This window comes from Panthera onca, chromosome F1 (genome assembly GCF_046562875.1).
Source record: "Panthera onca isolate mPanOnc1 chromosome F1, mPanOnc1 haplotype 2, whole genome shotgun sequence".
NCBI classification, from domain to species: Eukaryota; Metazoa; Chordata; class Mammalia; order Carnivora; family Felidae; genus Panthera; species Panthera onca.
This window is the reverse complement of record NC_138355.1, coordinates 62,850,005-62,920,802: the sequence shown is the minus strand read 5'-3', so window position 1 is coordinate 62,920,802 and position 70,798 is coordinate 62,850,005. Positions and strand designations below refer to the sequence as shown.

The window sequence follows — 70,798 nt, the reverse complement described above, 5'->3', positions numbered from 1 at the left end:
TAAAATTCCCAGGTGATCCTAGTATGGGTCGGGTCCTCTGGAAACTTTTAAATGGGGGAGAACCACACACAGAAGGTTGACTGGTGAGACAGACCTGTAAGGAAACAAGGAACTCCTTTCTTGTCTCCTCTCCTCTGAGTTCTTTCCATCTCTGCTGGGCAGGAAACACGTCTCCCAAAAATACCTTCCCCTCCTAATCCCCAGAACCTGTGGATATTACCTTCTAGGCAAAAGGAAGTGATTGGGAATCTTAAGAAAAAAAACCATCTTATCTTGGATTCTCGAGGTGGACACTGGGTGCAACGATGAGCTTCCTTATCAGAGAGGCCGAGGTAGAGGAGGCCGACACACGCAGAGGAGACGGTGATGTGAAAACAGAGGCCGAGACCCAAGTGACGCAGCCACAAGCCAAGGGACTCCGGGGATCCAGGGGTTGGCAGGCAGCTACCAGAGCTAGAAGAAGCAAGAGACAGGTTCTCCTCTGGAGCCCCCAGAGGAAGCAAAGTCCCACCAGCACCTTGATTTGGGACTCCCAGCCTCCAGAACTGTCAGAAAATGAACGTCTGTTGTTTCAAGCCCCAAGGTTGCCATGACAAGTTATGGCAGCCCCGGGAAACTATTATATCACCTTTCAAAATCTTTCTCAGATCTCACCTTCTCCGTGAAGCCTGCCCTGATTGCCTCTGATAGAAACTGTAGCTTTCTTTACTGACCCCCTTCACTCATTGCTTTTACCTCTTTAGGAGACTTTGCATAATCTGTTTTGTAACATGATTATAAGTGTGTCTGGGCTTTAAAATCTTGGGGCGCCTGGGTGGCTCAGTCAGTTGAGCATCTGTTGATTTCGCTCAGGTCACGGTCCCAGGGTCGTGGGGTCGAGCCCCGCGTCTCCACACTGAACGTGGAGCCTGCTTGAGATTCTCTGTCTCTCTTCCTGTTCCTCTCCCCTGCTTGTGTGGTCTCTCTCTCTCTCAAATAAAAAAAAAATATCCTTAAACAAAATAAATAAAAATAAAATCTCTAGGAGCAGGCACCAAGCTTCACATACCAAAGTATTTAATTAACTCACATATTAAGTACTTAGCATAAGGCAGGCTCTGTTCCAGAAACTTAAATCCTCTATTTGGAATACATACAGTTTTGCAATTTTTTTAATTTTTATTTAAAAAAAATTTTTCTTAAACGTTTATTTATTTTTGAGACAGAGAGAGACAGAGCATGAACGGGGGAGGGTCAGAGAGAGAGGGAGACACAGAATCTGAAACAGGCTCCACCCTCTGAGCCGTCAGCACAGAGCCCAACGCGGGGCTCGAACTCACGGACCGCGAGATCATGACTTGAGCCGAAGTCGGCTGCTTAACCGACTGAGCCACCCAGGCGCCCTGCAATTTTTTATTTTGGAAAGAATTCTTTCATTTAATCGACAAATACACACTGAACTCTTCCTCTGTGTCAGACACTGTTTTAGACTCTAAGGATACAAAAGGAAACAAAATAGAGGCCCCTAGTCTATGACATCCCCAAATCATCCCTGTCCTCATGAGAGGTAGGAAATAAATTCATGGGCATTTATATCTATTTAATATCCAGAAATGACAAAAATTTTGAAGAATTTCAGGAGTGATGTATGAATGCATATGAACGCTCGTTTTGAAAAGAAATACAGAAGTCAAATAAGAAATAAAGCACACAGGGGGCGCCCGGGTGGCTCAGTAGGTTAAGCATCCGACTCAGGTCAAGCATCCGACTCGGCTCAGGTCATGATCTCACGGCTTGGGAGTTTGAGCCCCGCGTCGGGTTCTGTGCTGACAGCTCGGAGGCTGGAGCCTGCTTCGGATTCTGTGTCTCCCTCTCCCTCCGCCCCTCCCCCACGCACGCGCTGTCTCTCTCTCAAAATAAATAAGCATTAAAAAAAATTAAGAAATGGGGTGCCTGGGTGGCTCAGTCGGTTGAGTGTCCAACTTCGGCTCAGATCATGATCTCAGTCCATGGGTTTGAGCCCCGCTGACAGCTCAGAGCCTGGAGCCTGCTTCGGATTCTGGGTCTCCCTCTCTCTCTGCCTCTCCCCTGCTCATGCTCTGTCTCTCTCTGTCAAAAATAAATAAAAACATTTAAAAATTTTTTTTAATTAAGAAAAAAAAGGAGCACATTTCGCATCACTTCCAGCCCCATTGTGCTCCAAGAGGCCACCCGTACTAAAGTGGGTCCCTCCTGTCTTTCTGCTATGGGTTCACATGCACCATGTAAAGCCATACACGGTCATTTTGCCTAAGTGGAAAAGTACCTCATGAATATTGTTACTTGGCGTAGAATTTCACATACCGTAAATGTTCTGCAGACAGTATGTGTCTGATGAGCAAACCTCTCAAAAGGACTAACGCTATGCATCACAGCCATCAGGGTCCTTCTGCCCCCTGTCAATGGGCCTGTGCTTTGGTGAGCCCCTCTCCCCCGCCCCGGGTACAAAGAAGAGGTCTGTCAGCCACGTGGGTGGCTCCTCTCAGGCCCCAGGAGTTCAATGTCCTTTTGCCCCCTGCTTTGCACTCCATCCACCGATACTCCCCGGAGAAGCGGGTGGCCCCTTACTGCTCAGACCCTGCCTCGAAGATGTGCGACTGGCTCGGCCCGGAGCCCTTCACCTGGTCTGAGAGGTGTCATTACCGCAACAGACGTGGACAGAGTGGGTTACGTGCCAGACGGCGTGCGAGGCCCCAGCTGTAGCTGCTCGCCGAATCATCCCGGGAAGGGAGCAGAGGGGCTTGTGAAGTGCCTGCCTCCTGCTTGGAGCTGGCCTCATCTGTCCTGGACGGACCCAGGACACAAAGGGGCTGTGCTGTCGGTGGCTGCTGTGAGCGACGCCCTCACTCGTCAGTGAGTGGGGACTCCTCCTCGGGCACCACATCCCTCCCTGCTCCAGGCCGTGAGATTTTCTTATTTCCACCTACCTCTTCTCTCTTTTCTTGTGCATCCCACGCAGGCTCGCTGCCGAAACGATCACACTGTGCGTGTGTGTGTGAGTGTGGGGTGGGGGGGGGGCTCAGACTCTGCACGTGCTCCTTGTTTCCCCAACACCCTAAGATGGAAAGGCTCTGAGAAATCTCGGAGCTGGAAGGGACCCTCCAAAAAGCACTTCTCTCCCTCCGGGAAGCCCTGTGTCTAAGTCACGGACAATAGCTGGGTGTTTTCCAGCTTTTAAAGCTGTTCGAGGAAATTGGAACACGTCTGGTCCCATCCTGGACCAAATTTAAAAATACATTTTTGCAGACAAACTAACTTCCAACTGCGTCACCTGACTCACTGCTAAACCACACTGTCTCCTTCCGTTGACTGCATGCCCCCCCCCCCCCCCCCCCCCCGCCGGTAAGAGATTTTGGCTTCTCGTCATTACCGAAAAATGTCCCTCTTTCCTTCCAGCACATTCCTCTTAGAGAAACTTCTTTGTGTTAGACATCTGACATCGCAGGTTTGAAGGGAGAAATACAAGTCACACTTAAAATATATATGAAACATTTGCTAGTTTTTGTTCGATGTTTATCTTCACACGTTTCCAGAAAATGCGCCTCTTTTTCTCGTGTGCACTGGTGCTTGGCCCCCCCGACTGATAGGCTCCCGAGTCAGCGTCACTGTTTCTAATTACTGAACATCGAGAAGTAGTCTCAGACAACCGCTCGGCATTACGTTTCTACCACCAAAATCGGAGCGACAGAATTCCTGGCTACGAATGCCGGCGTTAAGGGGTGAGAGACGACATCCATTACAACCTCCTGTTTTCACTCACTCGTAATTGTCCAAAAATTGTCCTTTTGCTCCAAATCATTCCACGCTCGTTCCCACCCCAGGGATGAAATTGTTCAGGGGAAGTTTGAACACAAGTGGTTTAGTCGGTTTGGAACCGGGTGACTTGGGGGAGCGTATATCCTCCTTCGGCTGGAAACAAGTCAAGTATCTCTCTGGCTGTGGACAATCCCGAAACAGCTGTCCCCGTATAGCACCAGCCCTCTCGTGTGGGTGGTCAGCTTTTGCCAAGGCCGGAAGTGTCTCCGAGGGGAGCGGAAATCCAGAGTTTCTACAAAGAAATCATAGGCTGTGGAAATATGGATTTGTGCCTTCTGTTCTACAACTGGGGGGAGAGGAGGTGGGGAAGGGGGGAGGAGGGGAGATTTATGTTCTATTATCTGCAGACTGCAGGAAGTCCTTTTTCCCTGGGAAGAGCTGTGGGATTTGCAGGAAATGCAGTGGTGAATTTCACGTCAATTAAGTCAAGGCGTTCCTGAGTTTGCCTTTGGGTTCTGTCCCTTACTATCAGTGTGACTTTGAATTAGCTACAGAACTTCGCTGAGCTTTGATATCCCCATCATTAAAACTGGGATCCTGCCACAAAAGTGCCCTGGGAACGAAGGGAGGTGATGTATACTTGGCCCAGTGTCTGGCACCCCACTTGTGTGCAGGACTGGTCTCCCCCCCCGGGGCGGGGGTGGGGAGCAGAGTGGAGGCAGCTAGTAACAGACAACTGCACACGAGCGGCTGCATGTTGAATCTGCCAGCTGTGTGGACACTCGGCTTGTCTTGCCTCCCAGCATACATCACCTCTTCAGGGGACCACGCCTCGTTTTTCATTGCGTTCTAGGAGATCGTCACCTCACATGCTCAGCCCATGTGATTCTGGTGTTGCTGTCCCTGCCATCGTCCCCACAGATGTATCTGGAACTCGGTTCCAACAGATTAGAGCCCGTGAACACCAGGGTTTCTGCTGGGACACAGCGGGGAGAGAAACTCTTCTCTTTCAGCTGCGGGCACTGGTGGGCGAGGATGCCCAATGGAGAGACCCCCGCCCCCGCCCCCGCCCCTGTAGTCATCTTCGGTCAAGCTGGCCAGGAATGTTCCAACGAGGAGAAAAGCAGGCCCCAGAGACGCCCTGGGGAATCCAGAGGGCACCGTCCGGGTGCCTGGGTCCTGCCTTCAGATTTCTCCATTTTGTGAGACAATACATTCCCCTCTGTGCTTAAGTTCGTCGTGTTGGGTCTGTGCTACGTGCATCGATCCTCTTTGGAGCAGGAGCTCAGGGCTAAAAGCATCCAGGAATGAGACAGTTCTCTTCACGAGGTGCTTGGAAGATGCCCACGTTCTGCCCCAATTTCACTGGCAGCTCTGGACAAGCCCTTTTGCTCGCGGGGTTCTCAGCAATATGACCAGGTCACTCTGACAGGTGGCCACTGGAGTTCCGATACCCTGGGCATCTACGATTTGAGGGAGACAGAGCACGAAAGAGGTCAGAGTCCATCCTGCAGTTTGGGGTAAAGGGGGGAGACACTAAGAGCTTATCTCCAGAGTCAGGCAGACTGGAGGGAGTGGTTTTGAATTCTGGCTGCAGTGCTTGCTGGGCGACCGTGGGTGAGTCACTCAACCTTTCTGAGCCTCGTTCTCTTCAACTATACTATGAAGCTGTTCAGATTGCCTCGTGAACGGAATTTTCACTCTCTGCCTAATCTCACATTTCCAGCTCAATCCAAAGATGAAAGACTTCTGCTACTTTGCCAGAAACACCCATACTGGAAGAGACCACTCGGCCTCCCTTGCCGCTGGCTCCTCCTGGAAAGGAAGTGACTGGCCTGACTGGGGAGAATGGGGAGAACAGACACTGAGCCACGCTTCCCCCTCGAGAGGAGGGGGGAGTCCAAAAGGTGGATCGGTGAAGTCCTGATTGGCTGCCTGGGCCTGAGTTCAAGTACAGGGAGCCATGTTCTCTGGGGACCCACAGGACAGACCCGTGAGCAAGGCCACTCTGGCCATAGAAGGTGCCCGTTCTCCAGCTTCTCCCCCTGCGTGGTGGCTGTGGACACCTTTCATTTGGGAAGACAGGCCGGCCGCCTTCTCCAGTCCAGATCTATCCCTTACAGAGCAGGCACTTTGCGCCTCGAGTCTCTTGTTAGGTTGATTCCGTGCGTGCTTGAGAACGAGAGAGTGTCTCTGAAACCCTGGGATGAAGGGGGTTTCTCCAACAAGCCTCCAGAATTGCAAACCTTAGTGTAGGGGTTTGACGACCTCTTCAAAAGTAAAAATCTGTTCAGGTGAATAAACAGTTTTAGCTTGGGAGAAGCTACTTGTAACATCTCTAGCTTTCAAAGGTGTACTATATAGAATACGTAAGAAACTCCTGCCAAAAGGAAACAGGAAGCCAAGCGATCCAATAGAAAGAAAGACAAAAAAGGACATATATATTAGGCATTTGCCTGAAAAAAGGGTCACAAACCGGGGCACCTGGGTGGCTCAGTAGGTTAAGAGGCCGACTTCCGCTCAGGTCGTGATCTCGCGGTTCGTGGGTTCAAGCCCCGCATCAGGCTCTGCACTGACAGCTCAGAGCTTGGAGCCTGCTTCGGATTCTGTGTCTCCCTCTCTCTCTCTGGCCCTCCCCTACTTGTGCGCTCTCTCTCTCTCCAAAAAATAAATAAACATTAAAAAAAAATGGGCAACAACCCCCTCTAGGAAAGCCTAATTTTTAATTAAGATAAGCAACCAATGGAAACTTCAGCATACTTCCGAATTGTAATCCGGTGCCCTGGATTACATTGTTATTCTCTACTCAACACACGAATGCACAACATTCAGATCTACGTGCGTTTCAGTGCTCTCTTCTTGCGATTTCTGTTCTCCTATATCCAAGCAAAACTGGACCTTGTCCCCAGTCTTCAGGGGGCTTTGCCTGTGTCTGTGCGTCTGCTTCAGAATGTGAGAGATGGGTATTCCAACACCCCTCTTGGCGTAGATGTGACTGACAGTGACAACAATCAGAATCCTACCGGTCATTGGAGGCTCGTCAAACCAGCAGACTCCGCTGTGTTTTCCGGCAGCTGTGCTAAACGGCAAGCCAGTCCAAGTTTTGACCCAAAACGACTCGTACGACCCAGGCACGCATGACTCATTCCGTATTCCAATGGTTGCCAAGATGTGAAATGTATCTTTCTGAGGAAGTTGCATACGAATGGTGTCGTGATTTATTTGAGTGAAGAGAGAACACGAACAATGTGCTGAGCCCATTGGTTTCCTATAAAAAAAGAAAAAAAATCAATTTGGGGAACGTTGGGGGACTTGGGGTCACTGAGGAATTTGGTTGAGTCCCTTAAAAAGCTATAAATAGGTAACTCACAGAATAGGAAATCTGGAAGGTTACTAAGGACAGTGGGAGGAGCCCAGTGTTTCTCCTGATCAGAGAAAGTTCTCACTGATGTGCAGCACAGAGTTAATCACTTGAATATACCGAATGCCGGGAAGGGCAGGTAGAAGTGGGCCCCTCGAGCATGTGGCTGGGACATATCACTGCAAACCTCTCATGGAGCAGCGTGGACACGTTAGTGACATGGGCATGTGACTACAGTCTAGGCAAACCCTCTACCCTGGAGACGCCCCAAGAAAACTCCTGCACGTGTAAGCAAGGAGACTCGGGCACGAGTGCCTATCCTGGTAAAGAACCAGAGGCCGCCGAGGAGGGTGCAGAAATGCTAGGCGGCAGTCAGGAGGAGTTAGCTAGAGTCACCGAGAGCATCACCGATGGACCTCAAAGCAGAGCACAGAGTAAACCAAAGAAGGGTGAGTCAAGGGGACATTGATGGCGAAAAACAAATTACTCACGTACGTTTTTAAAACACAGAAAAGAGTACCGTGTAATTCTCACGGCTGTCATCTGTGGGAATCAACAAACGGAAGGTGGATTCTCAAGGACCTACTAGAAATACCTGAGAAGTGGGTACTTTGGGGGAGAATTTGACCTGAGAGAGAAGATAAAGGGGAAAAAATAAGCCAAAGAGGCGCCTTGGGGGGTCAGCTTCACAAGAGAAGCTAACGGGGTCTCCCCCGCACTGGAAAGCACCTTCTCGCCTCTGTCATTTAACAGAACACTAAACCCAAAGCAAGTGCTCACTTGAAACTCCGACAGTGTTTAACCTGTTTCATCCTTCAGATTCTGAGCTTCCTGAGGACTAGGATCTTTCGGGGTCTTCTCTGGAATCGGTACTGCGAGGTCAGGGTGCTCCTGTGCCTGGAAAGTCACGGAATGGGGTATCGGTCAATTTCTAAGAGACACGACTGACTCAGGGAGGTGGAGGGGAACTCAGAGATCACGCAGTCAGCGCCTTTGACTTTGCTGACAGGGATGCGGAGCCCTGCAGGGTCCAGTGACCTGCGCAGGGTCAGACGAGGAGCCTCTGCGTAACCAGCAGAGGACCCCAGGCCCCTGACTCCTCGCCCTCTGCTCTTTCCACCGGGTCGCCATGTTGCCACCTGGCCTGAGAAACAAGTCTAAGGGGAAGCATCACCAAGGGAGAATCTGCTGTCACACCTAGTGGGGACCGCTTGGAGCCAGCCCTGCTGTGCCGTGACCCTCCAGCCTCCTGTCTCCTGTGTGATGTCGGTGATGTGGCAGTCGCAGCTCTGTGTGTCGCTAGTGTTTAGCAGCTCCAAGGAAGGTGGTCCTTCCCAGCTTAGACCTGCTCCTGCGCTCAGCATCCCCCCTGGAGACGCTCCCCTATTTCCTCGTTGAGGCTCCTCTTGTGAGCCCGTATCTCCAGAAACGAAGACGCCACTGACTATCCGGCTGGCAGGGGGGAAGGGGCATATTTGAGTCTCATTCTTCAAACTCTTCTTCCTTTTTTTTTCTTTTTTCTTTTCCCATTTTGGAAATTCCAGCCCTCCCAGACTCCCTGGCCGCTGCGTTCCCAGGAAGGTGAGCGTGATGCCCCGAGCTAGCAGCAGAGGGCGCCCGTGCCCCACAATCTTGGCACCAAGCGTCCCGCCAGGGCTGGGCGGGTCGTACGCTTGCCTGCAGCCGCAGGGACCTCGAGGGGCTGCCCCTGGGGGGGGGGGGGGGGGGGGCTGGCCCGGGGCCAGTTCAGTGTGGTCGGAGATGGCTGTGGGCGCCAACGCTGTCACGGGAGACATTTCCGTGGAGTCTTCCATGGAACGGGGTGAGGGCTGCTCTTCCCTGGCTGGGAAGGAGTTTGCTTCCCCAGTCGTCTGCTTCAAGGGAGGGAGACCCACGGCACAGGCCGGCCTCAGCGGCAAGGGGCGGGGGGGGGGGGGGGGGGGGGGGCGAGCTTTCCAGGGCACCGCCCACTCAGCCCCTCCCGGTAAACTCATCCCACATCAGGGGCCCCCAGTCACCCTCCTAGAGGGAAAGACGTTACTGCTTTATGGCCTGAAGCCTTGAGATCATTGGGGGGGAAGGATCCTTCAGAGCCTGAACCCCAGTATTTTGGATTACATCGGTCGTGGCAAATTCTCACTCTGGGAGCGTAGATTTGATGTTTGGAAACAGCCAAGACTCATTCAGAGCTTGATCAATTAAATAGATGAGGTGGGTATGAAAGTTCCGAGCCCGGGGCCTGATGTAGGGTGGGGTTTATCTGGGTCACGCAGGAGTTCTTGTCCTTGTTATTGGACGAGTTTTTTAAGGTAGAACCATGAGATCATTGTTCTTAGGGGGCCTCTAAAGCAGCTCTGGAGATAAATGTAAAAGAGGACTTTCCAAAAAAAAAAAAAAAATATATATATATATATATATATATATATAATTGTAGCAAAAGTCTTAAAGAAGGTTTCAAAGCTAAATGCGATTCCTTTGCCCAGGTTCCGTATTTATTTAAAAACACCCTTCATATTATTTTTCTGTTTGTTCATTGTTTATGCCAGTCCCCCCATGTACAGATATTTCTTGGGCACGGAATATACAGTTAGCCGAGGAGACAGGTGCAAAGATGTTGGAGGCGGGGTCGTGCTTGATACGTATGGGCAGTGACAGGCTGAGTTCCACGGACTGCCCACCATGCGTTTCCTGGCTCAGGTCTCTGAATTTCTAGTGCCTTACTTTCTTCCTCCTTAAAATGAAGATAACAGGGGCGCCTGGGTGGCTCCGTTGGTCTTCGGCTCAGGTCATGATCTCGTGGCTCACGAATTCAAGCCCCATATCGGGCTCTCTGCTGTCGGTGCAGAGCCCGCTTCTGATTCTTGCCGCCTCCCCCCGCCCCCCGCCCTCTGCTCCACTCGTTCTCTCTCCCTCTCTCTCTGTCACACAAAATAAACTTTTAAAACAAATGAAGATAACAAAAGTTCTCTTGCCCACTTCTCCCAGGCTAAATTACAGTCACAGATCTTTTTGTGCTGTGTAAGCTCTCAAGTGCTACACAACGTATCATTGTAGCCCTTGATCCTTGTGCCTTGTACATTTCTCGGCCGTAAGTTCCCTGAAGGCCAAGAACATGCCTCAACGTCTTGGGCCACGGCCCACTGTGCCCGTGAAGAGTAACTTGACAGACAGCGGAGACCTTACACCTGCTGGTAACAATCCACCGGAAGCTGGTTTTCCGGCTGAGGCTCCAGCGGGGAGGCTCCTGGGCTCGCTGCTGGACCGTGCTACTCGCAACAGGCTTCCACTGAACATTTATTGAGTGCCAAGCCCCGGCTGGGCGCTCTGCTCAGAGCTGTCGTGGATACACAGTTGAGTCCGGCATGATCTCTGTTCTCGAGGCGTTTACAAGTAAAATTGATTGTTTATACCGCCAGTCAAGAATGTAAAACACAGTGTAGACGTGTGCAGAATCCGGGCACAAAAAAAGATGAAATTAGAAGGATGGAGAGATCGGGAAACGGGCCAGAGGCATGTGGCACCTGCACTGGACTGGAGCAGGAAGGGCAGGTGCCTCCGTGGTGCAGGGGGAGGACGGCTCAGCGAAGACAGTCACCAGGGGCCGGAGGAAGAGCTGGACCGGCCGGAGCTGGGTGCGCCGTGGGATGTGCAAGAAAGGGAAGGCTGGCAGGTTTTTCTTTGGGGCCTCGCCCTGGAGAGCCTTGACGGCCCTGCTAAAGAGCCTCGGCCGGTCTCAGAGGTGAAACGAAAACTTTGTGGCTGAGGCACTGGGCCGCGGAGCTCCGACTCCCGGGCTCAGTCCGAGGGGACAGCCAAGGCTGAGGGCCGAGTGACCCAGGAAGGCAAAGCCAAGGTGGTGCCTGCCCCCCAGCGCCACTTCTGGGTAACGCAGCCGGTACTGGGAAGCAACTGAAGTCACTGGGATGCATGCAGGGAAAGCCTTTCTTTCCTTCCAGCCACGGCCTCCACGCCTGCTCGGTGAGGCCTCCACTGCTTGCCTGAGTGCAGAGACCTTTCCAGATGCCAACCGCACATCGCATCCAAAGCCTCGTCCTGTCGGGCCTGACCGCTGGCCTGGGGACCTGCATGGGGGGGGGGGGGGGGGAGAGGAGGGCAATTCTCTGACGGCTCCTTCCCCTCCCTCCCCCTCCCTGGGGTCCTCCCCTCTGTAACCGGGGAACTGGGCCTGGGAGGAAGGATGGCAAGAAGGGGAAGCTCTTAAGGATGGAGTGTTGTCAGTGGCCTCCACGTGGCAAACACCCAGCAGGGGGCTCTCTCCAGGGCCACACCGGAGTTCCTCAGGAGGCCCGTGAGGGACGCTACCCCGCCCAGTAACCAGGTATGGGCAGCACTTGCTCTGCTGACTCACGTCTGATGCGATAGCTTCCCCCGTTTGACCCCTAAGTCACTGCCCCCGATAGCTCAACCTCTTACTGCTCCCCACCCCCCAGCCTTGCTTGACAGGCGTTCTCTTGAGCTCGGTACCTTTCAGATATTCTAAGCGCAACTACCTTGCGGAGTATTAATTTGGCTCATAGAAAATGCCACGTCCCCACCAGACCAAGCACAGAGGACGGGGGAACGCGCACCGCCGCCCTCTCCCTTGTCCTGCGTCACCCTCGAGATGGATTCCTGTCTTCAGAGCTCTCTAGTCAAGAGAAAGGCTTCGGTCTCTGTGTTCACGAGGATCCCCGAGCCCCTCACTCCCATCAGGGCAACGCGGGGTTTCTGGCACTGAGCAAGCAGCCAGCCAGGAGGAGGGGACAGCCTCCCTTCCTATCAGTACCCCCTTCTTATAGGTCCAGTCCCAGGGAGGGGTCTTTTGTGCTCCTCGTTCGGCTTGGGTATGGGGGGTGGCTCCCTCCGCCTGGAGGAGTGGGGCAAAGCCACAGCACTGCCCCCCAAGCACCCCTCCTTCTTAGGATCTTCCTGCTTAAATTTCAATCTTCTCTGAATACAGGCTCAAGAAGAAATCTAAGGTTAAAGTTACAGAATCAGTTCTTCTATCTTAATAAGTTCATGTGGGTGCATCTAGTAATTCCTCTAGAACATGTGGGAGCCTCCTGGCCTCACCTTGGGGCTTTAGCCAAAATTCTGAAACCCAGGAAAGAGCCATTTGACTCTCTGTTCGTTAGTGATGCTTTACAGCAGTTTCTTAGTCTTGGCCCTGTTGACCTTTGGGGCCAGACGCCTCTTTGTTGCAGGGGCCCGGCCGGAGACCCACGAGGTCTCCCCAGTTGTGACAATCTCTTCGGACATCGCTAAACCTTCCTCGGGGGCAGAACTGCCCCCTGGTGACCACCGCTGCTTAACAGACAAGAGGAAGTCACTGCAAGTTTTTGTGCAAAGAAGTAACATAAACCAATAATCACATGCCATTTGGCTGGTTTCACTGAACGATATGAACAGGCGTGGTCAAGGCCAAGAGGCGTTAGCTGTGCAGAGGACAGCTTTTCAGTCCTCCCTGCGCGTGTATGCAGGAATGTCACGAGATGCTGTCGCTGATGTGACACGCACCATCCGAGGAAGGTGGGGGCAGGGGGCGACGGTGCCACGGATGCAGGGTAGGCGGGCGGGGGGGAGGGGCTGCCGTGGGGGGTGGCTATGGGGCTGAGGCGTGGAGGCGTGGGGGAGAGGGGTCAGGCGTGAGGGGGAGGCTTGTCCCTGGAGTCTAGGACCTTCTTTTCAGAGCAGGAATCTCGTAGAAATATTTGGATCGATAATCGTGTAAGTGAAGCTAATTGAGAGCTCATCGCATCACCCCGCTTGGTTCTCTCCAAGAGCCTGGTGCCATTATCTGTCTCAGTTCCCAAAGTCAGAAACTAAGGTTAAGCCACCTGCCCGAGTCGCTGAGACCAGAGGTGAAATTCTGATGGCGGTTAGCAGGACACCCACAGCCTCGCGGGGAGCCCCGGCAGCTTCCTTGGAACCCGGTCCTCCCGGCTCCCACAAGGCTCGCCCTGCAGTCTACACTGTCAGCCGTGCTGGGGGACGGGGGCGGGGAGGGGGACGTACTGCCATTGCACTCAGGAAGGTACAAACGAGAAGAAAAGTGTTAACCCAGACTAGAAACCAGAACTTTTTGGTTCCTTGTGTACAAACACGTTGGGCGTTCCTGACCAGGTTGTGGAAGAGGACGTTCTAGTCATCCCTGAAACCCGGGATGCCAGTTTTGACTACGGTCTCACCCTCCAGAAGGAAATTAATTGAAAGCTTCGCTTTACCCTTCTATGCCAGGTAATGTGATAAAAGCTTCACACGCGTTTTCTTACACATGATCCTCACAAAAACCCCAGAGCAAACAGAATTGTCCCATTTTACGGATCAGCTCATTGAGGCTTAGTGAGATTTAAGTCCATCACGAAAGGCACAGTCAGGACCCACCCGACCGTGTCTTGTGCCAAATCACGTGCCCTCACGCTGGACTCTGTGCATCCTTTTATCTTTTTACCCTTATGAGGTGCGTATTATTACTGACGTTTACAAATAAAGGCAACAGGCGCCAGAGAGGTTGAGCAACTGCCCCGCAAACACAGGAGGACCAGCCTGTAGTTCCGGGAGCAGACTCTAGCTGGCTGCATCCAGCATCCAACCTCTGGCCACCTTGGCCCCGTCTCTGCGAAAACCCCGAGCAACACAAGGCTGAGTCCCTCGATTTTGTTACCTGTGTCAGCAGCCTGGGTTGTAGCACTCAGGAAACACTAGTCGGCACCGATGGGACGACGTGCTGTCTCCACCGCCGACTCCTCCGGTGACCAGGCGAGTGGAAGGAGGAGAGGTTTCTCCCTGGGGAGGCTTCTCATGGCTGCGGCGGAGTTGAGCCTGAAGGAAGATGGAACATGCACTCAGTCTCTCGTCTTGGAGTGTGAGGGGGAAGGGGTCAGGAAGGAGGTGGCCTTTGGGGCCCTGGATGTCACGGAGCCAGCCCGGGAAGAGACACCTGCCCGTCTCTGGCCAAGCTCGGTGTCTGTGGGTGGCAGCTCAGGGGACACCGCCTGGCGGGGGCACAGACACCCCCCCGCTGGGCCCCCCTCAGGCTGAACTCAGCTCCGGCAACAGCCACGGTTCTTTGCGGGAGGGATCAAAGACGAGGACAGGACCCGGCTTACCACGAATGTTACCATGAATGGCGGGCCATGTTGAGTTCCCCTGGAAGCCACGTGCAGCTGAACGTTTCCAGTGAGCTACGCTGGCCGCAGGGGGAGGTCAATTAAATCTGCAATTAAATCTTAGTCACCCCACAACCCCAGTCGCTTGCATCACGGTTCACAGAAAATGTAGATAAAAAAGAAAAGGAAAAAAAAGAGAGACAGCATAATTAAGATTTTAATTCCATTGCTTAATGTCCAAGGATAAAGGATCCCTACGCTTTCCCCAGGAATAAAACAATTTTAATTTCTCAAAATTGTGTGCCCACTGACGGATGTGTTTGGACTGGAGAGTTAGCCCTAGGGTGTTCTGAGAGGACAAGGTGTTGATGGGGAATAAAGCAACTGTCATCCACAGTGCCCTTTAGGAAATTCTTTCCAGTTACATGGACCCCAATTCAACAACACACATTTGCTATGTGTCTGCTGTGTGCAAGACCCTGGGTCAGGTTCTGGTGTACAGAGAAGGTAAGTAGGCCTGACATGTGCAGTTGTTCGTGTTGTACACTGCACAGCCCTAGCAGGTGTCATGTAAAGCACAGCACAGATTTGTGTATCCATTAAGTCCTGTTCCTGTGGATGGCAGGAAGGTGACTCAAAGAAGATGGGATATATATATACGTGTGTGTGTGTGTGTGTGTGTGTGTGTGTGTGTGTGTGTGTAGTCTAGCTGTGGTATCAGACATTGCCCTCAAGGAGCTCACTGTCCAGCAGACAGTAGGACTCTAGGACCACAAGGAAATCACTCCGAGGCTAAATGCTGGGAGAGGTTTCCTCTTTCCCTTTTAAGAATAGGCTATGTAGGGCCAGATAATGATGGAAAACAAATTAGATGTTCTCTGGTCTTTTTGCTAATGTTGCCAATTAACAACAGAAAATTCCTTTCCTTTGTTACTACCCCCTATCAACTCTCCTGATCCCAGAATCTTCCTCCATCCAGATAGCATCTTCTCGTGGCCTTATGCTCAACTGCTCTCAAACAGGACAAGGCTGTTTGTACTCGTTATTCTTAGGAGGAAGGAGGAAAGAATAAACAAAGCGAGCTCATTCTGAAAGACAATGTGTCTTACCACTCTCGCCAGGGGCTAAGCTGGCTGGGGACAGCTTAGACTCAGGCTGCCGAACTGTGGGACTGATTTACCGTTTCAGGGCCACACCCCCATTCCCCAGCCCCCAACAACTTTCCTCCCACAGCTGAGAAAACTTCCCCCCATAACAATAACACACCCCGTGCTCCAGGCAATGTCAACATCATATATATTATTTTATTATTCGCTCGTTTGCTTTCCATGGCAAGTGAAAAAATAATTTAAACCAATTATATGTACAGAGGCTTGGTGAGTTTTTCCAAGAACTTCCAGAAAGATCCCCAGCCCCTCAGATTGCAAAGAAGGGTTTCCTTGAACATCTGTACAAAACCACCTATAAAAGTCGCACGTGTAGAAAGGTTTCTTTATTGTAAGCATCACATTATTGGAACAGGAAAGGGTCGGGGCGGGAGGCGGCGGGACGTGTGCAGGGTGGGGGGTCCACACACACCCGCCCAGGGGTAGTCCCAGGCTGGGGGGGGGGGCTGCGGCTGGGGGCGTTCAGGTGATTTGCAGCGGGGTCTCCAACATCTCCATGAGGAAGGTGTCAATGGGCGTGTCCCCAATGAGCTTGAAGAAAAACAGGTGCTCCAGGCACTTCAGGCCAATGGAGCGCAGGGCCGGGAGGCGCAGCAGCAGCTTGGCAAACCTGCAGGGGCGGAGGGTGGGGGGCGGCAGGGCGTCAGGAGCCGGGTGGCCACTCCAGTTCGTCTGGTCTCCCCGACCAGCCCACGTGCGAGAAAGAGCCAGGAAGGGGACACTGGGGCGGCTAGACAAGCTCTACTCCTAGGAAGCTTCAGCAATGGGCTTTTAAATTTTTTTAATGTTTATTTATGTTTGAGAGAGAGAGAGAGAGAGAGAGAGGAAGAGAGAGCGCGAGCAGGGGAGGGGCAGAGAGAGAGGGGGACGCGGAATCCGAAGCAGGCTCCAGGCTCCGAGCTGTCAGCACAGAGCCCGACGCGGGGCTCGAACTCACCAACTGTGGTATCACGACCTAGAGCCCAGGTCGGAGGCTTCCCCGACTGAGCCACCCAGGTGACCCCCGCAATGGAGTTTTTAAAGGGGAAGCCGAACCCTGTGGCCTCTTGAGAGTGTTCTGAAATCTGCGCCCACGTCCCGGGATCCCGGGCAGGAGAAAGGCCCAGGCTCTGGCTCATCTCCCACCAACCAGCTGGGGCTCCCTACGTCCCCACCCCGCCCGCGGGCTGCCTGCGAAGGTCTGCGGGGATGCCGGAACGGAGCAGGAGACACGGCTGTGCTGACGTGCGGTGGCCGTCGCCACTCACGTACGTGCACGTGGGGGCACCTACTGGGGCACCGCCACGCCTCGCGGAGGTTCTGGAACACGAGGTGACCGAGGGCGGGGCCAGCGGCCCTTACCTCCCCGGCTGAGTCCGCCTTTCCTCTCACCACCCCTCCCCCAACAGACCACGGCGGGGGAGGGGGGAGGGGGGAGGGGGCGGGGGGCGGGGAGTCACCAAGGTTTGTTACCAGCTGGCAAGCAGTTGTTACCAACACGAAGGAGGTGCTTCCTTTAAGCAGGAGGAGAGTGGGGTGGAATATACTAGTCTCGCCCCCTAGGGCAGTGTAGGGACACGACATACATGTGTGCAAACACACACTCGCGCCTGACACACGTTAGGTAGACCCACTCACACATTCTCACGCACCCTTATACACACTCACCCACACCTGCCTCACACGTGTCACACATATACACGTGTGTGCACACACTCACCCTCTTACCCACCCTCACAGACGTGAGCTTGTGCACACGCCCACCTATGCACACTCATTCTCCTACACTCTCACGTGCCCACACACGTGCACTCTCTCCCACATGCATGCACTCACGTGCGTGTGCTGCACACTCCTGTACAACGAAGGACCTTGGCTGTGAGGTTCACCACAGGGAGAGAGGCCTGTGTATGAACTACCTAACATTTGCACATCCTCCTGGGTCCCCTAGATTTGCTGTGTTTTCCAACCTGCCTCGGTGGCCCTTCTCCATCTCTCAGAATCCTTTTTTTGCCAATAAAGCTGATTTTTAATGTTATTAATAATAGCTGGCAATCCAGTCACTCATAACTTCCAATGAAAGGACAAGGACTGAAATCCTATCGGTCACCCCGGCCTGAAATCAGAGACTCTGGTCAGGCTGGCTCTTCACGGAGCGTCACAACATGAGTTCACGGGGGGAGTTTCAAGTTGGAATTTTAATGCTCCTGGAAAACGTGTATGTTTCTATATTCAGGCCACATGAAGTTTCAAAGAAATGGGGCAATATAAGAAAAATAAAATGGCACCATCTACAAAAAATCGGGATTACTTCTTTACCTAGAAACATTAAAGGTCTTAATCAGTTAAGCATCTGACTTTGGCTCAGGTCATGATCTTGTGATTCATGAGTTCGAGCCCCAGTTGGGCTCTGTGCTGATGGCTCAGAGCCTGGAGCCCGCTTCGGATTCTGTGTCTCCCTCTCTCTCTCTCTCTCTGCCCCTCCCCTGCTCATGCTCTGTCTCTGTCTTTCAAAAATAAATGTTAAAAAAATTTTTTAAGAAAAATTAAAGTCTATCCCAAGGCCACACAACCCTTCAGAAAGTTCTGCAGGGCATCCCCAAGCAGGAAGAGCCATTTAGGTAAAGGCTGAGCTCCTGGTCCTGACTCTACCACGAAAGACTTTTACGGAATTAGATGAAGGGAATGGCTTCTCTGTAAAGTACAAAGAGAGGCTGAGACAGAACTATGAAAATGTATCGTTTGCTCTAAAGATGCCCGCGTTTTACAACCCACAAAATGCTAACTACACTAGGGGACTGCTGTCTCAACTGACTGGCCCTGACTTAGGGGCTGAGATCAGGACTGGAAACCAACACGCCCGTGAAGGGCCACAGCCCTGGGGACAGACGCCGTGTGCCTCCCTCACGTGCTCGGCAGCCACAGCCTTTGAGGTGCCTGCCGCGCGAGAGACAATGTGCCTGCATCCTCCTGAGTTCCATCTCTGCTTCACTGGAGCAAAGCGCACTTCCGAAGTGTTTCCAGGGAGTGGCAGCCCAGTACCACGGACAGCACCCGGCCGTGCCAGGCCCTCCTTCCACCTGTTCCTGCCCAGCAGAGGTGACCAGCCTTCGGCACGCTTACCTACCTGCCTGAGCCAAGTGACATCCCCGATGCACCTGCTCATCCTCAGGGTGGTCCCCCTCTGTCCAGGCTGTGCCGGACACACCCCGGGGACACGAGGGGGCCCCGCCTCTACACCCCCTTCCCTGCCCTTCCAGGTCCCACCCCAGTCCGGCCAACAAGGAGGCAGCCGGGACCCCCTGGCAGGCCCGTTCCTAGGAAAACGGGTAAATTCCAAAGTTTTGAAAGTAACATTCAGCGGAAACAACCTAAATGTTCCACGGGCCAATGGCTAAATACATTAAGATCCGTCCACCCCGTGAAACGTTACAGAATCACTGAAAATGATAATTTTGTACCTTTCGGCATCTGATAAAGTAGCTAAAAACGGCTAAGAGAAGGGAAATAATACACCAAACTGTACGATTTCATGTCTGTAAATGCACGTTTCTGTGCACGCATGCACTGACACGCAAAAATACTGGAAAAATATATACCCCCAAAATGTAGGATTCGTCTTGTCCCGCGGGGGCAGAGCAGAAAGCCAGGCAGCGGCCCTGGAAAGCACAAGCTCTCTGAAGCCAGACAGACCTGAGTTCACCTCCCAGCCCCACTGCACACCAGCTCCACGATGCCGGGCAAGTGCCTTACCCTTTCCGGGCCCTGGTGCCTCGCTAGAAACTGGAGACACTGAGACCCGCCTTCATTTCTGCATTTGCTCATCTGGGCAACATTTACAGCCCTATACTATGTGCCCGGCACTGCTTTAGGCTCTAACATTGGAGCGGGGAACGGTGAACAGGACAGGATCTCCGGTGTCATGGAGCCAATGTTGCGGCAGCTTTCAGCTCGTTAGAAAGATTAAAGAACACTCGGGGCGACTGGGTGGCGCAGTCGGTTAAGCGTCCGACTTCAGCCAGGTCACGATCTGGTGGTCCGTGAGTTCGAGCCCCGCGTCAGGCTCTGGGCTGATGGCTCGGAGCCTGGAGCCTGTTTCCAATTCTGTGTCTCCCTCTCTCTCTGCCCCTCCCCCGTTCATGCTCTGTCTCTCTCTGTCCCAAAAATAAATAAAAAACGTTGAAAAAAAAATTAAAAAAAAAAAAAGAAAGATTAAAGAACACTTGAAAACCCTAGACGGCACCTGCTGCACGTTACCATGTATGCAGGGCAAGGAAGAGGCCTCACTGCGGCCATTAGATTCTTCCTGCACTCACTCTCTCTCTCTCTCACCTGCCAGGTTGTTCCGGATACTTCTGCTTCGTGTAGGCCTCGAGGGTGGCATAAACCTTCTCTCGCAGAGTCTCTACCTCCGAGGGGTTGGACAGACCCTTGGCATCTGAAAAAGACGACTGATTTAGCCTGTGGGGACACATCTCAGGTGGACACCCTTCCAGAGAGGCTGTCCCCGTTCACTCTGGCCTCTGCCCCAAGAGTTACTAGATAGAGACGCGCTGGGTGGGGAACAACAGTGAAAGACACCAAGCTGGTCCCCTGGGCCCCCCAGCTCTCCCTCTCTGTGCCCAGTCCACCCAATAGACTCCTGGAGCAAAGGCTGAAAACCCTGTTGATCGCCAAAGGCAGCCACTACCGACTCCAAGGAGGAGAGTTTTACTCTATCCACTCATTCTAGAATGATTGCATCCCCACATTTACTGAGTGCCTCCCATGTGCTAAGCCCGGACTGAATGACGAGATGGTACAAAAGCCAGATCCACTCACGTGCCGCATCAGCTAACGAACCGCCTGATTCCTGGGCTGAAGCCTGTGCAGAAGTCACCATGTAATTCTGAACGGTCATCTCTCCTGACCCCCAGCGGCATGTGAGGAAGCCGATCCCTTCCTCCTCCTTGAATCGCTTCTCTTCCCTGGGCCACCAGGACATCACTCCTCCACTTCTCTCGCTGCCCCTCACTGGCCTGTCTCGGGCTCCTTTGCTGGTTCTTCTTTTTCTCTCCAGCCCCTACGTGAGGGTGCACCCCTGGGCCCACCTCTGCCCAGCCCCCTTCTCTGCCCCACTTCACTGACCCCCTACGTGAGCTCACACCTGTCTGAGAGTCTCGTGTGCCCGGTAGAGGCTGACAGCTCTCGAAGGCACATCTCCGGCCCTGACTTCTCCTCTGAGTCCCAGACTCATGAACACTAGCTTCCTGGACAGCTACTCTTGGATGTCTACTATCCATCTGAAAATTTTTTTTTAAGTAATAGGTTTTTTTTTTCAATGTTTATTTATTTTTGAGACAGAGAGAACCAGCATGGGAGGGGCAGAGAGAGAGGGAAATGGAATCCGAAGCAGGCTCCAGGCTCCCAGCTGTCTGCACAGAGCCTGACACGGGGCTGGAACCCACGAACCGTGAGATCATGACCTGAGTCGAAGTCGGAAGCTTAACCGACGGAGCCACCCAGGCGCCCCAGAGATTGATTTTTTAATTTAAAAACACCCAGTGCTCATCCCAACAAGTGCCCTCCTTAATGCCCATCACCCATTTAGCCCATCCCCCCCACCCACCACCCCTCCAGCAACCCTCAGTTTGGTCTCTGTGTTTATGAGTCTCTTCTGGTTCACGTCCCTCTCTGTGTTTACTTATTTTTGCTTCCCTTCCTCTGTGTTCATCTGTTTTGTTTCTCAAGTTCCACATATGAGTGAAATCATACGGTATCTGTCTTTCTCTGACTGACTCATTTTGCTCAGCACAATACACTCTCGTTCCATCCACATTGTTACATGTCCACCTGAGGTTTTCATGTCCAGAGACAAAGTCCTAATTCCTACCCCCCCCCCCACCCTTAGGATCCCCCACGTCAGCAAACAAAATTCCATTTTCACAATAACTCGGGAAAATGAACCCAAAACCCCTGAGAATTATATTTAACACCTCTCTTTTCACACTCTATCTCTAATCCCTCCGCAAACCCCACCGGCTTTGCCTAAAAGTATCCGCCAAATCTGATCCTTCCGACCACCTCCTTCACCGTGACCCCGGGCCACCGTCGCCTTCCCCACTTGTCCCCAAATATGCACACTCCGTGCTCCTTCAAGACGCCCGCAAGACAGGCTCTAGGAGTCGGAACCACGAAGGATCGACTCCCGGCCCTGCCTGCTCCGCCTCAGCTGAGCTGGGGGACGTCAGAACGCGGGAGCGCCGCGGCCGAGCTCGGAGGAGGGCGAACCACTGCCCAGTCACCTGGGTTAAACAGCACGATGGCCCGCAGGCACCCCAGCTCCGCCTTGTCCATCCGCATGTCCTTCATTTTGGAGACCAGCTCAGTCAGGACTCTGTTCACAGGACACAATGACAGGCGATGAGAAAACCGTGAACACCAGGCCAGGGGCGGATGAGGCGCACGCACCCCACGCTCCTTATGTCCCCATCCCGTGTCCCAGATGATGCGGCAGGTGCTAGGGGCGCAGAGACGAAGAGGGTGCCGTCCCCGAGCTCGAGGAGCTCCCAGTCTCACTGAGGAAACAGGGAAGCAACGCGCAGCGACACAAAGCCGTGAGCAAAGTCCAAGGGAGCACCGAGGGGGAAGCAGTGAACTCTGGGGGTCGGGGGGCAGGGCGGCGCTGGAAAGGCAGCCTGGAGGACTGGAAGTCAGTAGAAAGGTAACAGGCTAAGCGGGGCGAGGGTGTGGCCCGTCTGGAGGGACACAGCAGAGGGCAGCCTCCAGGGAGAGGGTGGAAATCTCCATGACGACGGCGGAGTCCATCAAAGACCGTGTTGGTCCCTGCATGGCCTCTGCGTGTTGTGGGAAAGGGCGGGGAGGGAGTAGAGACGCCTTGGGTGGACATTCACGTGGCCTGGAAATCCATTTACAACGGAGGGTGGGAAGGGGCCACAGGGCCCCGGCCCCCGGCCCAGAGGCTATTTTCAACCCTATCCTCGCCGGATAGGCTTACCGGCTGCCCGTCCCCTTGCCCCACACCATTCATCCCCACTCATTCCGTTCATCTCTCTGAATCACATGCCTTAAATTTCCTTCAGCACCGCTTAAGGCGCAGAACGCCAGGCTGGGGCTCCTGCTGCCTGACCCAGGTGGGTCCGCTCCTGCTGCGGCCCTTCTCCAGAGACCCTGCGACCCAGTCCAGCAAAGACCTCAGCTCATCTTCCGCGACTCCCGAAGTCAGGTCCTGGCTGCTTACCTCCATCCCGGGCCCCTGGCAGTTCAACCTCCCCCCCCTCCCAGGTCATGTCAACGATCCAGTCTCTCCTTTGGAAACCCGCAGAGGTAACAGGTTCGCCCTCCTGCCCCAGCAACCGTGCTGGCCCCTGCCCGGCTCCACCTCCATCTCGTCATTTCAACCTTTCTTGTAACCCACGCACGCGCGCAGACACACACACACACACACACACGCCCTGGAAGCAAACGAGAGCCACCTGTCATTCCTTCCTTGGTCTACGTTCCGATGTGTTGCATGGTCTCCGCTTCCTGCCCCGTGCAGATGTGTGGGTGGACCATCCTACGTCCCAGCGCTGCCCACAGGTCCACACACCCACACGCCCACGGCACCTGACGCACGCGCACACGCACAGGCACGCTCGCGCCCACGCACGCACTGGAAGCAGACGAGAGCCACCTGTCAAAGATGGAGCCGACCCCAGCGCTGTGGGCGCTGCTGCGGTGGACATGTAAGCCGGTGGCCAGAAGAATGCCGTCCTGCACGGAGACGGAGCGGTGGGAGAAGGAGGCAATTAGCAGTTCGTTCCACCCTGCAAGGAGAAAAGAAGGAGGCCTTGAGGGAAAACTGACCGCATTCTCGCTTCACCAATCATCGTCCGAGGCACGAATTGTCGCCCCCGTATAACGAAAGCAGAGACAGAAATCCAAGGAGGTTAAAAACCAGCTCCAGACGATACAGCTCATGAGTGGAGAAACAGGATAAGACGGGGGTCCCCTGACTCATGGCCCTGCACTTCCCCCCCTCCCCCCGCAGTCTCCCCCAGGACAGCTCAGAATGGCAGCTTGAGGATCAGGACACTTCTCCTCCCCCATCCCAGTCAATCGACAAATACGGGTTGAACATTTCACAGGTAATCGTCAACATGTTAGCTGCCACGGTGGATAAAGTGAGGATACCTCTGCCCCCAGCACCTGACAACTCAGTTTTATTTCTTTGGTGCTCGCTGTCTGGCAGGACCCAGCACAGCGTGTAGCTTTCAGTCAACACTCAGAGACTCTTCATTATCTAACAGGGATGAAATGAGGGGACTGGCTTCCAATGCTTAGCCAATCTTTATGAAATTTCCCTGCTGGCGCGGTGACAGAGGAGAGCGGTGGCACATGTCAGCTGCACAATGTTCCAGAAATGGAAGCCGAGAGAGAATATAGCACACAGAATCTGAAAATAGGAAGGGACCCTGGGGGCGCCTGGGTGGCTCAGTCAGTTAAGCGTCCCACCTCACCTCAGGTCAGGATCTCATGGTTCGTGGGTTCGAGCCCCACATTGGGTTCTGTGCTGAAAGCTCAGAGCCTGAAGCCTGCTTCGGATTCTGTGTCTCCCTCTCACTCTCTCTGCCCCTCCCCTGCTCACACTCTGTCTCTCTCTCTCAAAATAAATAAATAAACTTAAAAAAAAAAAAAAAAGGAAGGAACCCTGGATAAATAAGCTTGAGAAAAAAAAAATCCTTGGCTTCTCTCATCTCACCTGTGAAATGGGAAAACCTCTATTTTCCAATTTTACAACACTGCTTTGGACTGTCGTCAATAAAACTGACTTAACTGTATTTGAAAATTAAATGCCAATTATAAAACCACGGTAAAATTTACACAGAAGAAGAGTCTCACCCTCCATTAACAAAGTTTCATTTGGGAATAAAAGGTTTGGGGGAGGGCCACCCAAACTTAAGAACCTATAATTAATACATAAAGACTAACCCTGGATGGGGTTATCCTGTCCTCAACACGGCACACGGCTTGGATCGGTTACAGCCTCATTGGGTGACTTGCTTTAGGATCCCAAGGGTAATTTCAAAATGGCAGCCCAAGCGATTGGCCCAAGGAAACCCAAGCCCCGATGTCCTTTACCTGCCCGGAGCAGGATGACCTGGTCCTCCAAGGTGAGGTCAGAGAAGTGGGGGATGCGCTTGGCCCATTCGACAAGAGTGAAAAGCTGCTTATCAGCAGCATGGCATATGTTCGTGACAGGGTCGTTCGTCTAAAAACAAACCCAAAGCCCTGTGAGGGGTAGATTCCAGGACCCTTGTCCACCCCTCGCCCATCCCCAGCCCAAGAAAGAAGTGGGAGGCGGGTGGAGGTCTAAGACCACTGACCGAGTTCTCCATATTCATGTCACCATAGGATTCTGTCTTTGGTTCAACAGCAAGCTCAGCTTCTAGAATCCTCTCCACAGGCATATCTTCATGGCCACTACTGGCACATTCGGCCTCACTCTCGGCCCGCTCCCGGCTCCTCTGCCTTTCTTCTTGCACAGCTGGCACACGAGAGGACAGGCAGATGTTACCACGTGCCCAGGACAACTGTGGGAAAGCGAGTTACCTACCGGAGCCGAGCCTCAGTTTCCTCATCTGTCATGTGGGTATCCTTGCGGTCCCTGACCAGAGGGGTTGCGATGTTGACAGACAAAACAAAGAAAGGAAAGCGATTGGCTTATGCGTGGGCAGAACTGTGGGTTTTTTAGTTCGCATCCTTTCCTGTTCGTTATGGTGACCAGTCTAAAAAGTCTGCATTTAGAATTTTAATAACCTCTGATTCTGCCCTCTCTTTTAATGAGCCACGTTCTCCATGATCTCTCTTCAGTCTCCTGGACTTTACTCTAGCTGCTACCTCTAATAAGCTGCGGGCATGCGATAGTTAAGTGGCAAGGACATTACTTGGAAAATCCCTCTGTCAGGTCCTATGCATCAGCCTTGGCATTCACGTCCCATTAGGTCTGCCCCTAATGCACCAGCCTGAACACAACATCACCTGATCCGACTTGTCAGGGAAGATCTTCAGGGAGCCATGAGGGTATTTAGTAAGTGAGGAGGTGGAGGAATGTCACCTAGATGACATTTCAGAATCAGCGGCTGGTTTGGGGGGTGGGGAAGGGTAGGCAGGCAGAGGTGCGGGCTAGAATCATCTCAGCCTCCCCAAATTTAGGTTTTTTTTTTTACCGAAGTTCGTTCTAACCCCCAGAACCCTAAGCGTCCATGCATTAGGACACCAGGCAGACCCCCTTGCCAATTCTGTCCTCTTCACTGACAAACACTCTCTGTTGGGTTAGTTTCCATAATCTACAAAGCTGTGGTTTCCATCTTGCTTTCCCCAGCATTAAGGAGCAAAATTCAATATTGGTACACTTTTTTTTTTTAATCCCAAGAATCAATAAAATTATATTCGAAGCCGGTGGCTAATCTGGAATTCAGTGATAGCTACTTCACTAGCAACTTCTACCCTTCAGCTTCTGTCCTTTCCTCCCCTGGGGCCCACCCCCGATGGCACAAAGGCTGTAGAATGAGCTGGAATCAGACGCTGGACATCCAGTTTGTCATGCAAGTGATATCAGTGACCTTCCAAGGTAGGTCAGAGAAGGCTATGCCTACAAAAACACAACTCACACTCCAAAGCCTCCAGTAGAGACACATCAAAATGCCTCAAGATGAGAATGATATTCAGTGGTTGGGACGGAGGGAGGGAGGGAGGGCAGGAAGGAAGGAGTGGAGGGAGAAATAGAAGAGAGAATAAAGGAGGGCAGTGACAAAAAGAAGAAACAGAAGAGAGAGAGAATGAAGAGAAATTAGGAAAGAAGAGAGCAAAAGTCATGCACTTTGGAGTCCAAGGAGCCTTTAGATGTCTCCTCCAACTCCTACTTTCTCTTTCTCCCTCATCCTTCCTTCCTGTCCACTCTGTCAGTCTTCATTCTCGGACAGCATACAAACACATATGTATTTATATTATCAGCTGGATTTGCTGGTTAAAGTTGAACGCCTCTGGTATTAATTTCTTTAAGATAGGTTAATAGGCTTCTATTTGCCTCGATTTTAAAAGACGGGGAAAAAGCAAACTCAGTGAAGTTCCTTCCGCGGTCCTCAGCTGATTTCTTCTGTGGATTTGTAACACGGAAGGAGAATAACCTTCAAGCTTCAAAGGAAATAACCTTGGCTTCTGGGAATTAGATTCTAATTCCAATCTTGCCATTAAGCGAGGGATCCTTTGCTCTTCCCCTCTCCACTCTGTGCCGTAAATCTTACTGTCACAGAAGAGGAGTCATATATCTGTTGCTGGAAGAAACCTTCGATGTGGCCGACATTCTGAGCCTGCCCTACAACGTACTTCAGGATATATCCAGGGGACACTGGGTGATCTAACATGGTACCAAATTCCTGCCTTGGGACAGAACTTTATCCATTAGCCCAACATGTATTTATTGGACATGCTCTATAATAACCAAAATTTATTGAATTCTTTTCTCTGTCAGGAGTTATGCTCAACACTTTATACAGATGATATTTCATTTAATCCCCATAATCACCCTCTCAAGGACTATGAGCCACAGAGTAGTTATGTAACCTGCCAGAGGTCACAGAGCTAAGAAAAAATGGCGCCAACATGTAGACCCAGGCTGATGGCCTTCTGAGCCCACCTCTCACCCCCCTGTACCACCTCTGAGGCTCTGGGCTAGTGGTACTAATAAAGACCACACAGGGCTCATGGGGATATCGAATACTACCCACTAATTGCCACGAAAGTAGTCCATTATCTATCCAAACTGTATTAAATGACCAGATATCATGGAAACGGACTTCGCCTAAGACCCCTGAGGATTGTGTGGTCGCCTGGAAGTCAGAGGGCCCCAGTCCTGTATCAGTTCTGCTACTAGCTCACCATGGAAGCTTAGGCAGTTCCCCAGACTCTTAGAATCTATGTTTCCTCTTTGAGGAAACAAAGGTGTCACATCCGAGAATATCAATGGCCACTCCGGCTTCCCCATTAGGTACCCTAAAAAGGCAATGGGTCCTGGCCCCTGGCTTCTGGCAGACACATTCCGAGCCCATTCTACTTCCATCTTTTTCTACCTGTTTTTGATAGTTTCTCTCAGCTAACTGTTCCAGAATTTTGTTATTCTTGTCTTCAAGGCAGTGTCCAACCTGAGCCCCCAGTTCTGTACATTGAGGTCAGAAACGATAGGGGTGAAGGAAAGGCTGTCAGGCAGCCTTCTGGAAATGGCCCTTCATGCAGCCAGATGAGGAATTGATTTGCTCCTTTGTCTTCTCTTCATCAGGGTAAATAGTACCAACTCCTTTAGAAATTTCTCTAGGAGCCTCTTTCCCCTCCTACATTTCACTACTCAGCTCTTCATTACTCCTCATTTCTCCACATTCTTCTCAAAAATGCAGAAGCCAAAACTAGACACCTGTCCATGAAAGAATCAGAACAGTGCCAAGTTTAAAGGAAGGACTGCCCAGGCCCTTAGAATCCACAAGTCCCTGTCTGCCTTACTTTAATGAAAGAGCCACACTTCCCGCCATGTGACCTGTGCACCAACCACTCTGACTATAATGGAGCTGAGGGCTGCTGAGGCTGAGTTTTGAGAGACAGATGGTGAAGCAATAGAAATGGCCGCTTCTCTGACTGAAGGATTTCACCTTCCTTTAACTCAGTCTCATCTACATCAGGAAAACCATTATTTTTCCAAGTCAACCTGAAACTTATCTGTCCTGGGAGGCAAATGTGACCCTGGCAGCAAACAAGCTCTTGCTGATGCGAGACTTTCTTTGGGGTCATTAATCTTATGTTTGACCATCATGGTGGCAGAAGCTTAAGGAGTATCAATTCTATCTTGGTGAAGAGAAGACAGCCTCCACCAGCTGATTTTTTTCCTCACGTGTTCTGCTCTATAAGATCATTGATTCTTTGAAGGCAAGGATGACATGAGCATGAAGCAGGCACTCGGTTAATACTGGATGGATCGAAGGAGGGATGGATGGATGGATGGATGGATGGATGGAGGGATGGATGGTAGGATGGATAGATGGATGGAGGGATGGATGGAGGGATGGATGGGTGGATGGAGGCATGGATGGAGGCATGGATGGGTGGAGGGATAGATGGATGGAGGGATGGATGGTTGGAGGGATGAGTGGATGGATGGAGGGATGGGTGGATGGGTGGAGGGAGGGAGGGAGGGAGGGATGGTGGGATGGGTCGATGGATGGATGGATGGATGGATGGATGGATGGATGGAAGGATGGAAGGATGGATAGATGGATGGATGGATGGATGGGTGGATGGATGGAAGGATGGATGGATGGATGGAGGGATGGATGGAAGGATGGATAGAAGGATGGATAGAGGGATGGATGGGTGGATGGAGGGATGGATGGAGGGATGGATGGGTGGAGGGAGGGAGGGAGGGAGGGATGGATGGGTGGAGGGAGGGAGGGAGGGAGGGATGGAGGGAGGGAGGGAGGGAGGGATGGAGGGATGAGTCCTTTTAGAAGCTCCTGCATTACTAAAACTTTTGGTTCCAATATTCAGTTTAAACTACTCATCCACTCATTCAGCAATTATTTATGAAGTGCCTCCTTTGTGCTAATCACTGGTGATATAGCAGTGATGGGGGGAACAGAGAAAAAAATCTTGCCTTGGTGGAAACAGATAGTAGACTAAGTAAGTAAGCATGTTAGACAGTGATACCGCTGCAGGAAACAGACTAGGAAGTGTCCTGGGTGGCTGATGCAATTCTCGACAGTTGACAGTGGAGTAAAGGTCTAAAGGTGGAGAAGAAGGGAGCCATGCAGGTACCTGGGAAGAGGGCACTCTAAGCAGAGAGACTGTAAGTGCCACACTCCTTGAGAAGGAGCTTCCCTGGTGGCCCAGCAGAGACCAGCAAGGCTGGACCAGAGAGACATGGGGCAGTCAGATCATGTACAACCTTGAAGTCATAACCAAGGTTTTGCTTTTTTTTTTTTTTTTTTTTCTGAGGAAGAAGGGAAGGCATTGGAGGGTTCTGGTGCAGGAAGGGCTTGACCTGACCCACTTGTTCAAAGCCTCACTGGTTGCTCTGAAGAGTGTAAGAAGCCAAAGAGGGACGCAAGGGGAGTTCTTAGGAGTCCGGGTGGATTAATACAGAAGGTAACAATGGCTTGGGTTATGCTGGCTACGTTAAAGTCATGAGACGTGGTGACGTTCTGGACATATTCTGGGGGAGAGACAAGGTTTCTTCACCCACATGGAAGAGGAGTCCAACGGTTTTTCATCTGAGCAACCGAAAAACTGGCTATTTCCTAAAATGGAGAGGACTGTGCAACAAACAGGCTAAGAGGGCAGATTATCAGGAGCCCAGGTTTGGGTCTGCCCCCTTGAGATTGCTGTCAGACAACAGAGTGAGGGCCATCTTCGTACCAGAACCCCTCTGCACCCTGGGAGGAGGGGAGACTCCAGATGGGCTCTGATCTGGGAGTACAAAGACCACTCTGGGCTCGTCACCTACCTCTGGGACCTTGGAAAACTCCCCTCCTCAGTCCATACTGGTTTCCTCCACTGTAGAATGATGAGGGCTATTAATTAGTCTAAAGGGCCCCCTCCGTCTACCTCAGACATGCTAGGCCTGCCATTTCTTTCCTTCTTGGTAGCATTCTCTCCTAGAAGGGGCTCAAAGAACCTTCTCTTTGTGGATCCTTTCAGTCAGCCTCCCCTCTCCTCAGAGAAAAGAAGTTCTTCAAGCATGAGGAGTCTCCCGGGACTGACTAAATGCCTTGTGCCTAGTTCCCAGACAGAGACAAGACTTCCTCACTCTGAATCTAGGAAGGCTCACCATGTACACTTGTACTTGCCTGAGTTCGTGCGTTAATTAACTGCCCAATTCGATTTAGTTGTGTTACTTAACAGAAAGCCTTTTCGATTTTCTAAATGAACAGAAAACACTTTCAGATTTTTTTTTTTTCATTCCATACAGCCCAGCTAAGCCACACTATAAACTGGAAAGACGTGGAAGTTACACGTGCGGGTCTCTCTGAATGAGGAGGCCGAGTCTGATTGCCGGCAACACCACGGAATACACCAGTCTCAGAGGACCTGTGGCAGCCCCGGGTTATAAAAGCCCAGAGAGAAGACTCCACCCAGCAGGCTTCCCCGGTGAGGATTAGAGGCGGGAGGCCAGCTCCTCCCAGAGAGGCACTGAGGCCCCGTTTGTGGGGCTGTGCTCCGGGACCCTGAAACCGACTCGAGGACTTGCTTCCCAGGGCTCGGAAGAGCCAGGGACAGGGTCTGGCTGGGGGACCGGGGGACCGTCCCCCGAGCTCCAGGGCAAGGATGCGTGAGTGGGGGAGGAGGAAGGCGACACTGCTCTCTGTGCTCTGGGGTGCTCGCTGCCTGGGCAGGGGGCGCCCGGCCGCGGTCCCGGAGAAATCGCAAAGCGGTCTCCCCCGAGGGGACGGGGGCCTCACCTTCTCTCTTCATGCCCATCACCAGGCACTTCTGGTAGCGGCAGTACTGACAGCGATTCCGCTGACGCTTGTCAATGAGGCAGTCCTTGTTATCCCGGCACGTGTACATGAGGTCCTTGCGTATGGTTCTCTTGAAGAAGCCTTTGCAGCCTTCACAGCTATACACACCATAGTGCTTTCCTGCTCCCAGGAAAAGGCAAGAGAAAAGAAAAGAAAATGAATGCTGCGGAGACCGTCCTTGGGTTTGTCTGGATCTTTCATTCAAGAGAGCCCCCGGACTCTCCCCCCAGGGACACTGGCACATCACCTGGACCCGGGGAGGGGACCGCAAAGGGTAGCCGACAGAGACGGCAGGCTTGATCCCAGGAAGGAGACTAAGCAGGATGAATGTGCCCTTCCTCGTGTCTTCCCTCTGGAAGGCACTCTCTGGAATGGCTAATTCCGGAGAGCATTATTAGAAAAGGCTTAAGAGACTCTTAAAAACTGAGAACAAACTGAGGGTTGATGGGGGAGGGGGGGAGGGGGGAGGGGGGGTGATGGGCATTGAGGAGGGCACCTTTTGGGATGAGCACTGGGTGTTGTATGGAAACCAATTGGACAATAAATTTCATTAAAAAAAAACTGAGAACAAACTGAGGGTTGATGGGGGTGGGAGGGAGGGGAGGGTGGGTGATGGGTATGGAGGAGGGCACCTTTTGGGATGAGCACTGGGTGTTGTATGGAAACCAATCTGACAATAAATTTCATATTAAAAAAAAAGAAAAAAGAAAAGTCTTGACCCGAGGCTTTGTTTACATTTATTTTATTAAGGCAACTCTTGTGTTTAGTTAAGCTAAATGTTCTGTCTCCATTCAAGACGTTAAGTATACATAATAAATAAAAATATTTATGCTTGTGATGTATTATCTAATGGGGGAAAAAACCTCAGCCTTCCTAATATTTCCCCATAATTGAGGCCCAAGGACATGGGAGCCCCACCGAAAAGCAGACGAGGAACCTGAGTTATGGATTTTCTAGATGCTACTGCTTGTTGGAGGAATAAATTAGTGTATGATCTCTATAGCATAATATGACATGCAGGCTTATGACATAAAGATCTTGGGGGGTGACTGGGTGGCTCAGGTGGTTAAGCGTCCGACTCTTGATGTTGGCTCAGGTCATATTTCATGGTTCGTGAGTTCGAGCCCCAAGTCTGGCTCTGTGTTGATAGGGAGGAGACTGCTGAGGATTTTCTCTCTCATCTCTCTCTGCCCCTACCCCTCCTTTCTCTAAAAATAAATAAATAAACATTTAAAAACAATTAAAGAGGGGCGCCTGGGTGGCTCAGTCAGTTAAGTGTCCGACTTCAGCCGAGGTCGGGATCTCGCGGTTCATGAGTTCGAGCCCCGCGTCGGGCTCTGTGCTGACAGCTCGGAGCCTGGAGCCTGCTTCGGATGCTGTGTCTCCCTCTCTCTCTGCCCCTCCCCTGCTCGTGCTCTGTTGTTCTCTCTCTCTCAACAATAAACATAAACATTACAAAAATAAAAAATAAAATAAAATAAAATAAAAACAATTAAAGAGACACCTACTGATCAGAACAGCTTCTCTCTTCCAGACACACATGCAACACAGTAACTCCACGGAGGGGCTTCCTGCAAAGCCAACCCTTAAAACCGAAACCATACTTTAAATTCATCCGGATTTCCGGCTACGAGCGCAGCGGCAGAAACTTACAGCCTGGGCCCCAAGCTGGACCATCCGAAAAGGCCCTTTTCCTTCCACTGGGTACAATGTAGCCAGGTGGTCAGTGGACCAGGTGCCATCTCTGAGACCCTCACTGTGTGGGACACCCCAGAGTGACATCTGCTTCTACATGTACCTGAGGATCTGTCCCCGCAGATGGCACAGATGTGTTTAACCAGGGATCCGGGGCTGGTTGATGGGTAGTTCATGTTTCCAATCCCAGGAAGCCCTGGTAAGGGCTTGATGTCCTCTGAAATGCTGACACTGTTGACCACATTTAGCTGCGAGAGAAAACACACAATAAAACACAGAGCCAGGGCAGACCCAGCGCCTGAGACCAAAAGCAACAGGGGTATCCTTGCGGGGAGAAAAAAAAAACCAAACAAGTTCTATTTCAAGAAGAGGTTTCCAAGTACAGAGTATCCAAAACTGTCCGTGGGGGATATGAATTTAAGGGAGGGAGGGAGAAAAGGGGGCATAGAGGAACCAAATCATTCCTACACACCAAAACCTAAATCAAAAATCACAACACGTCATCAGAGTGCTCTGCCTTCACTCATTTCACTCGTCTGTTTCGTCAGAGCTAGAAACCCACCCCGGACATGCTTCAGACACACTTAGGACAAGCCAGCTGTGTGTTTTTAGATTCTGTAAAACTACTGACTGTCCATTCAGCAGTGCTCCAAGAGGAACTATGGCTCTTAGGCAAAAGACTTAGACTCCAAGAAAACCAAGCAAAAAATGCAAATCCATTCAGTCAATCTATAGACACTCACTGAGTACTCACCATGGAGACTCCATGCGAGGCGCTGGGGTACAAAGGGAAGGTCTAAAAACGCACACTTTTTAAAAAATTAAAAATTTTTAAAAAATAAAAATGCACATTCTTAAAGAGTTCACAGTAAAATGGAAGAGAAGACACGTGTAGTCGTCACCTTAACGAACCCACAGAGGATGCCAAACCAAATGCCCAGATTATTCCAGTAGCACCCAAAAAGTTGGGCAGAAAGCCCCAGCTCGTGGTTTTGAACTTAAATGTAAGAAACAGACCATCTTCCTGTGAAACTGGAAAATCCATACAGCCAGAGACTGGGTGCTTTGTCCTCCCTGTGTCTGACATGGTCCCAGCACCCGGGGTGGGGAGTCGGTGCGTTTGGATGGCTGAAGAGATGAATTTTATGTGCCTCCTATCCCTCGTCTTTTACCACACGTTCACATTAGCTCCTCACCACCACCACCTCCAAGTCTCCCAGTGTCTGGGGAGATCACCGAGAAGCCGCTAAGTGTTCCATATTCATCAAAGAAATCTTAAGTGATCATGACTAGGTCATCCGATTAGCAGAAATTCTGAGTGCCCATGTGCACAGCTCAACATTCTAAGCACTGTGAAAGGAGATATAAAACCTAGAAGATCTCGGGGCATCTGGGTGGCTCGGTGAAGCGTCTGACTTCAGCTCGGGTCATGATCTCACGGTTCGTGGGTTTGAGCCCCGCGTCGGACTCTGTGCTGACAGCGCAGAGCCTGGAGCCTGCTTTGGTTTCTGTGTGTGTGTCTTTCTCTCTGCTCCTCCCCCGTTCGTGCTCTGTTTCTCACTCTCAAATATAAAGAAACATTAAAAAAAATTTTTTTAACCTAGAAGATCTCTCCTTCCTCAAAACTGCACACTTTCACTAAAGAGTCACATGTGCCAAAATGAAAAACGCTTAGTTAAGTAAGCGCAAACAGAGGTGGTTAGGGAGTATGTTTAAACGTCCAGCAGAGGCACCTGGTAAGGATCTGGGAGTTTCAGAGAGATTCCACAGACTACAGACTTCTGTATGGTCCGTGTGAATTTCGAATCGTACTGCCTCACCAAAGTGACTGTAATTCCTAAACTAAACCAAAGGTAGGATTTGTTTCTCTATTCAAGGCCTTTGGGACAGAAGGAGTGATCAATAAAACATAAAACACAACACAGCCTGAGTTAGGTTCCTTTTAAATTTACCAGCTTTTCAATTCACTAAGCAAATATTTATTGAGCACAGGAGATGGGCAGAGGCTTGGGTCAAGTGCACTATGGGATGCAGAAAACACAAGACAGCCTTCAGCTCCTTGCTTCAAAGTCAAAGTCACTGGGAATTTTTAAAAATTAATTTGTGTGAAGGGTGAAAACACACATGGGATGGGAGAATTCTCTCTCTCTTCCTCTCCCCTCCCCCCTCTCTTTACAAGGCTAAGACAGGACATCTAGAATTTGTAGCCAGTATTTGGCTTTGTTTTGGTATCATACTGTGGTTCTCAACCCTGGATGTACACCTGGGAGCTTGCAACAAAAACTGATCCCAGGGATCCAACACCCAGAAATCTTGAGTCAATGGGTCAGATGGCCATTGGTACTGACGTTTCTTCAGGTTTCCTGGGTAATGCTATGTGCATCAGGGCTCGGAATCACCGGTATGGTGGGAAAAACATGGCTTGGGAGTCCCAGGGAACTGGGACCAACTCCCAAGCTGCCCTTATTGGCTGCGTGACTTCAAAGAAGTTACTAATCTTCGACCCTCAGTTTCTTTATCTGGAAAATGAGCCTAGTAAGACCTAGTTTACGTAGTCACTGGGAGGACTCGACGAGATAATGATGTAAAATCCCCATCACAGTGCCTGGCACACATTAGGGGTCCCATAAATTGTGGCCTTTATCATTCCCATAAAATCTGGTTGATCAAGACAAGAATTCTAGTGTTTATTATAAGCCAACAGTCTACTAGGTGCTGGGAATCCTGTAGTAAATGAGGCCACATTCACCAAAGGGGTTAAATGATTCCATTTCTTGGTGAGCAGGGGTGGTCAGAAAATTATTTAACATTGTCATAATACATTATCATCACTTCAGATGAGGGACATATTTAGATGTGTCTATTTTTCAGAAATCAGGTGAGGGGGGTTTCCATCGATGTAAATTCTAGGCAACAACTTTCCTTGAGTGCCTCAGTGACACAGATGCTAACCACTTAGATCCACCCATGAAATGGAAGCATTGGAGGTGGGACGACCCCAGAGAAAGAACCCGCTAGCTGACTGAGGAGGCTCTGTCCCCAAATCCTCAGACGGAGGAGAACGGGCATGGGAATGAGGAGGAGGCCGCTATCCCCTGAGGCTCAAGAGACGCTCACTCGCCTCCTCCTTCCACAGCCAGGTCCGGTGGAACCAGCCTCACTATCTCCAGCCCAAACACAGTAGGTACCGTTACTGCTGCTGTTAGCCCCGCCCACCATGAGCCCCGCCCACCGCTAGCCCCACCCACCACAGAAAACTCCCCACGCTGCTCACTGCTCTCCTAATCCTTGCAACAGCCCTATGAGGTCATTCTATTTTCCAGATGAGGGAACTAGGCCTTAGAGCGGTTTATTCATGTGTTTGTTCAGAAATACCGTGGGGATACCGAAAGGAGGAGGATGTAGTACCGCCTCAAGGCCATTGACAAGATTAAAAGTCAGTTGGGATGGTTTAGGAAGGAAAGACCCCAAACAACGGAGATTTGGGAAGGCTTCCTGAAGGCGGTGGCATTGGAGCTAGGCCTTGGCCGCCTTTAAAAGTGGGTCAGGTTTGGACGGGCCCCTCACGGGCTAAAGGCTCTGAGAGCAAAGGCCTGGGGGAAGCCCAGGGGTTCCTGTGGGCTGCAGGGGTGGGAGGCAAGGCCGGGGGCTGGGCTGTGGCAGAGGCCTGAAGCCTGACCGCTGGGCTAAGGAGAGTGGATCTAATCTTGAGAAGCAATTAAGAGCAGCCACGGGAGGTTCTGGGCTGAGGAATCCTGCTCTCGAAACTCCGCCTCGGGAAGATAAATGGGGGGGCAGCTCGAGGAAAGCCTGCAGGAGAGAGACACGGGGGCTGTCAGAGCCGCCCGGGGAGACGCGGAGCCTCCCCAGGCTAACAGGCCAGAGCTCCAGCGCTGGGCTCCCAGACCAGTCCTTTACCACAAGCTCTGTCTTGCTGTGGCAGGAGACTCCGAGTGTCTGAGCCTCCTGGCCCACCTCCTTGGTGGGGAGCCCTCTCTCTCCCAGCTGGGAGCCGGCCACCCCCCCCCCCCAACCCTTCTCTTCCTGGGTCATGGGGGCAGGGGGTGGGCAGGTGGCAGAAGGGAGGGGTTGGGACAGAAGGGCTGATACCCACTGGCCTCTTCGCTGGCTCGGGGTTTGTGTGGGCTCCGAGCGAGGGCAGACGGGCTAGAAGGCACCCGCCAGAGCGCAAACCCATTAGCTGCCTGGCCCCCCGAGTCCCCCGCCTGGCTGTCTGGTTCCATTAGAAGCAGCCCCGCGGAAGTGAGCACTTTTCAGAGCGGGGGTTCACCAGGCGGCTGGCTGCTCCCCGAGAACAGGGTGGAAACACACTTGACTGGCCTGGCTTCCATTTGCAGACTCGGCCAGGGACCAAATGCTTCCTGGATGCCCCGGAGCCATCACGGAACATCAGCTCCCACATTTCTGAGCTGCTTTCAGCCAAAATTATCCCACTAAACGCAGAGACGTGGCCGGCCTGCCAGGCCACAGGCAGGCACTCTTTTTCCAGGGAGCGGACTGTATACGGGGCACTGCTTTAATCTAGAAGAGGGCCTTGTCATGAGGAGTAAGGAGCCTGCGCCTTCTACAGGGGGGAGAGGAGCCCTGGGTTTGGTGGGGACCAGCCCCCTCCTCACTGCGTGATCTTGACCAGGTCACTGCGTCAGAGACCCTTTGCCTCATCTACAGATTAGATCGGTGGGTTTTCCAACTCAGAGTGTGCGTGGCAGGGCAGCGGGGAAGGTGAGCAAGAAGGCTTCAGATCTCCTCCTCCTAGTTCACCCACACCTGTTTGTAACATGCACATTAGGGGGCACCTGGGGGGCTCAGTCGGTTCAGTATCGATCGGCTCAGGTCATGATCTCACAGTTTGTGAGTTTGAGCCCCGCATCAGGCTTTGCACTGACAGTGCGGAGCCTGCTTGGGATTCTCTCTCTCTTTCTCTCTCCTCTCTCTGCCCCTCCCCCATTCATGCTTTCTCTCTCTCAAAATAAATAAGTAAACTTTAAAAAAAAATTTTTTTAAAAGAAAGAAAACGTACACATTAACCTTCCAAACACGCTTTCTCTTGGAGACAAGACTTCATGGCTTATTTTTTTTAATCATTAAACAAGACAGCCTTTAAGGTCTGTTTCAACTCCAACATTCGTAATTTTTATTATTTGAGTATTCTCTACAAAAATCTGAAAGGAAAGTACTACCTGGGCAGGAATTATCAGGGACAGAACCCAGGTCCAGCAGCAGGGTTCAGGAGGGGAGAAAGAGGTAGGGGCCTTCCAAGAACTTTCAGGGCTTATTTCCAAGTGCAGGCAACAGATCTCTCTCTCTCTCTCTCTCTCTCTCTCTCTCTCTCTCTCTCTCACTCACACACACACACACACACACACACACAGAGTCAGGAAAATGTGGCCTTGATCATTTTGTCTGAAAGCTGCATAAATATCTTCCCAACTACATATTTGGTGTTTCTGGAAATTGCTCCCTCAACTTAAATACTCCCCAGAGCAGAGACTGACTCTTTTTCTTTTTCTAAGTTTTATTTATTTAAGTAATCTTTACACTCCACGCGGGGCTCAAACTCACAACCCAGAGATCAAGAGTCACACGCTCTGCTGACTGAGCCAGCCAGGCGCCCCACAGCAGAGATGGACCCTTATAATTTTTTTTTTTTTTTTTTTTTTTCACTTCCAGGGCCTGGTTCAATGAATGCTTATTGAAATGAACTTTTCTAGAACCTCTCAGCAAGAGAATACCCTGGGAGCAAAGATCCCATAGGGGTAGAATGTAAATCACTGAGGTGCATATCACCTAGGTATAATAATAATTATAATAATTATAATGATAATAATAATAATAATGCCACCTTACTGCCACCAGAGAGCACTTAAGAAGTGACTTTATAAATCATAGCTCCTTTAATGTTCATAAAGCATGTTACCCTGAAAGAGAAAAGGAAACTGAGGACAGACATAAGCTTAAGTGGTTTGCGAAAGGTTACACAGTCCCCATGTCCGCAGTATCTGTTCAGTTCTCTTTACTCCTCACGAATGAAAGTCCAAGAAGAGCAGAGAGACTTGGTCAAGCACCGGAACGACAGGGCAGGGAACAGGAGACACGGCCCTGCTGCTCCCACACCAGAGCACCCCCTCCCCTCCCCCCGCAAACTGCACTTACCCTAGACCCAGGTCACAGGAGGAGCACGCTTCCCGTGCGGGTCCCGCTCAGACCCATCCTGGGCGAGGAAGGCAGGATGCATAGACAGTCTATCCAGGTGGTTCAGAGTCCAACTCACCGCAGCTAACACCGAGGGTCCTAGATGTCCTGTGTCATCTGGTTAATTAGGCGAAACGTGTCTGGAGCCCGAGGCCACGACGCCGTTCAACGTCCCGGGGCCGCTGAGCTCCCCCAGAGCTTGGCAAGCTTAATATAGCTCCCGGAGTGAAACTTGGCCTCGGCCTCTGCACACAGCCCAGTTGGCCAGGACCGAAGCTTTCAGCTGACCTTTCAACCCCAATCCCTCTGTACAGACATACGGTCCAGGAATAGCGAGCGTCCCTGCCACTCACACGGCTGTGAAGCCGAACGTGTCGGCTAGGTTTGGCTCAATCAGACCGGAGCCTGGTTGCTAAAAGCAGCCTTGAAGGATGGGGCCTTGCCCACTCCCCACCCACAGGCCCTGTCACTGTCTGTCACCTCACCCTGCCTCACTTCTTCGCAGATAGAACGATTGCTATGTGAAACCACCTCGCTCGCTCGTTTCGTCTCCGTCTCACCTGCTGCGGTCTAACTGCCGTGAACGTGAAGACATCAGCCACCTTGCTCCGCGCTTTTCCCCAGAACCTACGAGAGCATCAAGTACCGCCGGACGCAAAGTCGGTCCCCGTGAGTAGTTACGTGAAGGACCACGAACGCCCCAGCAAGACTTTCCTTGCAGCCCGGAGCTTCAACGTGTCCTTCTGTCTCTTGCCTACTGGCTATGACCTGCCTTCCTGGGGTCCGTTCACAAGGAAGAGCGTGAATAAACCAACCTCATCAGGGTCTCACGTTCTGAAGGCTACGTGGCACCAGCGCTGCTGGCATAAATACCTGCCCATCCCCCGGCCGTCTGGACCCCGTTCCTCTCATGGAAACACGCCTGGGAAGGTCCAGACTCCTTGGCTTCTGCTCCTTCGGTTCTGCTCTTAGCCTACCATAGCCCACAAGACACTGCCTTGCAATTTGCCCACATGACGTGCCACGTCCGCAAGAGACACCTTAGGAGCACTGATTAGTCATCTTTCATTTTTTTCAAGTTTAATTTATTTATTTTGAGACAGAGAGTGAGTGAGTGAGCAGAGGAGGGGCAGCCCCCATGTGGGGCTCGCACTCAAGAACCACGAGACGGTTGGGGTGCCTGGGTGGCTCAGTCGGTGAAGCGTCCGACCTCGGCTCGGGTCATGATCTCACGGTTTGTGAGTTCGAGCCCCGCGTCAGGCTCTGTGCTGCCAGCTCAGAGCCTGGAGCCTGCTTCTGTTTCTGTGTCTCCCTCTCTCTCTGACCCTCCCCTGCTCATGCTCTGTCGCTCTCTGTCTCAAAAATAAATAAAACATTTTTAAAAATTTAAAAAGAAAAAAAAAAAAAAAGAACCGCGAGATGGTGACCTGAGCTGAAATCAAGAGTCGGACACTTAACCAACTGGGCCTCCCAGGTGCCCGGATTACTCATCTTTTAATCCTTGGTGGCCAACGGAAGATCTTGGGGTCACGGATTGAGTCAGCACAGACCACAGCAGCAGGTGAATGCAGCGTCATGAACACAGAGCGGGGGTCAGGACACCTGGGCTCGAACCCGTGCTCTGCTGCTGACTGGCTGGGAGACGCTGGATGTGTCGCTTGAGCTCACTGAGTCCTGTTACTTCATTTGTGGGATGAGGGCTTAGACAGAATTCGTGGTTCTCAGCTGGGCTTTAACCAGCTCCACAAGGGCCAAGATCTGGGATAGGGGAGAAATGTACACTCCGAAGAAGATCCTATAGGTGAAGCCATCAGATGACAAGTCGGGGTGAAAAGGGCCAGCCAGATGCGACCCACAGGAGTACTTTGCTTGGCCTGTGCAAGCTTCACGTCTTTGAATTGCAACGGCTTCAAGGGAAGGGGGCGGCTCCCTGCAGACCCCACCAGCCCCGCTGATCTATGTGCACCTGGCCCTGGCTCCCGCACTCAAAGACCCCCAAGGTATTCTACAGATTCTCAAATCCCTGAGTCCAGAGCCTTCTGGAGCCGTTACTGGCTCTCGAGTTCTGTGACTCCACACAGCTTTGCTTTCAGACCCTGAGCACACGAAGCCTCTTGAAAGGGATGGTCTGGGGATAGTCTCTGAAGTTCTCCCTGCGGTAGAAAGACTGACACAACGGGAGTCCTGCCTCTTCTCCCAAACTCGAAATCCCAAGGAAGCTTCAGGACCTACTAATCCTGCCTCTAGATGTGCTGGCGTTTGGGGCAAGATGGCACCAGCCCCAAACTGAGATACCCATAAGTGGAGCACATGGTGGATGGGATTATTGCTCCTAATTCTTCACATCCTTTGCACTGTGTACCTCCTGCTAAAATAGTCACAGCCTATTTCCCTGCCCCACAATGTTGGAGTCAGCCGTGTAGTTTTCTCAGGCCGAGGGGATACCAGAGGGCATGATGCGAGCAGACACTCCGCCGTACCTTTCTGGTTTGGTTTTGGCTTTGTGCTCCCGTGAGACACCACGAGAAAAGCATGCCCCAAGTAGCTCCTTCAGCCTGGGACATGAGGAGCAGACTTGCACCCAGCCTGCAGCCTAGCCCAGCTCGCCTACCACCTGAAACAGAGCCATCCCAGCCAACATAAATTTGTGAGTGAGGAACACACACACACACAAAAAAAAAATGTGTGCGTTTGTGCACCATGACAACTTGAGGACTGTTTGTTACACAGCATCACTGCAGCAACAGCTGACCACTACAAGAAGGGAAGGTTGCCGACCTCACTGCGACACTACTAGAAGGAAGGAGAGGCGACTGGCCATGCTACAGCAGCGTCTACTATGCACACACCCCCTCTCCTCTGTTGTAGCAGAAGCACTAGGAATTGGGTGAGGCTTCCTTCCTTCCTGAGTTTCCAGTCTTTTCCTCTATCTCAGGGACAACAGGTAGATAACACAGTCTGCCATGTTCTGGATTTATCCGTGTGCCATCTCCACCTATTCGTCTCTCAACTATAAGCTCCTAGAGAGCAAAGACCATGTCCTGAGCATTTCACGTCCACCACGGCATGTAAGAGAGCACCAGGCACTTCAGTGACTTGATAAGTACTCATTAGAATGAGAAGAACAGATGGGGTCCATCCCAAGGATGACAAACAGCCCTCAGAGATGGTGAGATCAGTGCCAGGGCTGAACCATTAAGCCACAGGGGTGACCTCTGAGCCACCGTCTCCTCCATCACAAGGCGTCATCAGTTCTCGGGGGCTCCCCCGCCTGAGGACACCCTTAAAGAAGGTCCAGCAGGAGACACGCCTGCAGAGACGACCCAGAAAGTACACAGGAGGCACCCACCGAGTGCTGGCCCGGCTCCAGGAGCGGCACGGGTGACACCATACAGGGTGGCTGGAAAGTCCCACGGGAGGACGGGCACCTACCTGAGAGCTGGGCGGGGCAACCAGATTGATTCCCGCAGGCGCAGCCAGTGCTCCTGAGGGTGGGCCCATGGCAGAGGCGATGACTCTATATGGAGAGCCCAGGGCATTGAGGGGCGTCCCCACCGCGCTCAGAGTCCGTGGGGCACTCACGGGGGTGTCCGTGTAGTTGGGGTGGCTGTCCATTGGCTTCCCTGTGGACAAGGCTGTCAATGGGCTCATAGACGTGGAGCTGGAGTGGCCGGGGGAGCCTGGAAAGAGAAGAGCAAAGGTGATGGGAGACTGGGGGGCACAGAGGTGGCCCCTGTGAGGACAGAGACCACCCCCAGCTTGTTTCCCGTGCCCTTCCCCGCCTTCCAGCCCCACTGCATATCCGCGAACCCCAGGCGCTCACACCCCCACTGAGCGCGTAGAATAAAGGCAAATGAAGAAGAGAGAGGGAGAGGGCCTTCTCTAGGACAGAACATCACTCACTCACGTGCGGTGAACGCTGACTGAGGTACAGGTACTATGCCAGGTGCTGGGGTTTCAGAGCCCGGGAGAACCCCGTCCCTGCCATCAGGGGTCGCGTTCCGCCATGACAACGGGGCAGCAGACGCTGTTGTCACGCCCTCGACTGCCCCTATCTTTCACAGCTTTGTGCCTATAGAGTCCTCGCCCTGCCTGTCTCTACCGCACGGGGCTTTGCCAGCCCTCAGGGAAGAAGACGCACGATGGCCGCGCGTGGCTTGCTGGCCACAGGAGCCCAGGAAGGCAAGGGCGCACAGGCCTGCCCAGACCCTTTCGACCTCACGGCCCGGGGAGCTGTGGTTCCAGGTGTCCACGGAACAGCCCCTGGGCACGTGGTTGTCTGCTACCATCTTTCCCAGGCTGAGCTGACTCCAAGCTCCCTTAGGGTCAGTCGCAGCTCAAGATGACAGAGAAGGAGGGTGCCCCACTGTCATCTGAGGCGCCCAGCACGGAACACGCTCTCCCTAAGAGAGGAGCTCTACACCTCAGGATCTGAGCAGCAAAGAAGAGACTGGAAAAATGATAGGGCAGCCCACCCTGTGTCATAGAGCTACTTCCTTGTGTGGTCCCCTGTTCGCTCAAGGAGTATCTCTTGAGTACCTACTACGTGCAGGATGCTCTCCTAAGTCTTGGGAGATATCAGGGGCCACTGAGGGTAGTGTTAGGAGCAAGATACGTGGGGGGGGGGACATGCCCCCTTTGAATGCTGGGGGGCAGCAAAGCACGTCAGAAGTACTATTCTTTTTTTATTATTGAGATATTGACACGCAACATTGTATTCGTTTCAGGGGCAAAACCGAATGATTCGGTATTTGTTTATACTGCAAAATGATCACCCTCGATAAGACTAGTTAACATCCGTCACCACACACAGTTGGAAATGCTTTTTCTTGTTGTTGTTTTTTTTAACGTTTTATTTGTTTTTGAGAGACAGAGACGAGCGCGAGCAGAGGGAGACGCAGAAGAGGAAACACATCTCCGGGCTCCAGGCTCCGCGCCGACCCCGACGCGGGACTCGAACCCACGAACCGCGAGATCACGCTCTGAGCTGAAGTCAGACACTCAACCGACTGAGCCGCCCTGAATGGTTTTTTTTTTTTCTTGTGATGAGAACTTTTAAGATCTACTCCCAGCAACTTTCAAATATACAGTACAGTACTATTAACTATAGTCGCCATGCTGGACGTCACATCCCAAGAACTTACTTATTTTATGACTAGAAGTTTGTACCTTTTCACTCCCTTCACCCATTTCTCCCGCCCCTATCCCTACCTCTGGCAACCACCAATCTGATCTCTGGTGCTATGAGCTCAGTGTGTTTTCATTATTATTATTAGATTCCACATAAGTGAGATCATACAGGATCTGGCTTCCTCTGTCCGACTTACTTCACTTGGGCGTAGTCCCCCAAGGTCCGTCCGTGTTGTCACAGACGACAAGAGTTCACTCTTTCTGATGGCAGAATAATACTCCATCACATATACAACTTTTACCTGCTCATTGATGACACCTCCGTTATTTCCACATCTTGGGGATTGTAAATAATGCTGCAGTGAACACGGGGGTCGATACACTTCCTTGAGCTCATGTTTTCTCTGTGCAAAGACTCTTAAATATTCCACTGGAAAAAATGTCAGCCTAGAGTTTCTCTTGAGCTTCTGCTAACACGCCTAAGGTCTCTCTGGGGGGAGAACAGCCAGTCCCACGTCCAAGGAAGCTCTGACCCTCCTATCATCCTACCCGGGGAGTCTCCATCAGGGACAAATGTCTCATTAACAGATAAATCCCAATCACCCTGTTCTAAGTAGCACAGCTGATGGGGGGGGGGGCGCCTGGGCAGCCCAGTCGGTTAAGCATCCAGCTTCCACTCAGGTCATGATCTCACCGTTCGTGAGTTCGAGCCCTGCGTCGGGCTCTGCGCTGACAGCTCGGAGCCTGGAGCCCGCTTCGGATTCTGGGTCTCCCTCTCTCTCTGCCCCTCTTCTGCTCCCACTCTGTCTCTCTCTCTCTCTCAAAAATAAATAAACATTAAAAAAAATTCAGTAGCACGGCTGAGGATGAATCACTTTCCAGGGGTCCACAGAAGAGTGGCAAAGGGGTTCAAATGAACAGGTCGGACACTTACCACCTATCCTGAATAGCATTAAGCAAATTCCATGCGTTAACTCACTTCCTCCTGACGATAAGCCTGTGGGGACCATTTCAGGGGCTCAGCCTCCCCCCGCCCCCAAGCTGCTCTCTGTTCCAGGATGATTTGCTCTCCTCTCCATTTCCATGACGTTCTTATTCCTCCTTCAAGGTCTAAGTCAAGTGTCCCCTCCTCCAGGAAGCCTTCCCTGGTGTTCCCGGACTCGTCTGATGCCCTTTTCTGTTTTCTAATAATAGCCTGTGTTTACTCCTATCCTAGCACTGATTCCACTGTGTCGCCATATTTGTTTATTGCTCTGGCTTTTCCACTCAACCGAGAGAAGGGGAGAAGTGTCCATTTTCGCTTCCCCACCCCTAGCGTGGTACCCGGCGCTGCCCGGGGGATAAGTGATAGAGCCTAGATTCGAACTGTCGGTCTGAAACCCACGCTGCCTCCGGTCTGTGTTGGCAAGGACAGCAAGGATGACTGGGAGAGCCACCATATCGCAAAGTGCAAGATGACTCAATTACGAAGTGATCTCAAGCTGCAAGTTTATCTGAAGAAGAGGGAGAAAAGGGCAGCTTCCAAGAACTCAAGCCGGAGAAACCAAAAATCTTCCCAGATGGCCACTGATTGGAAAGAACAATTTTAGACTCTTCTGAGGCCCAGGAAGGCTGTGACATTCACAGAGGCCAACGTATATCTTGAGCCTGTTACTAAGATAACATGTGACAGGTGAGTTGGAAGCCAGCCTGTCTTGACGGGCCAGGAGCCCTGCTCTCCACTGGGACAGCGGCCGTCCGACCCCCTGGCCGTTCCCTTCCGGCTTCGGCTTCAGACCAAAGGACCCCGCAACTCTCCTTTTTACTCTGCTTGCGTGGGTCCCAGAGAGTCTGTGCCTTGTCACTTCTGCACCCCGACAGCAGGCCCAGAGCCGTGGGACAGACAGGAACACCACTTAGCTTCATACCCGCATCAACCCAAGAGCTCCCGAGGTGTGCCGCCTGTAACGCGGTGGTGAGGGACACCTTCGGGGGTATTTTAAGTGGGTGTGGGTGTCACAAAATATTAAGAGTTTAAGAATTACTTTTACTGTTTCCTTCTATTTATAGCAGGTGACTGGGCTTCTATTTTTGTACAAGATTGCCTTTCTAAAAATAGCTATTTAAGTTTTCAAAAAGAGAGTGAACTGACCTAGGACAAAGGATACTCGGTCCGGAGAAGATCACGGGAAGAGTGCGCAGAGGGAATGACGGGTAAGGGAAACACTGACCTGCACAAAAATACAGAAAACGTGGACTTTGGGGAACTCACAAGTTGTTCCAGGAATAAAAGGAGATGGGCTGAGAGCGATTGAAATTAAAAGTATATTGCTTTTGGGGTGCCTGGGAGGCTCAGTCGGTTAAGCGTCCGACTTCGGCTCAGGTGACGATCTCGCAGTATGTGAGTTCGAGCCCCGCGTCGGGCTCTGTGCAGACAGCTCAGAGCCTAGAGCCTGTTTCAGATTCTGTGTCTCCCTCTCTGACCCACCTGTTCATGCTCTGTCTCTCCCTGTCTCAAAAATAAATAAAATAAAAAATTTAAAAAAAATTTAAAAAAAGTATATTGCTTTTATTGTTAATAATAATAATATTAGGACAATCGGAATATACCATGATGCTCTGAATGGTGTGTGGCTGGGACGCCTGGGGGGCTCAGTCGGGTAAGCGTCCAGCTTCGGCTGAGGTCACGATCTCATGGTTTGTGGGTTCAAGCCCCGCGTCGGGCTCTGTGCCGACAGCTCGGAGCCTGGAGACTGTTTCGGATTCTGTGTCTCCCCCCTCTCTGCCCCTCCCCCACTCATGCTCTGTCTCTGTCTCTCAAAAATAAATAATCATTGAAAAAAATTTAAAAAAAAAAGGATGGTGCATGGCTGAGACAGAATGAAATAGAGTTAAAGCTTGGTTTGCAACGGCCTTAAATATGGCGTGTTTCTGCTGAGTCAGTGACCCAGAAGAGGTGGGCTATTTTAAAGCTACATTTAACAAAAAAGAAATTCGCCCAGCATCGGGCCCCAGGCTGCCAGCCTGACAGCACAGAGCCTGTTTGGGATTCTCTCTCTCTCTCTCTCTCTCTCTCTCTCAAAATAAAACAAATAAACTTAAAAAAATTTTTTTCAATAAAATTCACAAAGACAGATACATCTTACGCGATCCCATTTTGGCTCTTTGCCTCTCCCATGACCCAGTGGCTCTTAGACACGAATAGCTTTGTTTTTAGAAGAGGTGGAAAGAGGGGCGCCTGGGTGGCTCAGTCAGTTAAGCATCTGACTTCAGCTCAGGTCATGATCTCGCGGTTCACGGGTTTGAGCCCCGTGTCAGGTTCTGTGGTGACAGCTCCGAGCCTGGAGCCTGCTTGGGATTCTGTGTCTCCCTCTCTCCCTGCCCCTCGCCTGTTGATGCTCTGTCTCTCCCTCTCAAAAATGAACATTAAATTTTTTTTTTTTGAAAAAGAAAAAGAAGCAGAGAGAAAGCCTCTAATGACCAAGTGCTTCCCAATGGAAAATTAAGCCGTTCTCACAGACAGACACCAGAGCATAGCTGTTGATGGCACTTTTACCGGCTTCCCTCCCTCTCTTTCCATTTTCTCATAGCCACAGGGGAGCCACAGCCAAAAGGTCCTAGACGGTTTCCAGAAACCTGGTTTCTCGTCCAGATCCAAAGTCACGGTTTCCTCTAGTGTCTCCCTCTTGCCCCTTCAGCCCCGTTCGCCCTGGCCCCTGCCCCCTCCCCCCCACACCCCTGCTTGCTCCCTGACCCTACACCCTCCTAATCTTCTTTAGCCACAGCCAGATTGTGCCCGAGGCCCGATGCCGGGGAAATGCACAAACCCTCTACTCCACAGAGTTGATTCTCTTTGCTCCGGCGATGACTTTTTAAAATAAAAACTCACTCATCTGACGAGAAAGGGCTAGTGCGTTTTCCCAGGAATTTCTGTTCTCTGTTGGCCAGACACTTAAGAAAAATCTTTCCTATTTCTGGGCCTCATTCTGCCCAGGGGTCTCCAAGACCCCTCCCAGCCCTGCTCCACGCACATGGGCGGTAGGAGACGGCCCACGGGCATCTCAAAGATGAAGCGTGGGTCCCAGTGATCTGACATGGTCTGGGTCTGGACCACTTTCCGAGGGGCCCCTGCCTTCGGCAACTGGACAGCGTTAGACCTTCAGTCTGAGATGCTGAGTGTCACCAGCAATCAAAGCTGTGCGGGGCACATACGCTGTGATGATTGCAATGATTGCTGAAGTCGGTGTGTGCCTCGCGGCACGACGGCGTCTGGAATGCAGCCCGTGCACGATACAAGACTCCAAAGCCAAAAAGTCCCAGGCCGGATTCAAGGCTGCACCTCTGTCCGGTCCCATAAATTTGAGCAAGGAAGCTAACCTCTCTGAACCGCAGTTTTCTCACCCGAAATGGAGGCACACATGCCACCTCATTGGACTGCGGACAGCACCTGGGAGTACGGGCCCTGGGGTAGCAGGTGCAATAATTCACCATCCAGTAGATGCTGTGAGGGAGGGGCTGTGTCTGGCTCGAGGGCCATTATAGAAGATTATGTACGTGGAGGGCTTAGCCCAAGCCAGGCCAACAGTTAATGCTCTATTAAGGATGGTCCTTGCCATACGCTGGTAAGGACATACCAGTTGTTTACAATATCGAATTTTCTGAATTGGCTAGTAAACAGCCACTGCTCTGAGCCCGGAGCACCCCTGTCCCCCCGGCCACTCCACCCTTCCCCCAGCATCCCCCAGATCACCCCGTAATCGAGCCTGGCACAAACAGGTCCTCCACACGACCTCCAATCTGACTGTCTGCTGCCCTACTGGATGTTACACACTTTTCATTTCTATCCCTTGCTGCTAACGACTGCCATTGTGGTGCCCAGCACTGTGCCTGGAACACAGCAGACGCTCAAAACATACTAGACAACAGGATGGGATTGGCGTTGGGATAATTTTTTGTTAGTGAGTAGAACTATATAGAGTCCATCAATAGAAATTCCTTGCATAGGGGCACCTGGATGGCTCAGTTGGCTAAGCGACTGACTCTTGATTTTGGCTCAGGTTATGCTCTCACGATTCCTGAGATCGAGCCCTGTGTAGGGTTCTGTGCTGACAGCACAGAGCCCACTTGGGATTCTCTCTCTCCTCCTTCTCCAACTCTCCCCCCCTCCCGCTCTCTCTCTCTCTCTCTCTCTCTCAAAATAAATACATAAAATTAAAAAAAGAAATTACTTGCATAAGAAATCTACGTCCCTGGTGTTTACCAAAAGTAAAATCTCTGAGTAAGGAATTGCACGTGTGTGTTGGGGGGAACAGGGGGGCCTTTGAGAAAGAGAAGTCCCTGGGACTCAGAAGGATGGAATTCTTAGCAAGGTGAGGAAGTTGCTTAGCAACTCATCCTCAGCCAATGAAAGGAAAATGTCAAGCATGCGTCTTTCTGATTGGCCAGACAAGGGAGCGAATGGCTTGGTGTTTCCACCCCTTTGCTGCCGGCCCACTAACAAGCCTCTGCCGGATGGAATGAAAAGTTGTAATGAATCGCTGGCACTGGTTAATACACACCCACAGGGAAGGGGACGGAGGTGAAGGTGTGCTATTTCTGAGAGTCAGGACTCTCCATCTGAAATCAAAGGAGCATGGCAGGGCTCAGGCCCGTGTAACTCCCTCCCACTGGGTCGCAAGCGACCACGCACACCCAAGCCCGCTGCCTTGTCTCTAGCGGAGGGACACGGTGCACGAGCCCCAGGATCGCAGACCGGTCAGACAGCCGGCTCATTCTTCCCAGTCTAAGGGAAACTTATGCACACATCCTTTCCCCTCTTGGCTCCTAACACACAGGCAGGCTGCTGAACGAGGTGGGCAGAGGCCTGCTACCGAGGCCACTTTAACTGACACTTTAATCACCACCTCCTTCGATGACTAACAGACAAACAACAACAGATCATATTCATTGAGCACGTGCCACAAGCCAGACATGATTCTCAACACGTTACGTATATGGACGCATTGCATACCTACAAGCCCTGTTAAGGTTGGGATGCTTCTTCCTACCGGACAAAGGCAAAAGCTAGGAGACAGAGAGATTAAATACAGCGCCCGAGGGAATGGGACTAGGAAGTTAGACAAGTGGCACCTGAACGGATGAACGGAGAAGGGAAAGCAGGGGATCCGCAGCCCCACCACGTGTCCCCTGCTCCGCAAGTCCCCCGACCAGCTGTACAGACAGCTCTCCCCGCCCTCCCCACCCCGACTTGAGGCCTCACTCTAGGCTTTGACTTTGATCCTGGCACTTTTTTTTTTTTAATTAAAGATTTTATTTTTTTTAAGTAACCTCAACACCCAACGTGAGGCTCGAACTCACAACCCCGGGATCAAGAGTCACGTGCTCCACCAATCGAGCCAGCCAGGAGCCCCCTGACACTGGCACATTCTGACTAAGATACTCGCCATCCTGACTCTGGCCCCTCACGGCTCCAAGCTGGCCAGGGCTCCCTTCAGCAGGGTCCCAGCTCAGCCTGACCTTTTCCCCTCCCTTCTTCGGTAGAAGGGGTGCTCAATGCCACCGAGCTGGTACACATTTCTGACATTTGAGTCGTGATCAGCGTGTTCAAAAGCACCTGCACGTAAGCCTCAGCCCTTCACAGCCACCCTGACACTGGGCAGAAAGGTGTTTTACAGGCACAGAGCTCTACATTTTAGCAGGTGCCAACCCCAAGGTGGGAGACACTGAACTCCTAGGGAATGAGGAGCAGAAGAAGAAGGCACATCTTTGGAGGAGAAGCCTTCTCTGCTACCGAAGCATTTTCTGGGTTTCTCAACGGGGGAAAACAAGGGAACGTGATAGAAGCAGAGAGTGTGTGTGAGAAGGGGCTCAGCGCCCTGCCCGCAATGTGAGGACCCAAACACCAGGGGCTGATCCCTCGCCTGCCCTCCGCCCTCCCATCTTTCAGAGCCTCCCAGGACAGCTCCTCACGCTTCCTGCTGTCCCTGAAGGGGGGCTCCTGGCTGTTGGGGGGGAAGGGGAGAAAGGGGTTGCTTCCTCTGGTGCTTGGGGGAGGGGGAGGGCCCTGTGATATCCCTTCCTCCCTCTCCCTCCCCTCCGCTCCCTTCCCGCACCCCCCCCTTCTGCCCCACCTCCCCTAAAATCCGCAGAGATGGAGGTAGTGAAAAGCAGGCAACGACCGATCATCAGCCTCATTATTACCAGCATTATATATAATTATAGCAAAACCTTACTCATTTTGATCAATTGAGAGAAAAAAATCAGTCTCCGTTCGTGACAAGTTGGCAGATTACTTTTAAATTACAATTTTCTTACTTCCAAGTAACACACGGGAAGAGTTTGTATTTCGAGTCCCACAAGCTAATGGTTATGAAGTGGAGATTTTATAAAATCTGCTTTAAAAGACTTTTGTAATTAACACCCCGTTAATATGCTAATGACGCTCCTTTAGGCTTTTTAAATTGCTTGAAAACAGATGTAACTTAAATGGGGCAACATTGCTACCATTTTATTTGCCCCACAAACCCTTCTTTGTTTTTTATTTATTTACTTTTTTTTTTTTTTTTTTTTTTTGTGAATGAGCAAATAGAAACTAGCTCATACCAGGACCAATTTAATCACCTTTCCAAATTAATTGGGTCATAAATTAATAAGGCAATATTGTTTGGGCTCAGAAACCAGACTTTCAGGACTCAAAGAACCACCGCATTTTGGAGAGAAGAGACAATGATCCCTGAGAGGTTGCCCAACTCGCTCAAGGCCGAAACACTGGGTCTTCTGACTGCCAGGTTCAAGGTCATTCCCTGTACCAGGTGCCATCTTGCACTCGTTAACTGTGCACTACTTATTTCCACGTCAGTTACTGGCTCGGGCAGTCAAAAATATATTCGTTGAGTGCCTACTATGTGCCAGACCCCAGGCGAGGTGCTACGTACGGACAGAGTGGTCCCTCCTGGGGCCCACTGCTTATTTCATGTAAGCTTCAAACAGACTCAGAGTAGTCGGTAAGGCAGAAATCATCCCCATTCTACAGATTTAGAAAAACACGTTCAGATGATAAAGTGATCTTTTCAAGCGCGTGTTGTGAATCACTAAAGACCTAGAATGTGAGTTTGGTCTAGCACAATTTCTGCCAACTTTTCTGCATGTAATTAATGGCATTTTGCTTGCATCCCACCTTTCCCACTCAGGACCAAGTTATGAACCTTGATGGTGCAGGTGGAGATCATGCTGTCTCTAACTCCCAAGAGGGACCTGGGGATCCTGGAGCAGGGGCTCCGCTAACAAGGAACACGGCCTGTCCCTTTAAACCAGTCCCATATACTGGTTCACAGCGCACCACCCTGGTCCACCAGGACACTGCCATGAGTGGTTCAGGCATTTGCTGAGGGCGCTCCCTCCTCACCCCTTGTTCCTAGAATCCTTGAACATCAATTTACTCCACCTCCAGCTCTCGAACCCAATCCCTGTTTCTGTCTCTCTGGACTTCTTTTTCAGATATGCTCTCCCTGATCTCTAAATATGGATGGACTTCTAAAGACTGCAGTCTTCTTGGGGCACCTGGGTGGCTCAGTCGGTTAAGATCCGACTTCAGCTCAGGTCATGATCTCACGGTTTGTGGGTTTAAGCCCGGCGTCGGGCTCTGTGCTGACAGCTCAGAGCCCGGAGCCTGCTTCGGATTCTGTGTCTCCCTCTCTCTCTGCCTCTCCCCCACTCATGCTCTCTCCCTCTCTCGCTTGCTCAAAAATAAATAAACATCTCTCTCTCTCTCAAAAATAAATAAACATTAAAAAAATTCTTTTAAAAGACTGCAGTCATCTTAAAATATAGTGAATAACATCCCTGGTGCAATGTGGTCGTTCATATCAATGCTATCATAGCATCATTTGTTCTCAGGTTCTAAATACCTAGATTCCTTGGACCCATCCACTGAACCCCAGTCCCAAGAAACATGTCTAGAAATAATTCATCTCCAAACGTATGCAGACTTCAGAGCTTGTAACTAGTTTATCGTTCCTTCAGGACAGGAGATGAATTCTAGCTCTCCTCGTCCGGCAAACCCTTGCACAAGCCAGATACTCAGCCAGTGTGCACTGAACAAGGGACTGGCATTCCCAGAACAGTCTAGAATATTCTCTCCCTGATGATGATCTCTAACCTTTGCTCTGCTCCCCTCATCGCTGGGACTGAGCAAACACAGGTACCTTGAGCCCCAAACTCTCCAAGAGACTGCTTCTCCACGACACTAATGACCAGCAAAGGAGGGACAAAGGAGATGCTGAGTCACAGAAATGAAACTCAGGCAAACCAGCCCAGAAGAAACATCCCGTCATACGTGTTAAGCACTTTCCTGGCCACTCCTCTGACTTCTTCTAAACGCTTTCTGAATTAAAGATCACAAGCTTTTCCATTTTTTTTTTAAGTTCAGATGCTGAATTCTGAAACCCCATCAGGAATTTGAGCTTGATCTCGAACCTAGAAACTTCCTGTCTCCCTTCCCCTCTCTCAGTCACAGCGTCTGATAAAGGCAGCAGGGCAGGCCAGGTTGTCTGATGACTCATCAGAGTCACTGGCCTGGGGCCAGGGTCTCCTGAAGACTGGAGGGGCTGGAGGTCCCCCGTCAGGGCTCTCTTCCCGCCAGATCTCAGAGCGCCTGCCCTAGAACGATTTGTTAAAACAGAACTTTCGGTAACAGGCACAGAATTCATGTACTTTGCTTTGTCAGCACCTCGTGGTTGCGCCGTCTGATGCTTTCAGAACAGGCACACCTCCCCGAAGAAAAAGCAACGTACTTTAGAACTACAGTGTCCAAATTTTCTGAAATGGAAAAGGGGACCTTTACCAGGTGTTCACGACTTGTCCAGGCTTTATTTTATTAACCCCTTGCACTGCAGACAGTTAACACTGACCCTACGTGGTGAGTGGTACTGAGTTATTTTACCAAGGGGCGGGACGGCTCTCTGTGGCTTCCCCGTCCCCCCACTTTCCTGCCACCCCAGGTGGCCCCCAGGGGGCTCAGCGGAACCCAGTCTGAAGACCACAAGAAGCTTCCTGGGGAAGCCACACCTGCTTCCCCAAGCGTCCTCACCTGTGACTAAGGGGCCGCCCTCATGACCCACAGGCCTCTCTGTCTAGCTCTGAGGATGCCACTCTGTGGCAGGGAGGCTGGGGGAAGGGCTGTTCAGAGCTGAGGATCGCAACCACTGCAAACCGGAGAACATTCAGAAATGGTAATAACACTTCTCCAGAAGGATCCCCTAGGGGTCAGCAAACATCCTGAGACACAGCACATCCCTGTGCCTTAGTTTATGCGACTTTAATTATGGCTACTCTCCCACACACCCCCCCACAGGAGCAGCAAAGACCCAAAGGTTTAGAATCTGGCTCTTCAGAGAACAAGTTTGCTGAATCGCACCCTAGAATGTAAAACTGGGTTCCACGTGTTAGAATAAAGTAGGGTCCACCTGGAACTTTCTTTTTTCTTTTTTTTTTCAAGGTTTATTTATTTTTGAAAGACTGAGAGAGAGAGCGCACATGCACGAGCGCAAGCAGTAGAGGAGGAGAGAGAGAGAGAGGGAGACACAGATTCCGAAGCAGGCTCCAGGCTCCGAGCTGTCAGCACAGAGCCCGACGCGGGGCTTGAACCCATGAACCGCGAGATCATGACCTGAGCCGAAGTCGGACGCTTAACTGACTGAGCCACCCAGGCGCCCCTCACCTGGAACATTTTTTGGATTTTTGTTTTCTTCGTCTCTTCACGTGCCCGGTCCGCCTGCCCCCACCCCATCATTTATTCATTGCTGCAATTATGAACGGTCCAAGAGATACATTGTGATCCCTAAGAAAGTTGTCAAGGGCAAAGAGTAAGATCGGAATATGGTAGTTGTTGTTCTCATATAGAATTCACCCATTGGTGGCAGATCTGGGACTCCCATCTCTCCACCCCACCCTCCCTCCACTCTACCCCTCCCCCACCCCCAGCAAGCACAACACGGGGCTTGACTCCAGCAGCCCTGGAACCTGCCTGGATTTGGATCCTGGGTCCGCCCCTTATCAGCCAGCTGATCTTGAGCAGTTTACTAAACCTCCCCGAGGCTCTACATTCCCATCCGTGAAATGGGGATGGCGATAATAGTGCCCTACCTCCAGGGATGCTTGACAATATTAAATGAGATGGTGCTTGTAATGCCTGGGGTAGGAGGGTCCGGCACATAGTAGGTACCTAACAAACATGAGCTATTACCCTCACTTGTTTCTGAAGCTCACTGAGCCAGGACCCGGATCAGTCTCCTGAGAGCCACCCAAAGCCAGGCGCCCTAGAAAATAAGTGACTGCCCTCCCTGGGTCTGTGGGTCTTCTCCTTTCAGACAAGAAGGGAAAAGAGCAGCTTCCTCTGGGAGCCTCTGGCAACCCAGCCACCCAGTCGTGGTGGCAAAGTTCTCCGCAGATACAGAAGCTACATAATGAGGGGAAGGAAGAGGTGGAGAATTTAGATAACTCTTTGCACAATTTCTTTCCCCGGTTGCTATTCAGCTCTCTATCTCCTGGTAAGACTGTAAATGTTTCAGAAAATAGTTTACACTAAATATGTTCCTTCCTAAATCTCATAAACAGTTACTCCTTCCTACACAAACCCTAACCACTTACGTCCACGGTAAGGTCCCAATTAACCACCCACGCATTTGTGGAAGGGACAAATATGTTCTGGCGCATGCATCCGTGCACGCACACACACACACTCACATCCACACACACACACACGCACATCCTCTTATTGCCCCCCCCCAAACATACACATAGGCGTGTGCACACCCATCCGCCCAACTCAACCCTCCTCTATGGCTACTCTTGGGTAAGAAGCCAGTGTTCTACACAAAGGGTCAGGGCCAGCTGGGCGGGACTCTTGCAAATCAGCCGGCCTCCAGGAGAAGCACCTGTTAATACTCCAGAGGTCCCCCGCTCCTGAGTGACTGCTGAGCTATCCCGGGTTCTTATTCCTCAACGGCCAGGGCCCGTGTCTGCAACCACTGGGCAGTGCCGAGGCCGGACTGGGCTCCTCACCCCAGCAAGGGGGTGCTGTGCCCCATAACTTCCCGGAGCGAGTCCGTGGCCCGTGAGGGGCAGCTCAGCAGAGCAAGGATTCTGGAGCCAGACCACCTGGGTTCAAATCCCTTGGCAGGGGGGGCACCTGCGTGGCTCAGTCGGTGAAGCGTCCGACTCCGGCTCAGGTCATGATCTCACCGTTCCCGAGTTCGAGCCCCGCGTCGGACTCTGTGCTGACAGCTCGGAGCCTGGAGCCTGCTTCGGATTCTGGGTCTCCCTCCCCAGCAGCCCCCCCCTCCCTCCCCCCACTCGCTGTCTCTAGCTCTCAAAAATAAATAAACATTAAATCCCTGGCAGGGCTATTTTCTAGCTACAAGACCTTCAGCAAGCTTACTGCGCCGTGCAATGCCTCAGTTTCCTCGTCTGTAATGGGAGTATGATAATCATGGTGGCTGCTCAGAAGGTTGTCGTGAGGACTGAACAAGCAGAGAGTGCAAAAGCTTACAAGGGTAGCTGGCCCTCAGTAAGAGCCACAGCCAGCGTGCTTGGTAACTGAAATGTGAGCCTCCCCCCCGCCCCCCATCTCCTTGTCACCCCGAGGATTACCGCACAATTGGATGGGGGAATTACAGGCTTTGTTTTGCCATCTTCTTAGAGGCAGCGACTGTCCCATCCAGGCAAACGGATCTCTTACTGAACAGCTGGCCCTCATCACAGGGCAGGGCGGGGAACAGGGACGCTGGTACCTCTGTGAGGTCACAGCAGCCCAGGTAGTCTCCACCCTTCGGCCGGCTTGACCAGCCCCTTGTTCGCTGAGGGGCTGATGATCTCACATCTGGTGAGCATGGCCCCAGATGCCAACCCTCGTGCTGTTTCCCAAGGGTGACTTTGGGTCCCCAGAGAGCCTCACGCAAATCGCAGGAGCCGCCTGTGGTCCCATTTGCTCATACACGAAAAGGCAGGGGGTGTCCCAAATCACTGCATGTGTACAGGGTGGCTCTCCGTGTTGAGGGTGCAGGTGACAGCCACCGCAGTCCTCAGTTTCCCCCGTTCCTGGGGGGTGGGGGAGGTCTCCCTCACCACGGGCAAGTTCTCAGACAGGCCTCCCCGGAGCGGGGGCTGAGCTTCCGCTCAGCATTTCAGCAGCCTCTCCACGGGGCGCGTGCAAACAAAACGGAAAACATCAACAGAACTAAACAAAATAACTCTTCTCCTCCCTCAGGAACGAGGAAAAGTCGCATCAGAGGGAGACAGTTCCACAACCCGATTGCCCTCTTCCCTCCCACGCCCCCCATTACCGCATCCTATCAACGTCCACGGCTGCACTCTTGTGTTTCCTTTTATCTGAAACCTACTTACGCTCAATGAGCTCCCACCACGGTGAGAATCTGAACCCGCAAAGTGTGTGGGTCCTTGCGGTTTTAATTTTATTTGCCCACATTCCTAATTCATCATTCGACAGGAATGTTTGATCTTTAAGTGAGTTTGTATGTGACTACCTTGAGCAAAATGCAGGGGATGAAAATAATAATTTTTATTAAGTACCAAATACACAGACAACACTTTATGACTGCTTTGTCAAGCGTGAGCACATTTAATTCCCCAGACAATACTCGGAGGCTGGGCTGATCAACTCCATTTTAGTGATGAAGGCACTGAGGCTCAGAGAGGTTCAATATCTTGTGTAACATCACACAGCGAGTAAGTGAACCAAGTTCAGCTCTCTCTCTCTCTCTCTCTTTCTCTCCTGCTTTTTTTTTTTTTTTTTTTTTTTTTTACTATATCAGATTGAAGGAGTATTAGTGTAAGTCTGAGTCAGGGCTTTTGTCTCCCATTCAATCCCACATAACCTTAGACTGTTCCCTGCCTTTTGGAGACCTCAGTTTCCACCTTGTAAAATGAGAGGTCTCAGAGGCTTTCTCCAGGTTCCTTAGGAAGGCTACCATTCCAAGATTCCAGCGGGCAGCCCCTGTTGAAGTTGGGGATAGACCCTCTTTCTCCAGCCTTTCTCTTAGCTCACTCCCTAGACCTTTCCACCTTCCACCCTGTCATTCGCTCCCACCGTCTCAGTGGCTTTCGTGAAGCCATGACCTCACAGACCTCGGGGCGCCCGAGAATCTCACAGACAAGCACTGAATTCAGAGGGAAAAGGAAAAAGTGTTTCTCAGCCGTGAATGGGACCAAGATGGGAGCTGAGAAGGCTCTTCACACCCAGGACCCAACTATAAACTGGAGATCAGATGTCCCGGCCGCAGCCTTGGCCACCACTCTGACTGGGTCGTATCACAAGATTGGCCCCAATAAGTTAAACATCACCTCTTCCAGGAACATCTCCGTGGCCCCCCACCCCGTGCGTCCCAGCAACAGCTTCCTCCTGCCTCCAAAAGAGCACACGGCACGAAATATTATAATGTGCCTGTGTGATAAGCCTACCGTGTCTCCTTTGCATCTGTCTTCCTAGAGCCTAATACCATGGTTGGATCACAGAAACTACCCCCAGACACCCTGAATGAAGGAGCAAGCCCCCTGGCCTGGGTGTCGCCCGGGCAGGGACCCCATCCACCTTGCAATGCCCCTCCAGGCCTCACAGAGGGTTCTGCCCAGCAATGTAGGCAAGCTTTACTCCCTAGCCCTCAGATGACTTGCCCGTCTGTCCACACAGGGGGTCGGGAGAGCAGGGACTCTCCAGTTCTCAAGACCTAACAAGAATTTCTGCTTTGTCCTGTCTGCCAGCATCCGCAGGGCAAACGCTTCTCTTCGGCTCCCGAGAACACAAGTTACATGCCACCAGCTGACAAGTGACAGGCCAGCTGGTCAGCTGGTGGTTCCATTTATTCAAAGCTGGGGCGGCTGGGCAGTTTCTGCCACTGAATCAAGGGAGCCTCGGGACTCCCGTGAAGGCAGCCCCTGTGAAGTGTGACCGAGCTGCCCTGCCTGGCTGGCAACTCGGATCGACAGCTCCCCCCACCCCACACACCCCCCCAGATCCCACCCTCAGAGTACAAGTCACAGCGGAGACCCTGGAAATGGCATTGGGGGCAGCAGCATGGAGGGGGCGCGAGGCTAGTAGCAAATCAAAAGGGAAGACCACAGAGGAAGGAAAACACAGCGGCAAATTAAAGTGCTACGTTTTCTTTGCAAAAATCCAATTACAGGGAGATCTGCTGTTCAATAACACCCTTGTTACGAACTATCCCAGGGACCCTTAATAGACGGGTGAAGCCTTTTGGCTCACGCTTTTCTCACAAGTTGGATAATAGGTCCATCATAGTAATTCCCTTTGATTCTTGCACTTTTCACACCCACACAAACACACCGGCTTCGAACAATGCTCCTATGCCGTCTGGGTCTCAGACAGATCCTCAAGCAGGTGGCTTAGAATATCCGCACACCCTCCCTTCGGCTCACTCATACTGCTCTGCACAGATCCTCACCTCCGACCATCCCCTCTCCCTCCCTCCCTCCTTCCTGCACGCCCAGACACACTCACAGGGGAAACACACCACAAATGCACATCACATCAACATACGTGCCCTCCTCCTAATGCGTGACCCTGCGCTCCTCCGCAGGGCCGGATCCCCTGGGGTCTGTCCGGCCAGGTCCCCCCCACCGGGGGGCAGCCCAAGCCAGTACTCACCGCCGAAGCCTGCGGGAAACTTCATGAAGTGAGAATAATTCCCATACATGGTTACTCTTCAGTTCATGTTCCTCGCTCTCTCTCTCGCTCGCTCTCTCGCTCGCTCGCTCTCTCTCTCCCGCCTCTTCTGGAGAGCACGGCCTCCGGGGCTCCCGAGCGCAGCCGGGCTGCCTTCAACTTGGGCTAACAGGAGTGGTCATCGCTTCCTCGCAGCCCCGGCAGCTCGGGCTGGGCCAGCCCTCCGGGATTAGTCTGGAATCTGCCTGTCGCTCCGAGCGGCCACATAGCGCGGCAGCTGGTGCCTGTCAGTAACCACGCACAACGCGCCGCCGCGCCCCGCCGCGCACGGGCTCCTGTTGCTGTTGCTGCTTTGATTCACACGGGGCTGGGCCGCGGAGCCTCCTATTATCCCCGGGAAGCAGATCGATGTGCGACCGCCCCCAGGGGGTCAGGGGAGGGAGGCGGCAGGGGCCGGGGCGGGGGGGGGGGGGGGGGGGGGGGGGAACTCTTCAGGGGCCTCCTCCTTCACTTGCACCCACAAGAAAAAAAAAAAATCAACGGGGTTTTATTCAAATGCCTTTTCTCACTCCGGCTTCTGTCCCGTCCGTCTGGCGCACTTGGTATTTGATCCGGGGAGGGGGGGAGGGGTGGGGGCCAAGAGAGAACGGAGCCCCTTCCAAAAGCACAAGATCGGAAAAGGGCGAGACTGCATCCCCAGCTGTGGAAAAGTCAGCTAAAGCATCCCTTCGGGGTGGCCAGAAACATTTGTCTGGGCTGCAGCGGGGCAGCGTGACAGGTGCAGTTGGGAGCCTGAGTTGTTTCCCACGGAAAATGTGCAAGTAGGGAGGGCGCCTTGGCTGGACGTGGCGGTCATTCGCTGAAGCGACGCAATCACCTTAAATACCACTGTCATCCAGCCACCTGTTCAAAAAGCACCACGGAGTCCTCACCGAACCAGAGACTCTCTCGGGAGGGACGCAGCCACAAATCAAAGAGCCTAAGTATCCCTTTGCTGTTTGGATCTGTTACACGGCTTTCCTGACAAGCCACTGCTTGAACACCTCTGGTAACGGGGAGCTCACTACCATCCCATTCCATTCCTGGACAGCTCTTACCGTAAGAAAGTTTTTTATTGAGCTGAAATCTGCCTTTTCTCTGCAGTTTCTGCCAACAGGCTCAGGGGTGATCCCTGACGCCACAGCAGAGGAGCCCATGGGGTCTCTCGCAGTGGCATCTTCTGCAAATTCACAGCTAAATGTCCCGTGCCCATAATCGACTTCTCTAGACTCTCTTGCCTCTTTCAACCCCTCTGTGTATCACCAAGCATTCCAGCCTATTCACAACCTATTCTTTTTCTAGGAACGTACTTCAATTTATGGAGGCCCTCATGGAGGGGAAGGGGTTGGCCAGACTTGAATACAATACCTCAGATAGGATCCAGATCTTCTCCTCTTGGGGTCTGTCCGCAAGGTAGCGGAGGGGCTATCAGCACACCGCCAGGGGCATGGGCTGGGCTCTGAGGGGCTGAGACACGATGAGAGGTTTGCCCCTGGCACCACATGGCACATAGAGATTCGAGCCAACTCAAGCCCCCACAGGAAAAAAATCAAGGTTCAAATGCTAAGAGAACCCAGAACAAAAACTTAAGAGTAAAGGCCCAGAGGTGAGAAGAGCATCCAGATGACGAGGGAGGAGAAGGGCCAAGATGGGGATCAGAGCAAAAGTTGGTCGGGAAGGAAGAAGAGAGGTGAAGGCCGTCACCGAAGGCTGGTGCGCCTGGGGCTCCCTCGGGTGGGTGCCAGACTCAGAGCATGGGTTGAGAACCAGCATAGACACGGGCAGTGCAGAATACAGGAGGACTCTGCCTATACCCGTATGAGCTTCTGGGCCACCCTACATGTTAACCGACGTAGAACTAACTTCACAAGTTACCCATCCACCCAGTTGTGTTCTCTCTCGTACACATTCCCCATCCTATTCTTGGGCGATTGGTTTGGGGACCCACCTGCAATATCATCCCACATATTCCCCTGAAACAAAACATTTGGGTTCGTTCATCACCCCAGATCTTCCGGCGTCCTGCTTCTTTCGTCCTGTGTATTTGTCATTCCTCCCCCACCCCCGCCCCGTTTCATGACTTCTGAAGATCTGATGAAGTGTATCCGTATTTTGTCTAACTCATGGACAAGAAATGAAAAGGATATAGCAAGGACGCCTTACAGCATATCACCAGAAAGTCCGTCTGTTAGTACCACGACACTTTGCTCATACGACACTCGTTGTGTGGCCTGCAGAGGCTGTGTCTGCAGAGAAAACAGCAAGTCAGAAGCCAGCCTTGCTGGGTACAAATCTCAGTTCTGTCGTTCCCAGCCTCACAATGTTGGCAAGTTACCGGCCCTCCCTGCACCTCGGTGACCACCTGGGTTTGTTATGAGGATTGCTGACTCCACACGTGTTAATCACGTAGAATATGCCAATACGCCGGGCACACAATTAACGCTCATGTATCCGCTATGAGCGGATGTATCCGCTCGTGTGCCCGCAAGTTAAGCAGATCCCTTTACCCCTTGTTTCTTTTTACATCATTTGTAAAATGATGGAACAGGGCCAGATGAGTTCCAACATCCCCTTCAACTTTCAAATTAAAGGCAAACGAATCCACCATGCATCCCATAATGGTCCATTTTCTCCGCAGAGGTGTCTGAAGCAAACGTCTTACAAAAGTACAAACTGCAAATAGGTGCGCCTGCCCGAGAAAGGAATGCGTTTTTCTGGCCCCAATCGGCTTTTTGGTGAAGACACACTGGCAAGGGCTCTTCCAAGTACTCAAAACCATCCTTTAAAAAGCTCTCAGAGCCTCGTTCAAGGTCAGCGTCAAGATGATCGGTCGGCAGTTTGAGGTAGACTCTGTTTTCTTCCCCTTTTGCTAAGCCAGTTTCCTGTCCACTTTTCCTCACAGAACAGAGACCAAAAGCCTTACCTTTTAAGCTCCACCTGGAGGAAAGTGCCCTGGGAGAGTGGTCACAAGGCCCAGGGCCCGCCAGCCCCACCAGCCTCCAGCGGTGTGACCTTGGGCAAGCTCATGTCCTCTCCAGGGAAACGGCCACACCACTCACCTCACTGAGGTGTCTGGGGTTTGTGTCTCACGACCAAATGTGGCAAGAGGAGTACATGTGTTCTGCTTTGGTTTGGTTTGGGATTTTTGTGTGTTTGTTTCACACTCTAGAGTTCTGTACAAATACGAGGAGGTAATATTTTGTTTGTTTGCTTGTGTTTTTTTTTTTTTTCTCGCCTTCCTCCAGGGGTCCCTTCTGGTCTGGCTGCTTTGCTCACCCTGGGAGCAGAGCGTGTTCCTCCCAACTATGGCCCCATTGCCCAGACCCACTTCCCTTCCCCCCCCCCCCCCCCCCGCTTGCCACAACAATGGTTTTCCCACGTAACTGCTAGAACACAGGAGGTGCTCAATATGTCCTTTTGCATTAAAAAATGCGAGATCTGCTTATACCAAAATATCCCGGCATGTTTTCCTTGTGACGCCTTCCATGTGATTTAACATTCCGTAACAAGCCATAAACTTTGCCTAAAGTACAAGAAATATGAATGTGGCTTTTCTTTCTAATCCACATTTTTTGCTGGCACCGCTGTGTCTTGTCCGAGACCATTACTGACATAACAGCATTAGCCTAACCTAAGCCCTTCCCAGACAACGCCACTGACTTCAGCCTCTCCACTGCCTCCAGCTGTTACTGGATTCTCATTAGGATGTCAAATGAAAACGCAAATGCTCGATGTCCATAGTGGGAATTAGCTAATTCATTCATAAGAATTCTGAGCTCACTTCTTGTCAAGGCTAATTATCTATTCCTCTTAAGTGATATGTTCTGTGTTTATTAAAGCCATTAGTGCCTTTGAGTAAATGAAAAGGGCATGTGTTTTCACTGGTATGTTTGCCATAGACTCAGCACATCTTATATTCACCCTTGTAATAAAAGGATATAGCTTTACCACTGGTCTCTTTGTGTGTGTGTGTGTGTGTGTGTGTGTGTGTGTGTGTGTACCCACATGCGTGCACACACTGTTGACCAGTGGCAATGGAAAATAATATTTTGCAGTAAACACACATAAAAAATCAAAGTCATTGATTAGATATAAAACTTAGATGCAAATAGCTCGACGCTGATGATATGGATTAATATTTTTACATTTATGTAGCACTTCACCTGCATAATAGCATATAAAGTTTCAATGTGTTTCCCCAAATATTAGAGTTAAACAGGGCATAGTGTGCTACCCTATTACATAAAGGAGGCGTTGGAGTCCAAGGTTGTGAAGTCAGAGAAGGAAAGGTAGCTACTCCCACAAGTCAGATTTCAGATGTGGTCTCACAACTAGGAAGTGACAGAAATGGGTATAAAAAACCAGGCCCCCAATTCTGACGCCCAGCCAACGTGTCTTTCACTTGACCTTGATCCTTCTCTTATTAACAAGGTGTTTCTAGGGGCGCCTGGGTGGCTCAGGCAGTTGAGCAGCGACTTCGGCTCAGGTCATGATCTCAAAGTTCTTGAATTCGAGCCCTGTGTCAGGCTCTGTGCTGACAGCTCAGAGTCTGTAGCCTGCTTCCAATTCTGTGTCTCCCTCTCTCTCTGCCCCTCCTCCACTCACACTCTGCCTCTCTCTCTCTCTCTCTCTCTCAAAAATAAAATAAAAACATTAAAAAATAATAATGTGTTTCTTGTATTGTGTTGTGTGTTGTGGGGTGGGAGTTTCTTACTTACATATTGGTTTTTTTCTCTTCGCTGTCACTCATTCACTCAATTATCATCTAGTCAATACTTGAGAGCTTTGTACCTGTCAATCATCGGGGATACACTCCGAGACAAGATATATCAAGTCCCTGACCTCATGGAGCTTATGTAGGCTGATGGAGAATACAGACATCAAATAAATAGTCACAGACACAAATATATCATTATAAGCCATGATAAGTGCTTTGAAGGAAAATAACCGAATGAGAAGAGGGACTATAGCAGGGAAATCTAATTTAAATTGAAAGGTCAGGGAGACTTCTTTGAGGAAATGACAGTTATACTCAGATCTAAAGAATGAGTAAGATTCAGTTGGGGGAAAGGAAAAGGTAGAGGGAGGGTATACCAGTAGACCTAATAGCCTTGAGGAGGGGATGAGCTCAGTGTATTCAAGCAGCCAGGAAGTACAATGTTCAGGGCTCCCCTTTAGAGGATCTGGCCTCCAAGACTTCCATGGGGGCAAAGTCTCGCCCCTGATTCTGTGTTCAACATGCCATGCCAACCGTATACTGCGGGAAACCCCCCTTCCTGGCTTTGTCTCTCCTTCACATGCTGTTCGAATTCAGGTAACTCGCTGTTTTCCAGTGGAGCCACCCCGGTAATCTATCTTTGTGGATGTGCTCATTCTGTCCCTCTGCTCAGAATAGCCTCCCCTTTTTCCGTTCTCTGTCCGAATACCACCATTCCCCAAGGCCATTCTCACGGGCAATTTTAGGTGGCCCTCCATTTGAACCACGTCTCCTAGAGTCCCACAGCCCTTGGTCGGAACCATTCTTGGGTCACTCAGCATGTTCCTTCTTGTGTGATTATCATGAATGCATCTGAAAACCCCACGTACTAGACAGGAAACCCTATAACTGGCATCAGAGCATGAGTCATTTTTCTAGCTCCAACAGCCTTTACAACACAGTCTCACACATAATAGAAGTCCAGTAACTGCACTATTGATGAATGGATAAATATTTGTTGATTAGGCTGACCTCTCCCAGGGTACTAGGCACGAGGAGGTAAGTGTTCCTAGGCTCCAACAGTTTTCACAACCCAAATTTCATTTGCGTGGGCTCCTTCTCCTAGAGCCATACACCGTGTGTGGACAGGCTTGATAGTGGCATTCGTACATCTGTCTTGGTGACTGAGAGTCTCTGAGGACAGAAATGAGGTGCCTGATTCAGAGAGAGTCCTGATCAGCTTGAAAACTGTCTCAGCTATCACCCAAAAGTGAGCCATTTCCATAAGGTCTAAAATGTGTCCAAAGGCCCATGCTGGATCTGTAAGGTGTCATCCATAGCTTTGCAATCAGCCACGTTTGTATCGTGGCTAATTGTTCCAATCACTAGTGAGACAAGGGGAGTAAAATTTGCCCTAAGGGAGTTGTTCCCAAACTTGGCATTAGAATTACCCAGGAGGCTTAAAAAGATTACAGAAGCTTTTATCCACCTCCAGAGATTACTTCATTGGCTTGGGGCTGTGGTCTAGTTTTCTGAACTGCTTAAAGAAGCCCAAGTGATTCTGATGTGCAGCTAGATGAGTTTGGGAAGTACTTACTTAAAGAAAGAGACCTTTCCTTTAACCGGAAGCTAAGAAGGACCCACCAGCAAAAAAAAATGAGAAAGCCCTTCCCAGGATAATTCCGAGAAACCAGGAAGATCCACTTTGCCCATTTGCTGGTACACACAGTCGGAACTTATGAACACAAGCTCTTGCTTAGCAGGATCTGTGGTGGCTGAGGCTGTCTGCTGTGTAGACTTAGCATATACTGCCTTGAGGCTTACTGGTATTGTGCTCGCACCTTACCTCCTCTGCCATCAAAATCTTATTCATTAAAGGCACTACCTGGGGCGCCTGGGTGGCTCACTCAGTTGACCATCTGGCTCTTGGTTTCGGCTCAGGTCATGGGATCGAGCCCCGCGTCCAGCTCCACACTGAGCATGGAGCCTGCTTGGGATTCTCTCTCCTCCCCCACCCCCCGTCTCTCTCTCTCTCTCTCTCTCTCTCTCTCTCTCTCAAAATAAATAAATAAACTTTAAAAAATAATATAAATAAAGGCTGCCTCCTCCATCAATCTGCCCATACAAATAGGTAATACTTCGACCATTCTCCGAAACACTTGCTTCAATATTTATTACAGCACTAGTTTAATTTCCCTCTGTATCATAATTACTTATTAAACTGGAACCTTCTTCTTGAGGATAGGGACAACTCCTTCATCTTTATAATATCAAAGAATCTAGCATTTGGCTTTGTACACAATGAGTGCTTCATAAGTGCTTGTTGAACGGACGCTAAGATTACCACTATGACCCGGACAGACTCCGTCCCCGCTCTCGTGGAGCTATAAGCTACGAAGTTGAGGGTAACTTTTAATTGCCCTTAACTCCAAACTAAATAACATCGTCATAAAATTCTCAAGGTAGAAAGAATGGGTTACATAGATGCTTCCATCCCTTCAATGGTTCCCAGTCAAACTATGGTCATAAAACCCTCCCCTTGTCACATAAACAACTCGGCCACAGCTGCAAAGCACATGGGGGCTCTCAGGATATAGAACAACTGTGATCACACAGAGTGGAGACCAGAGGGAAACATCTGGTCCCTTCTAGAGAGAGGTCAGCAGTTCAAACGTGGGACTCTCTAATCCAGACTGGGTCCGGATCCAAGGAGTCACAGCCAAAGAGGTGGATGTCAGCACTAGACCTCAGGAAGGCCTGCTCAAGTCCCGTGAGGGAAGAAGAAATACTGGAACAGAGCCCAGCCCCCAAGACCGGGCCACTGGCACTCGCATTCCGTTGAACAGACATGGATTGACCTGGTTACTGGCTACATACATTCAGGTGTCGATTTAGAGGCTGCAACCCAATCACACACAGGCCAAGAGATCTATTTTCAGATCCCGCTCACTCTTGGGGAAGAGGCTCTAAATATACCCTCCAGTGACTGCAGGAGGCAGATTATCATTGCCGGCAGCTGAGCAGGGCGGGGCAGACCGGGACTTCCAGAACCTCCCCATTACCCTCGCACAGCCCAAAGGCCCCACCACTTGTAGAGCTATATTTACATAAGGGCAAGTGTCTGTTGTATTTGACGGGGTTTTCATTCATGAGCCCCCAGCTGTGGGCTCTGTATGGCAACAAAACCGCTATCCTGTTCCCTCGTAAGATCCACTGAGCATGGCGATGCCACAAAGGAGGACTTGGGCAAAATGGACCTCGTTCTGTTCTCAGGCATTTAGAGCTAGGAAGGTCTTGCAATTATACAGGCAATGGTAATGAAATCTCCCATATGTGTAACACCCGATAGTCTACGACACGCTTTCATAGCTTATTTATAAGCAGGTATGATGTATCGTGGAGAGCAAATCCACAGGGGGCTGCAGTCAGAAAGGACGTTGGCTATCAGGACACGAGAATTTATCTTGCTGTCATGATTTTCTCTGCAGCGGGGAAGGCCTTTTGAGTTAGCGTCCCACCAAGACATAGTTCTCTTACTGCCAAAAGCCAAACGCTGTATAACCAATGCTATTTCCAGGCAGCTAATCCCAAAAGGCCAGAAAGCATTTAGTTTCCGAAGGAACTGAGTGAGAGCTGCACTAACCGGCAGCATTCAGGTAACTCTGCCTGACAGCAAAAATGAATAGAATTAGCTAAAGGCAGAGAAATAGTCGATTAGGGCAAAAGTGTGGCACAAGGAAGGTCTTAAAGTCAATGTTTAGCAGTAGCAGACAGAGTTGGAGATAGCTCTGTGTTTAGTGTATTATCCTAGTCCTCCGGGGACATACCGGACCCAGTTTCGCCAGAATCGACCACGGGACACTGAAGAGAACCAGTGGAGGAAGTCGGCATCTGAGGTGTCTACCCCCTGCAGCAGGGGTAGCTCAGAGGGTCGAGGCACCATCTGCGTGAGACTCATCTGGGGGGCTTGTTAAACCCAGAGATCTCTAGGCCCCGCCCGGACCTTCTGGATCAGAATCTCTGGAGCTACAGAGGCCCTGGGCATGAGCATCTCTAACAAGCTCAGCAGGTGATTCCTATAAGCAGTGAAATGTGCAGCCTCCAGAATGGCACCTAAAGAAGGCCAAATCTCAACCGGGTGTTCACACCATGTTGTGGTGTTAGAGATTACTCATCCGCGCCTCCCGGTTACGCTGTAAGGCCAACATTAATCTCTTTTTACAGCCTGAGTTCCTAAAGCCACGGTTATTGTAAGTAGTGGGGTCAAGCTTAGGAAATTCTTTTGACTGTAAATATTGTGCTCTCTCAGGGCACCTGGGTAGCTCAGTTGGTTAAGCGTCCAACTCTTGATTTCGGCTCAGGTCATGATCCCACGGTTCATGAGGTCGAGCCCCGCGTTTGGCTCCACGCTGAGAGCATGAAGCCTGCTGGGGATTCTCTCTCCCTCTCTCTCTGCCCCTCCCTCGTACACACACACACACACACACACACACACACATCTCACTCTCTCACTCTCTCTCAAAATAAATAAATACACATTGAAAAAAAAAAAAAAACGGGCACCTGCGTGGCTCAGTCGGTTAAGCACCCGACTTCGGCTCAGGTCACGATCTCACAGTTCGCAGGTACGAGCCCTGTGCTGGGCTCCTCTGCTGTCAGCACGGAGCCTGCTTTGGATCCTCTGTCCCTCTCTCTCTCTCTCTGCCCATACCCTGCTTGTGTGTGCTCTCTATCTCTCAAAAATAAAACAAACATTTAAAAATTTTAAAAAAAGTTCATCTTCCTGGTAAAATGTGGTAGAGAGAACACAATATTTACTTTTTTTAAGTGTGTATTTGTCTATTTTGAGAGAGAGAGCACGATCTGGGGAGGGGCAGAGACAGAGGGAGAGAGAGAATCCCAAGCAGGCTCTGAGTTGTCAGCATGGAGCCCGACGCGGGTCTGGATCTCACACACCGCGAGATCATGACCCGGCCGAAATCAGGACTCTGATGCTTAACCGATCGAGCCACCCAGGGCTCCCCCCACCTTTGTTTTTAATGTGCAAGATGCACTTCCTGAACTATCCAAACCTCTGTCCCTGACAAGCAGGTGGCCCAGACTCTGGTCGGACGAAGATTCTGGAAAAAGGGTTGAGTGCGAAGGTGAGGTAGGGGTGAAGTGGTGCTTGCTTGCAGCTATGGGTTTTGGGAAGACTTAGTTGGGAGAAAGTAGGCCCAAGAGACAAGAAATAGTTGAAAGCATTCGGCACGCACAGGACCGGGTGAAGAGGAAAAGCCTGGCGAAAGCAGTCTCAGAATATGTCCAGTTAGAGATGCCGCTACAGAGTCTGATGGACAGCGGGGGAGGGCAGCTCTAGAAGCAGTTTCCCGGTGCAGTGGCATGTGGGAAGAGGAAGGCTGTTCTGGCTGCCTGTGACGTCACCCATGGGCAGCTGTTAAGGGTACAGCGTTATTTCTGGAATTGCCCAAACATCAGTGACTCTTAAGGGGGAATTTCAGACACATCAGCAGGCTGGGCACAGATATTTAAGGATTGGAGCCTTTCTGACGCCTAATCAAAGCCTGCATCTGAGGCTGATGTTGCCCCCTCCCGCCATGACCCTGCATGGATGCCTTTGGTCCAGACCTTTGGCAAGCTTCAGCTAGCCAAGACTGGAAGGACTCTATAATCAGAGGTGGAGAAGGCAGGGGCAGAGGAGAGGACTTCCCCTCGACATCCTGGCAGATGAAAATAGCTCCCAAGGACTTTAGGCCCCCAAAAGCTAAAGTAAGAAGAGAGGAAATTCAATTAATCCTATATGTAGTTCTCGAACATCCATTATTTTATCAACTGTTTGAGGGGCAGGGATATACCCTCTCTATACTTCAGAGAAGGATCAGTCATGCCAGGTAATTTAAGAAAGCAATCATGATTAGGGCCAAAAATTAATCAGCCTTTTTCCATTGGAAAGTAGGCAGAGGACTGTGTTCAAACTTCCATTTAGGGGCACCTGGGTGGCTCTGTCAAACATCCGACTTCGGCTCAGGTCATGATCTCGCGGTTCGTGGCTCTGAGCCCCGCGTCGGGCTCTGTGCTCACAGCTAGCTCAGGGCCTGGAGCCTGTCTTCAGATCCTGTGTCTCCCTCTCTCTCTGTCCCTCCCCTGCTCATGCTGTCTCTCTCTCTCTCTCTCTCTCTCAAACATAAAATAAAACATTAAAAAAATTTTTTTAAACCAAAAAACTTCCATTCATCGATCAGCTTGCCAGGGGTCGACCAGGAAGACACTGGGAGAGGCATAGAAGGAGCAGCTACCATCCCTCCTCCCTCCCCGTCCATCCATCTTGTGCACTCCCGGCAGATTAATCCTCCTAATGCATAGGGCTCGGATGTGATTCCTCAGGCCAAATACTCTTAATGGCTCCCCCTCCACC

At 51.3% G+C, this 70,798-nt stretch overlaps 1 protein-coding gene across 6 annotated transcripts; it reads right to left on the bottom strand.

Annotated features, from left to right (window-relative positions):
* Positions 1-15,721: 15,721 nt before the first annotated feature.
* On the bottom strand, positions 15,722-59,999 carry RXRG (retinoid X receptor gamma). Of its 6 annotated transcripts, none has more exons than XM_060644431.3 (10): positions 59,631-59,999; positions 42,275-42,522; positions 32,733-32,877; positions 30,875-31,054; positions 24,758-24,918; positions 24,513-24,642; positions 23,065-23,197; positions 21,674-21,765; positions 19,722-19,827; positions 15,722-16,020 (listed from the first exon to the last, which is right to left on the bottom strand). In XM_060644431.3, the coding sequence occupies exons 1-10, from the start codon at positions 59,677-59,679 to the stop codon at positions 15,873-15,875; spliced, it is 1,392 nt and encodes a 463-aa protein (XP_060500414.1). In that variant the 5' UTR covers positions 59,680-59,999; the 3' UTR covers positions 15,722-15,872. The 6 variants fall into 6 exon arrangements, with proteins under 6 accessions (XP_060500414.1, XP_060500412.1, XP_060500416.1 ...); XM_060644429.3 differs by lacking the exon at positions 59,631-59,999 and adding an exon at positions 56,600-56,691; XM_060644433.3 differs by lacking the exon at positions 59,631-59,999 and adding an exon at positions 56,600-56,691 and having other exon boundaries at positions 42,425-42,522.
* Positions 60,000-70,798: the final 10,799 nt, after the last annotated feature.

What these genes read in the sequence shown, in the direction of transcription:
- RXRG (XM_060644429.3), bottom strand. Translation starts at nt 56,666, where the DNA reads ATGGGACAGTCGCTGCCTCTAAGAAGATGGCAAAACAAAGCCTGTAAT. An exon ending in TTCCCCCATCCAATTGTGCG is followed by an intron (nt 42,523 to 56,599) that starts GTAATCCTCGGG and finishes TTCTCTTTCCAG; the next exon opens with GCTCCCCCGGCCACTCCAGC. An exon ending in TATCCGGAACAACCTGGCAG is followed by an intron (nt 16,021 to 19,721) that starts GTGAGAGAGAGA and finishes CCGCCCCTGCAG; the next exon opens with GTTTGCCAAGCTGCTGCTGC.